Genomic DNA, 72,089 nt, shown 5'->3' with positions numbered 1-72,089 from the left:
CAAAAACGGTATGCCTCTACTTCATGTACAGAGAAACAAGATGTATCCCGTTTGTGTAAAATAAAAATGAATTTTTTAAAAAATGAATCTACATCATGCACAACCATAGAAACAAAATGATGTACTCCATTTGTGTACAATGAATCAAAATGCAGTCTGTAAAAATAAAAATATAATAAAATAAAAATAAAGAAAATACTAAAGGTAGAAAACAAAAAGGCTAAAAAGTATAATAAACAGAATTCAAAATTTCTGTATGTTCACAAGACATCATAAAATAAAAAGATGAAGTGAGATCTGAAAAAAAAAAAATGACTGGACATACAAAAGGTAGGAACAGATGACACATACCAGGAAAGAAAAAAGAAACTTCAATAGAAATCGATTCATGACAGAGATGTTAGAATTAGCAGATAAGAAATTTAAAGGAGCAATTATAAATATGTTTAAGGATTTAGAGGAAAATATAAACATGTTAAAAAAAGTGATTGCTCAATAGAGAAGTAAAAATTGCTTTTCTTTTATCATTTCAATAAAAAGTTTATATCATAATAGAATGACCCATTGTCTTAGTCTGTAAACAGATGAAACAGACTCTCCTATACAAACATCCAACAATGTATTTCAGTCATATTACTCGAAATCCTTCATACATGAATAATTTATCTCTTTACACTGTGGAAGCTTTGCATTTTGGTATGTTCTACAGTGTCTGTGTCATCACCTGAAAACACCTCAGCTGTTACATTACTTTTTGTCCCCAAGTTTGATAAGCTACCTCTGATTAAGCCATGAGTAAATGCTAGATACTCAAATGTAAAGATACAAATTAGAATTCTAGAACGATAAGAAAAATTCACTCTATGCACTCAACATCAGATTACAAATTATCATAGAAAAGATCAGAAAAGTAGAACATAGAGTAATAGAGACTATTTTTTACTACAACGTACTGGGAAGGAAAATGGCTAAAGTAATGAACAAAGCCACAGAAACTGATGGAAAACTATCAAACATTCTTATCACGCATATAACTGGAGTTCCAGCAATGGAGGAGCAATTGGAGCAGAAAAATATTTGAAACAATAAGAGCTAATATTTTCTAAATGTCTTAAAATATCAATTCATAGATTTTTAAGAAGTTCAAACAGAACCAAATTGCTGAAAAAAAAAAAAAAAAGAGAGAGAAAATTCTTTAAACGCTCAGAAATTAACTTTAAAATATCACTAATTTCACATGGTAAACAATGGGTACCAGAAGGAAATGGAAGCTTACTCCAAAACTCTATGTCTGTTAGAAAAACATCATTACCAGAAATGATAGTGAAATGGGGAAATTTAAAATAAGTAATATCTGAGAAAAGTTGTAACCAATGTGTTTGTATTATAAGAAATGTCATAGAAAGTTCTTTTGGCTGAAAGAAAATGGTGCCAGGGAAAAACCTGGACATAGGTGATGGGATGAAGAATACCAGAAATTAAAAAAGTGCTGGTAAATATAAAAGATTATTTGTTTCTTATTTATTTTTCAAATATGACTAACCATTGAAAAATAATAACATAGCATATGTAGTAATAAGATACATAAAAACAAAATTAAAAAGGGAGGATAGAAATATACTATGGTAGGCTTCTTAAATTATTCCTAAGCAGATCATGATCTGTTAAAGAGGCATATTTGAAGACCTAGGAAAACCAATGAAAGCAGAGATAAATATAAAGAATAAAGGGCATAAAATGGAATGCACACATAAACAAAATCTAAAAAAAGGAAAAAAGAAATATAAGGACAATCAGCTACACTAAGGTAAATGAGACAAAGTTTTAAAAAGAGCAGACAAAATATTTAATTTAACCATATTTGTAATCAATATAAAGGGTGTTAAATACTACAACTAAAATGTAAGTGATATCAGACTAGATAAAACACAAAATCCAACTGTATGTTGTTTACACAACTGAACTGTAAATACAAAATTATTAAAAGAACAAAATATAGAAAAGGGTAAAGCATAAAATGGTTAAATACAAAGTGGTTAAAAGTGAGAAGGAAGTCTGAAATTTCACCAGATACCTGGATAGCTGTATTAATATCAAGGTAGATTTCAAGAGAGGAAGTATTGCCATGGATTTAAAAAAAAAAAAAAAAAAAAAAAAAAGAATGTTTCATTATAGTAGCAGATCAACTGATTAATAATAATAGTAATAATAATAATAATAATCCTAAAAGTGAATAAACCTAATAACATCATTGACCTAATAAGCCTTCAAAAATACCTCAGGGAAAAACTGAAGAAATAAAAGAAAAAATAAATGAATCCACTATTACACTAGGAGATGCTCTTCCCCATCTCTCTCTAATAGAAAATTAGAAGACAGCAAAAATAACAGGAGTTCAGTCCAAACAACTGAACCTAATTGGCCAGGTCAACAGAACACACACAACAGTAGCAGAACATGTACCCTTTTTGAAAGTAAATGGACTATTCACTTATATAAAACCAAATATTAAGACACAAAAGGTTTCAAAAGTTTGAAAGCCTGTAATCATATAGTATGCATCAATTACCAAGGATGTTTGGGAGTTTTCAGGCTTTTAGGATAGTGACAGTCACTTGTTTCCAAGTCTTCATATGCATTATCCCCAAAAGACATCAAATCGCTAGGTAGTGAAAATAAAAACACACGAGACTAGAAGCAAAAAAGCCATGAATTTCAATAACCTGTGAGTTAACGAACAAACAAAAAATTCCAGGAGTTCTCACTACTGCTGCAATCTTTTGAGTTTGAAGAGCAGGAAAAAGAACTGAGGTGAAACAAACAAAACTCTCCAGGAATGACAAAGTCTAACACTAAGTACCAAAATCTGAACTCAGGTGTGGGATTTGGTCATTCCCACCATTGACTTTGAAAAAAAGGCAATGACAGTCTCAAGGAACCCTTGCTTCCAGGAAAAATCAAAATAAATAGAAGTGTAATTTTTCCCTTGGAAATAAGGCAGTGAAAGGAGAATGGAGAATCTCCCCCCACCCATCATCTTTATTGTGCATTAAATGCACTAAATTTCATTAATTGGGCAGTAAGTGCTCCTGTCCACAAAATGCACAGAAATTAAAAAAAAAAAAAAAATCAAGACATTTCCAAACATATGACTAAATAGAGAAAGCAAGAAATATAATGCAAAACAATCTAACTGATGAAAAATTCTACCCCCAATACTGCAGGATATGGAAGAAATAAGTAGTAACATGATAATCTATAGTGAATTAAATTTTCTTGAACAAGCACTTAAGGATATTAAAAATAATTTTGAATCATAAATTCTAAAAACTAAAAACAAAAAAGTACAAAAGAATATGACATAAAATTAAGAATGAATTTAAAAAGGCATAGAATAAAACAAAATAATGTCACAAGATGAAATACACAAGGGAGAATAGGTTCAAGTTAAAACATTAACTGGGATTATTAAAGAAAAGAAGAAAATATCCAAGAGAATAAAAATGAGATTTTTTTTTTAAAGGAGAGAAATAAAAGAGTTCAGAGAGTGTGGTCAAAATGGAAGTCAGGCAAAGAAATTTCATTTATACATGATTGAAAGGAAGGACTGTAAGGAGGAAGAAAAGAAGGAAGAGGAATTTAAGAAAGAAAAAAAGGGGGATGAGGGAAGCAAAAAAGGAAAGAAAAAGAAAGTTAATATTCAAAGCTATAAAGAAGGAAAACATTCCAGAAGAAAAAGAACTGGATCCATGCACTGTTAAGATGAAGCAGTTACCCAGAAAAAAGTCCAGAGCTACCAACTCTAAGACAAACTTTAGTAGAATATTTAAATTTCAAAGTTAAGGAAAAAATCCTTAGGACCTCAGGCAATAAAGATCAGATACCCTACAAAATCAGCCAATTTTCAAAAGCAATATACAGGAAAAAGGCAAAAGCAATCAACATTTCCAAGAAACTTAAGATCTTATACCCACCAAGAAACGCTTCAAGTGTCAAGGGTATCAGAAAGTTACTTGAAACTGGAAGAATTCTGAGAAGACGGTACTTTGGTTTCTCTCCTGAGGGTTCTGTTAAAGGAAAAGTTTCATCCAACCAAAATGTGCCTGGGAGATCCATAACCAAAGCATTGATCATAAACAGTTCAGATATTTTTTGTAAAGCTAATAGCGAAACACAGGTGAGACTCTGAATAGAACACAGAATGTAGAATATAGTATATAAATACCATTTGTCCTCACAAACTATCCAACTAAAAAATATTGACTTTTTACTAATCAAATAAAAATGACTAAATGAGTAAAAGGAAATCTGGTCAAATAAAGGAAGGAGAATGAGAGAGGGGAGGGAGGGCAGGAGGGAAAAGGGGATGTAAAAGGAGGGGGGGTCTGTGAACTGAAATTGATTTCCATGCATGTGTGAGTTTTTCAGGATGAACCCAACTACTAGATATAACTAGAAAGCTCTAATAAAATAAATGAGCTTTCTAACTTGCATGGTCATTAGATATGAATCAAAATATATCATTTACAATGATAGATCTTATAGCGAATGGTAGAAATACAAAGTTAACCACTAGATCAAAAATACAAAATCCAAAGTACCACAGAAAAACTTGAAATGACAAAGACACAACAAAGAAGACAGGAGCACATTAAATACGACATGATACACACAGTAATTATATCATGGCAAAAGTTGAAACTAAATATATTGAAGTCATAAATGTGAAATAATTTAATTCATTTAATATGAAAAAATATTTCCAAGTTGACTCATAAAACAGAATCTAATTTGAGACACATACATCCATATCTTGTATATAACCTGTTAGTGTTCTGAATACTTACAAAAGTTTTCAAGATGGCGGCCTAGAGGGTGGCTGCATTACGTGTTGCTCCAGAACTCAGGATTCAAGAGAGGAGATATTGAGACGCTTGGGACCAACTCAAAGTAGCCGGGTGACTCTCACCCCCTGGGGGGGCATCCCGGATGGGACGGGGGTCCCAGAACGCAGGAAACTTTGTGAAGTAGAACTGCCGGCGAGACGCCCCTCCCCCTGCTGGAGCGCCATAGAGGAGGCCGCTTGGCACAGCGCTGGGACTCGGAGCAGCCACTGGGGCTCCGGCGGCTGCCCGGGGGAGGAGTGGCGGGGAGAACTGTGTGGACTCAGGACACCGGGGCCTGCCCTGAGGAGGAGGAGAGGAGCGTGGCCACTTGGATTCGGAGAGACTGCGCCAGAGCTGCAGGCGGTTGCCAGAGGAGAAGCCGGGCGGCGAGCTGTTTGGAATCAGAACGACGCTTCTGAACCCCGGGGCCTGCCCTGAGGACGAGGAGGAAGAGGAGCAGCCGCTTGGATTCGGGTGACTATACGGGAACTACAGGCGGTTGCCAGAGAAGGGGCTGCGTGGCGAGCTGTTTGGACCCTGACCACTTCTGAACCCCGGGGCCTGCCCGGAGGAGTAGGAGAAGGAGGAGAAGGAGCGCGGCGGGTCCTTTGGACTCGCAGTGACTGCATTAGCGCTCCAGGCGGCTGCTCAGAGGAGAAGGCGAGTGGTGAGTGGTTTGGTCTTAAAGTGACAGCTCCTGAACACAGGGGGGCTGCCTGGAGGAGAAGCGTGGTGGGACGCTTGGTCTTGAGGGACCACACCAGAGCTCCAGGCGGTTGCCCAGAGGACCCGTGCAGCGGGTCACGTGGATTCAGAGCCACTCAGAGGGACTGCTCCTGAACACCCGGGGGGTTATCTGGAGAAGGAGGAGGAACGGGCAGGGTCACTTCGACTCGGAGTGATTGATTGCCCCGGGCTACGGGTGGTTGGTGGGAGGAGGAGGCACGAAGTGAGTTTCTTGGACTCCTAGTGGACGCACCGGCATACTGGCCTGCTGTCTGGAGGAAGAGGCCTGTGGCGGGTCTCTGGGACGCAGAGCGATTGTTCGGGGCCACAGGTGGCTGCTCAGAGGAGGGGCCACGCAGCCAGGCGATTAGGTGCAGAACAGGGTCCCAGGATCTAGGAGGCTTCTGGGTGGAAGAGCCGCACAGAGACAGGCTTAGGGCGGAGCGAAGGTTCCAGGCCTATGGGCAAATTCTCGGAGGAGGGGCAGCCTAAGGAGATTCATCTGCGAAGGGTGAGGCTCCCAGGCCCAGGAGGTAGGGCCGGGCCCCTGGAAACTTTGCAGAGGAAGGCAGCCCAGCCCAGGCAGTAGATGTAAATTGAGGGGAACCTCTAGGAGGAAACTGACCAGCGAGACCTCCCCACCGGGTGAGTCTTCCCTGCTGGGTGAGGTTTCCCACAAGGACGGTAAAACCAGAGGCTCAGGCCCAAACAGGCCTTGCCTCAGCCCACAGCCTAGGTCCCCTTTGGATGACCATTGGTCAACAAGTGGAGGCACCTCTGCCCACTAGCAGGGAATATACCCCACCTGAAGGCCACCACTCCTAGAGAGGCAGCTTCCTTGTGCAGCACCGCATTATCAACCTCCTCCAAGACTTCAGCCTACTGAAGGCTAAGAGGGGATATATATAGAAATCTTCAGGGTCATTGTAAATCAACAGAGGAAATCTGCAATATCTCAGCGGTCCACTGATATCTGAACAACATGAGAAAACAAGGAAAGAAAATGCTGCAAACAAATCTAGATGTTACATCAATAAAACCCAATGACAGCATGGCAGAAGAAATGACAGAAAAGGAGTTCAGAATGTACATAATTAAAATGATCAGAGAAGCAAACGAGGAGATGAAAGAGCAAATGCAAGCATTGAATGATGAGATGAAAGAGCAAATGCAAGCATTGATTGATCGCACCAATCGACAGTTAAAAGAGCAAATACAGGAAGCAAAAGATCATTTCAATAAAGAGTTAGAGATATTGAAAAAAAACCAAACAGAAATCCTTGACATGAAGGAAACAATAAACCAAATTAAGAACTCCATAGAAAGCATATCCAATAGGATAGAACACCTGGAAGACAGAACCTCAGACATTGAAGACAAAATATTTAACCTTGAAAACAAAGCTGAACAAACAGAGAAGATGGTAAGAAATCATGAACAGAATCTACAAGAACTATGGGATATCATGAAAAGGCCAAATTTAAGAATTGTTGGGATTGAGGAAGGCCTAGAGAAACAAGCCAAAGGAATGAACAACCTATTCAATGAAATAATATCAGAAAATTTCCCAAATCTGAAGAATGAAATGGAAAATCAAGTTCAAGAGGCTTACAGGACTCCAAATACACAAAATTACAACAGACCCACACCAAGGCACATTATAATGAAAATACCTAACATACAAAATAAAGACAGAATTTTAAAGGCTGTGAGAGAAAAGAACCAAATTACATTCAGGGGGAAACCAATACGCATATCAGCAGATTTTTCAATCCAGACCCTAAAAGCTAGAAGGTCCTGGAACAACATTTTTCAAGCCCTGAAAGAAAATGGATGCCAACCAAGAATCTTATACCCAGCAAAACTGAATACTTACAAAAACCTTGAAAGAAAAAAAATTAAAACTAAGTTCAAAAATGAACTAATTCAACTGAATTGTATTTCAATTGAAAAACATGTTCAAACATAAGATTGAAAATTCAAGTAACTTATGAACACAGTACTTTGACTATCTAGTGACATGTGGAGTCGGAGGGATGCTCTTGCAAACAGATCTTGAGTCTAATAGGTGTGTGTGTGTGGTGGTGTAGTTGTAACTATCTAAATCTATTTTACCTGTATGTAATATTGAATGATTGAGTCCTGACATTGTGGATTATTACAGGGGCCAGCAGTCCTACTGAGGGGAAAGATCTGTGATTTATTCACACAATGGATATTACTCAGCAATAAAAAGATCGATGCATGTGACACATGTCACCTAACAACATGGATGAACATCAGAAAAACGATGGGGAGGACAAACCATACTAAAAGAGTGCACACTTTATTATTCCGTTTATATTAAATTCTAGATCAGACAAAATTAGTACATGGCAAAAGAAACCAGAATAGTGGGTGTCTGGGGTAGCAAGTGAAGAGGTAGAGGTTGCAGGGCTTCCCTAGATGGAGATGTGAGAGAACTTTCCAGAAGGGGGTGGATATTTTTAATCTTGACATAGCATAATGATCACACAGGTTATGCATTTGTTAAAACTCATTGAAGTATAGCACTGCATTTCAATTACGTGTCAATTGGACTTCAATAGGAAAAGGAAAAGGAAAAATAATAACCAGTCCTATAATTCAAATAGAATAATGATCAGCTTTGTCACAAGGAAACTTTTCTAGATATCAATGAATGAATGTATGTAAAAGACACAGCTGACTTACAGTCTTTTCCTTCCCAACCAGTGTGAAGTGATTGGTAAAAATTCTTTTAACTTTTGCACTTATTTACACCTGTTGGTCAAAGGTCTACCATGGGCAAATCTACTCTAACCATTCCTAGAGAAGCAATGACCTAAAAGATCAGAATAAGGTCCATCTGGACCACTGACAGAGCAACATAAGCCATCTGTGTGTCATGCACTGTATGACCTTTCTTCTATGCCATTCTACTCTACTATACAAGTGTCCCACACTGTGACTAACATCGAGTGGCTCTCGCTGATAAAGTACCCTAAAGAGAAGGCTCTTTTTTGCTTGAATTTTCACATGTTGTTAGAAAAAGAATCAATAAGGAGCAAAGTAATTTCTTCTGAAGAAACCATTTACAAAGGAACACGTATTTTTAAAAAAATCTACAAGATTGCATGTCAAAACATCTTTTATTACTGGCAGTTAAAAATTACTTTGACCAAGAATGGCAGTCTGTAAAACATGTACCTACATTATGACATTGTCCAATCTATTGTTTCTCTATGTCTAATAACTCCTTGAATGAAAGTGTCCAGAACTTTTTCCTAAAAAATCAGATTTTAACTTTATATTTGCATTATATATCCACAACCATCCAGATTCCAAATGGCTTAATTATAACAAAACAGGCACTTATTTCTAAAATATTTTGTGCTTAAAATTTTCATATTGCCAAGATCAACTCTTTCTATGTTTTTAATAGTAATGAATAAAATTTTCCAGGCAAAAGAAAACATACAAATGACTTAAAATTCATTCTACCTGTGAATTATCAATATTGGAGTCTTAGAACACTGGCAGTCTCAATTTTCTTACTATAATCACAAGTGATTTTTCATATCTGAACAAGTAGATTAGAACTTTTTCATTGTACCTCTAAAGCAGTAAACTATGTAAAAAGAATTGAAAGTAAGAAATAATAAACATTCTAATTCCGAATGGCTATTTCTATATTTCAGCCTTTTACTATCATAACAATGCATTTCAATTCTTTCCAAAAAACTAAATCAACCTAATTTTTTTCTGACTCCAAGCTATGTATGTTTTTTTCAAATCATCATAAACATTCTTCATTTATAGGTTTTCATTTCTATGATTTTAATTTTTAGAGGCATAACATCGTATGTAAGACAATGACTTCTTCCCATGTGAATTTTTTCCACATAGATAATATTCTGAAAGACCATGATACACCCTGCCTGCCAAAAGGAGGGTGGAAGAGGAAACGGTCCAAACAGCACCACTGGCATTTATCCACTAGATGTCAGTCATGCCGTTAGCATCAATTTACATTCTTAATCTTGATGACAAACAGAGAAGCTATGAAATTCCATCCCTGATTCAGTGTGAGTGCACCTTGCCACAGAGATGCCTAGAATTTTACACAATGCAGACTAAAGTCTTATGACTAGAAGAACTATTGTCTTTCTCTAGGGAGGACTCTAGCTATCAGTAAAATGGAGGCTTTGTCCAAGAGCCATAGTTAGTTGAGGACAACTGTGTCTGGGGCATTCGAGGTGACTCAGATCAGTTAATAAGAGGGAATATGTTATCATTTCAGAAAGTAATGCTTTGAAAGACTGAGCTTGTAGAGCATGGAAGCAGAAGGCAGAATATTGCTTGGGTATGTATTTGGAATATTTCAAAGAATGCCCTCTCCCCCCCCAAAACACACTGAAAAAATGTTGGCTTATTGAGAATAAAATAGTCTTGGGAAAATTGACTTAAGAAGACATCTTGACTTGTTAGGAATTACTTCTGTTCTTTTAGACACCTGGTGCCCTCCTCTCAGCAAAATAGCATGTGAGGTTTGTAATGAGATCCTTAATGATTCCCACAGAAGAGTATCATGTAAGGTGCTTCAGTTTCCGGGCAGGAAGCAAAATGACTGTTCACCCAGATTGTCTCCATCTAGTTCAATGTGTTCACTGTCACCATGGCCTATGTTTGAACTCCTTGCAGTATGACCAATTTTACCATAATACCAAGCATTCCACACAATTCCCCAATAAATGTGAGACGCAAAATAGAAACAAGACCCACGACGATCTTTGGGAAAGTCTTGATTTCATTAACAGTAAAATTAAGAAACCAAATTAGGTGGTCTCAAATTTTTCTTCCAGTTCTTCCATTTTGTGATTCTATGATACTGCATATTCTTTTCCTCGACATAATGCAAATGTTTTATGATGACTAGCTATAATATGCTAATTGTTCTCCAAGATAAAAAAAGGGGAATATGCATTATCAATTCTAAAACTCATCAATACCCCTGGATTTCCTTGTCTAATAGTTCATATTTTTTTTCTCCTCTCACATACCCAATGCAAGTCAAGGATTTCTTTCCCAGAGTTCTCTTTATGTTGTCTCTCTCTACTTATATTTCACAGTCCCCAAACCAATTTATCATTTCTCTATTCCTGCACTCCCACAACACACAGGATCCTCTTGGAGGAAATATTAGTTTGGAGATTTAGTGAGATTCAACCCTGCCTAAATTCTGCTGCAGTTAATTCAAAGTCAGGAGAGGATGCATATTTATAGTGTGTTTCCATGTGTTAGGAGCAGCATATGATACCTCCACTACCATTAAAATTGCTATCACAATGGTATCCCCAACGCTGGATGTCATAGGTAAGAACCAAATAAACAACAATCTGCATTTCGTTCATGCTGAGAGGACAAGAAGTCGAACTTGAAATTCTAAGACATGTAGATCTGACACACGCCCTCAGTCTGAGTATCATCCAGTTTCTGTGCATACCATTAATAACACTACATGTTCATTCAGATCAACAAATATTTGTCAGTCCACCCTGTGCCACGTGCTGTGCTGACATTGGAAATAAGACTGTGAAACAGGCAGATGCAGTCTGTTCTCAAATAATTTAAAGTCTTGTAAAGAGGGTAGTGATAAATTAAAGCACATAAGGTTCTAATGGGAAATAAAATTGCTGGAAAGACTGGGTAATTATAGTACAATACAGCAAATAGTGGTCATGTTTCCAGTATAAATGAAACCTAATGTGGTGCAGAATAGGTAGGTAGATTCTCTCAAGTAATGTATCCTGAATGGTAGGAGGATTCTAATGTAAATTGCAGAATTTTAGTTCCAGGAAGACTTAAGTATGTGAATTGGGGCACTACTAAAGAACCCCTTTGTTTAGATACTACTTTAGAATTTGGGGTTCAGGACCTGGAGGAACCTAATGGATATATATTGTTCAGAGAAGAGATTCTGGTGTATTGTCCTCATTATTAATTTTATTTTTGTTTCCCCCAACATCTTACTAAAGTGCATTAAAATGCATTGCAAATTGGGAAAAAAGAAAAGAGAGAAGTGAAATGAAAAGTCTCCCCTTCCTTCTTTGTACTTTTGATATTGGGCTCCCCAAGAAAGAATTTAAGTACAGGAATGCCTCAAAGCCAATCCTGCTATCACTATGCACAACTTATAAAGGTCAAAAGAGTTAATAGACTGTCAGAAGGAGAAGTTTATTAAACCAAGCAATTAGCTTTTTACTTTAAAAGGACGTGCTTAAGACTCAATGACAAAAAATATACAAGGTAACTGAAACCTTTGGGGAAGGACCAACTATTAAGGACTATAGGAAGATAGTCACAAAGATTAAATGAACATTTGTCTACCACTTTACATTTTAAATGTGGCTGTCACTTATTTTATTAGCCTTGTACAATAACCCCAGTAGGTAGGTCCAGCAAATAAAGGTCTTTCCATGATACCAGAATACAGGGAATGTCGCAGTAAGACACAGACTTTAGTGAGGGACCGGATGCCTTTGGAACAGGCCAACAAAATGAAGCAGTAACAACACTGGTGACCATGAAGGAGGTCAGCACAAACAAGGAGAGAGCAGCATCTGTGCCAGTGTGACTCCTGGAAGGCAGGTGGAGGTGTCACAAATTAGCCAAGTCTTGGGGAGGGTCAAATGACGTGCCTAAGATTCTGTAGCTAGATCACACTCCACATTAGGCACGCATTTAGTAGAACTCCAACACAGCACATCTTCTCTTAAACAATTGTTAAGGTAGGGAAAAGTGTGGGGAGGCCTCCCTGTGTTGAAGGTCTCGTGTGTACAAGAAGATTCGAGGTTCTGAGCAGAATTTACCTCATTTAATCTTTGCAGCAACCCTGCAGTCTGCATTTTGCAGATGAAGAAACTGAGACTTAGAACAGAAGTGGTTTACCCAGGGTGAAGTGGCTCCTGGAAGATAGGAAGTCCACTTTTGAATCCCAGGTCTGGTGCTTTCAAAAGTTTGAGATGCTTTTTTAACTATTTATGTTCTGCCCATCATAATATGTTTATTTCTTGTGCTTATTCCACAGACTGTTTTCTACTTTTTTGTGAAACTCAATGTACATTTTTCTGAATTAAAACCATGCTTGCTAGACCTTGAGATATATGAGGTCGCTTCCTGCCAAGTTATCCAAACGGATATCGGGAAAAACATTAAAATAGTTAATTTAAAAAGCAGAGACATATATGAACATGTTGCATAAATAGAATCGAAAAATACCTCAATAAAAGATTGAACAACTGAATAATCTAAGCTTTTAATTATCTGTAAGTAAATTCATGCATTTGAAAGATTAATCAAATATTTGGGTATCCACTTGATGGCATCAATTTCCTAACATGGCCAAGGAAATATGAAGTGATATTGATCATATTAGACAACTTTGTACAGTACAGATGATAAAATATTTGCAAGGAGACTATTTTAGCATGTATATTGCTATAGAAAAGGTATATTAGCTTTTATAAAACTTAAGATATATCTTCATTTAAAGAAAAAGCCTACTGTCAAAATTCTCTTGGAAAGTGAGCAACCAAGTGAATGTTTTACTCCTTACGCCCATTTTACCTTCCATTGTCTTAAAGTGCACTCCTCAGGGACTTGGTCAGATCATGGCATGAAAAATTAGATTGATTATAGATAAAAGAGATTATAAAATGAACCCCTTTCAGACGCCAACATGCTCTCTCCAAAAGCAAACAACCTAAGGATTATTCTCTATCCTGAAAATTGTTCATTGATATCCCCTCCCATTTCCTCAATACTCTGACCTTACCCCATCTGGCCAGCCAGAGCCATGATCCATTAGACTCCACAGCAGAAATAAAATGCATGCAAGCTAGAGCTGTCGTTCAATTCATCTTCTCCTTGGGTTTCCTCTGCTCTGTGCCAGGGTCATTTGTAAGACCATCACTCACTCCAAACTGTTGCACCTGTGCAGCTATTGAAACACCCCTTCCTCCCTCCCCACCCTCCCTGCCTCCATCCTCCCAGGCTCTGTGCCCTAATTACCTTTTTCCCAGGCACAAAAGCTTTCCTCTGCAAGCGAGGAATGCTAGAATTCCCCCAAGCATTGGCAAGGAAATATTTAAATGTAATCAGAGGATCTTCCTTTGTTTTATTTTTTTTCCTAGGGAAATTAATCTCTCTAAGGTATTCGATGTATTCTTTTGCTCTTCCGTGAGGCAACATCATCATACAGTGCTCAAAGGGCCACGGCTTGCAAAGGCTAAATATTTTCTTCTCCTTTGCTGCTGCCACAGATGATACCCGCCTGATTTCCTCAAGCATCTCTAATTGAATACTTTGCTTCATTTAAATTGTTTTAAACTTGGCTGTGAGAAATGTAGGGATGAATATCCCATCCCTCCCCCACCTAGAGTGTGAGGCAGAATTGCTGGCAGCTGTGACTCCCTATTAGCTGCCCCCTCCCAACCCAGAGTTCCCTCAATGCTAACAAGCTTGAGAAACTTCTCAGCTCAGTTCTCGGCAAGCAATGCCAGTCTCTGGTCCTTCCAATTTCATAGAGTTCCTGGTAGAAAAGCTAAATTCCGTTATATGCCTTTCTAAGTTTGAAAGGACTTTTAAAGTCCAGCTAGACTTAAACCTCTGCTCTATAACTTGAAGCTATGTGAGTTTAGACAAATTACTCAATCTCTCTGAACTTGAGCTTCATTATTCATAAAGCGTTGAAATAATACCAACCACACAGGGCTTTTCTGTGTGTAGCATGATGCCTGGCACACACTTGTATTAGCCATGTCTTTTATTTTATAAATTGCATGATGTTTTAATATCTTTAAAAGGGCACTGGCCAGGGAGAGACTGCACCTCCCAGGGCTAACAGCTCTTAGAGATAACAAAGGGTCCCATTGTATACCAAACAATCCCAAGTCCACAGCCTTAACCATCTCCTTATCCAATTCTCACACACTAAGCTAATGCTTCCCAGCCCAGAATCGTTCTAGGGACAAGTATTAACTAAGCAACTAGAGACCATCCCTATGCTCCAAAGCCCACTAGAATTATTCACATGTAGCCCTCCACTCTGCCCGGCCCCAAATAAAAGCATTGCCTCCAGTTTTCCTCTCTTTCTCCCTCCTGACCCACACTGGTGCTTCCCTCTGTGGCCCCATGTGGTACGCCATGCCTCCCGTTCTTAGGGTGTCTAATAGGAAGCTTTTTAAAAGTAATACCATTGACCAATCTGTGTCCTCAGTTGCACCTCGATAAAATAAAACCAGATAGAATTTTAGGACATTGTTGAGTGAATGTAAATGACCCTCCTTCCCACATTGTCATTTGACAGTTACTGAATGTCTGCAAGTTCTATTTAGATATAGTGGGCAAATGTGCAGGCAGGTCTGATTTCATTGCTATCAAACCAGCAAGAGGCAGACAGATGTGCCAGTTCTAGGGCCATGGTTCTCAGACCTCAGGCAACAACAGAATCACAAGCATCAGCCCCACCTCCAGAGTTTCAGATTCAGGAGATCTGGGGTGGCCCTGGAAAACATGCATTTATAGTGCGTTCCCAGATACTGTTGCTGCTGGCTCAAGGACAGTATTTTGAGAGGCACAGCTTTAGAAGACATGAAAATCAACAGTTAGGGAAAATAACTGGCATGATAAGATAAACAAATATCTCAAGTTGAATTGAATTAAATTTTTGGAGTTTTCAGAAAACATTAACAAAGAAGACCCCTACTTAATAGAAAACTGCTGGCTCACTCATGTAGAGCTCCTGGGGTGAAGTGTACTCTGCAGTCTCATAGAAAGAGCCACTGTGGGTCCTTCTGGTGGGTTTTTGGTTTTCTTTCTGGACTATTTTTTTTTTTTTTCTTACATTTATTGGTAATTTATCTATACCGGGCAATGTGGCAAATATTGCAAGTATTTTATGGATATATTTTTTCCTGGTACTGGGGACTGAACTCAGGGGTGATTTACCACTGAGCTACATCCCCCAGTCCTTTTTATTTTATTTTATTTTGAGACAGGGATCTTGCTAAGTTGCTGAGGGTCTCTCTAAACACTGAGGCTGGCCTCGAAGTTGTAATCCTCCTGCGTCAGCATCCTGAGATTACAGGTGTTTGCCACTGCACACAACTTTAGTTTTTGTTTTTTGTTTTTTGTTTTTAAGATAAGAATTATTTCTTCTTCTTGGCTTTTTTTTTTTTTTTTTTTTTTTTTTTTTGGCTAATTGGGCCAATGTTAAAGCTGAAAACTTATCCCGCAGAGGTGAATTACTCTATATCCTGCCTTGGTGATAAACAGAAGCTGTGGCAACTTAAATTATCATGTCTCAACAATCAGGTTTGGTGACAAGGAGAGGCATGAAGAGCACCCCATAGGCCACAGGACTGACCAGCTGCTGGGAGAGAGCAGAGCAGCAACCTGCTCTGGAAAGCAGTTCTAGGAGCATGATACCGACACATTAAATCCCCATTAGGATCCTACGGGGAACTATTACCATCTTCACTTTACAGAAATAGAAGGGGAAACCACAGACAGAATAGTCATTGGCCCATTTCCTCCAATTACTAAGTGACATAACCTGGATTTTTCAGATCTGACCCCCAAGAGTTTATTTCCACTCTGTCATTTCTATTCCTTTTACTGTAAAAGGAGAAATACTAAACAACTCATCTTTAATTCTCTCTGGCTGACTTAGTCTGTGATGGATTTCATTTTCTCTTCTAAAGTAGAATAATGTGGGGAAAGGAGAAAAAAAAAAAAAAAAAAAAAAAAAGAATCCACACATTCCCAACACAGCCACATCATAGTGTCACTCATTTAAATTATCAAACACCAACTCAGAGTGTTTAGGAGCAACAGAATACTTCCGCGCCCGCTTGGTTCCAAGCCTATATTCTTTGGCAGTTCTGTCATTCACCTCAGATTGCTAAGAATGAACTAAAGGAACTTTTGTCTCTGGGTTACTTGATAACCTCGTAGGTAACAATGTGGACTCCAAGTAGAATTGTCAGAATTCACAAATAAAAATACAAGACTCCCAGTTAAATTTGAATTTCAGATGAACAATGAATAATTTCTCTGTGTACACTTACTCCAAAGTTTAGAACATACTTATGCTAAAAATGAATTATTCCCTATTTATCTGAAATTCAAATTTAACTGAACAGCCTGTATTTTATCAGGTAGGTTATAATAAAGGCTCTCTCAAAGGTCATCCTTTGATTTTGTACTACCAGGGGAAAGGGGGAGGCAGGAAGAGACAATGAGGGGAAGCCCCTTCCCTCCTCCAGAGCTGCAACTGCTACTTCCTTCTGTTCCTTGCATGGTGGTCAGGGAGACGTGTTAACCACAGCCCCAACATCACTTTATAAATCATTACTCACTTCCTGTCCATTAACGTTAACAAATAGCAAGGGACAACTTGTAAGCTATTATCCTGCTCAAGCCCTAGCATCAAGAACATTAGCTCACCAAGTATGTTTGTGCATTTCAATATCAGATTGCTCTTCCTGAAGTCCAACTCCAGATCCCCCCACGATGACCACCTCTCTAAAACTATTTACCCATAAACTCCCTCATTGATCTTTCTCTTTTACTACATCGTACTCAGTTTCCAATTTTTAGCCTTATCCCTCATTATCTTAAATAGAAAAAAAAACACTAAAGACTAAAAATCATTAGATAATACACAAAGATAAATCAAAAAATAGATTTTTAAAACCTCAGCAATTTTTAAGTGAACCTCTTGAGGGGAGATGTTTTGGTGCTTTGAGGTACCCTGAACAACTGGAACAGCTGGCTTCACCACCTACAATCCAAGGTGCAATTGCATCCACCCTCTAATAGAACATCCAGCTCCTTTGCCTTTGGCCAGTGTGCAGCAAACACCCACGTGTGTTCACTGTGGAGTCCGGACAGAGAGCTGGATGGAGTGGATGTACGATAGTGACTGGGAGGCCCTGACATAGGAACAGACAGCAGGGTTCCAGACAGCAGGAGGAAGGGCTTCTGGGTGTCCAGCACTGTGGGCCAGGTCACAGACCTCCCTCCTGGAGCATACAGACTTCTTACACCTCCATGCTCCAGTGCAGAGCTATGCAGAGCATGAGAAAAGATGCCACTGCCCCTCAAACCTGGAAGTACCCCCAGAAAGAAGGCATTGGGGGAAAGTTCAGTGTTCAGTGAAAACATGGAAGTAGTGGTCTAGAACACAGGTCAGAAGAAGCTACCGTGTTTAAAGACTTCTAAAGACGTCATCGTGGGAGTAGGTAGCGGAGAACATTTCGTGCATTACATTACCTTAAATTTCTTTTTATTTAAATAAAATGTATGAAAAGAAGGTTGTATGTATAGGAAACCTGACTATATTCCAACTTAAAATACACGTTTTTCTAATATCATGATGTCATGATATTTTGTGTAATCAGCAGGTGACATTTCTGTTGGATGAAAGAATAAAATATGACAAAACCGAGTATCCACAAGTTGCTGAGCAAATTATTCTCTCCGTGAGATTTCAAAAACCAAAGAAAAGGGAGGCATGACTATGTTAAAGGAAAGTAAAGAATGAGAAAAGAAATGAATCATTCAGTCAGAGAGTAGGTGGGGAGGGACCTATAATTGAAGTACTAGAGCAAGTGCTAGCAACCCACAGCTAGTTCATTACCACAAGACACTGAGGAGTGAACAATTTTCTGTGATAGTCTTCTGGCACTACCACAAACAAGTTCTATGGCTGAATTATTATGCAGAATGCAAGGAATTTCTAATTGCTTCAGACTTCATTAGGTAACAGTATCACATGAGTCATGTTACATCTGTGCTTAAGAGACGTGGCACTTATTTGTTCCTTTTTAGAAGTTAAAATGTTTTCTTTCTGTTTCTTTTAAATGTATAAATCCAAAGGTCAGAACACTTCATTTTGTTCAGTGTACCAAAATAAACTTTGGATACAGAGGTAGTTGTAGCATAGCAAAGTCCATATGAACCAATGATGTAATCTTCACTGGGTCACATATCATCTCAGGTTTAGGAGTGAGAGTATTTGGGAGTTGTAGTGAAGAGTGAAAGAAGACACTATTACCATGAAGGAAAGACCAAGAGTGGGAAATTGAATATGGTAGATATTGTGTTTTGGATCTGGAATCCCCCAAAAGCAGATGTGTTCAAAGCGTGGTCCCAAAGCAGCAAGGTTTAGTTGGGGCTTTTAGGAAATGATTGGATCTTGAGGATCTTACTTCATCAGCAGATTAATCTATTCAATATACTAATACATTGACACTGAATGAAATACTTGGAGGTGGGAATTAGTTGGAGGAAGTAGGTCACTGGAACATGCATATGCCTTGCACATGTTTATCTTCTCCCTGGTGCCGGGGCGGGGGCCGCGGGACATCATGCAAGTAAAAAGAACGCGTGTAGAGGCAGTTAGGAGGAGAGGAGATGAGAGTATTAGGGAGGAGGGCGATTATCTTTCTCTTCATGCTTCACTTCTCTTCATATCTCTTCCCTTCTCTTCTCTTCCCTTCTCTTCTCTTCCCTTCTCTTCTCTTCCCTTCTCTCTTCTCTTTCTGTCTCTCTCTCTCTCTCTCTCTCTCTCTCTCTCTCTCTCTCTCTCTCTCTCTCTCTCTCTCTCCAAGCTGCCATGAGATGATCAACTTTCCTCTGCTGTGCCCTTCCACCATGACTACAATGCTCCTACCTTGGAGCTACATGACCACGGACTAAATCCTCTAAAACCATGAGCCAAAATATTTAATCTTTCCTCCTCTAGATTGTTTTTGTCAGGTATTTTGGTCATAGTGACCAAATGCCAACTAACACAAATGCCAACTGACATAGAATTGGGGGAATGCAGAGGTAGAGACAGCCATCACATGAGAGGCATAATTCCAACATGGCCCCTCTGATGCAGCCTGCTCCAACTTACCTCTCCCCTAAGCTCCACTTTCAGATACCATAAGAACTGACTCTTCAAAGTATTTCCCAGATTCATACCATCGGTTCCCTGCTCTTTCTTCTTTATTCTGCCCTGCCATATACACAAACACCATCTTTCAAGATGCAACTAAATAGATGCCTCCCTAGAAATTCCTGAAACATTAACCTTGCATCTCAGAAATGTTGAATTGCAATTCCTTCCTTTGTCTCTCCTTCCCCATGCCAATCACACAGTCTTAACAAGAGACTAGTTACATTTCACTAAACTTAGATGTCACTTCTCTTCCTATGAGATTTAAAGCTCCTTAAGGGCAAGAACAGTTTCTTTTCCATTTTTACCTATATAGGTATTGCAATTAAAAGACAAGCAATTGAACTATATATAATTTTAATCTTAATGGCATCAAATAGTAATTTTAGATAATTCTCTGATCAATAGTGAGTTCAGGCTAAGGCAGATAATATCACCTCCCCAAGTCTGCAAACTGAACTCAACTTCCAACATGATCTCAAGCACAATCTATTTGGAAAGATGCTGCTAATGAGCCCAATTGCAGCCAACATGAGATCACCATGGACCACTTGAAGCCTTTTTGGAATAATGAGAGTAAAGTAGAGAATGTTTAAACTGCCAGTTACTTACACTCAAAAAAAAGGGGAAGGAGGGACTGTGTGTTATTAGACAACCAATCTCTAGACCTTCTTAGAGAAATTAATTTCAAATCATTATCTCTCTAGTTCTGATTCAATTGTATTCACTAACCATTGGGTATTTCAATGGGAAAATTCCAAAGTTACTTCAAACACAATTACAGATTTAAGTCTGTCTTGTCTCCTTTAGTTATGTCTTCCTACCAATAGCGCCTCACTCCTTGGACCATCTGAGATCATTAACTCTCTCCTCTTCCTCACATCTTATAAGGTATTATGATTATCTTACTCATACATCAGACTTCAGAGTTTCAAAAACACTGACACATATATGGTCTCATTTTATCTATACACTAAACCTGTTACAGATAAGGAAAATGAAAATTGGAAAAATTGACCAAGTTCATTACAATAGGAAAAATGACATATCCAAGACTCAAAACCCAGTCCTCTAATTCTGAATTTTCAGTTTCACATCCGAGGCCTATTTCATTTTTTTCCCCCAAACATTGATCCTTCTTTCTTCTCCTTTTATTATCCAGTTCCCTTGGTGCTGGCCCTCACATCATCAAGCCTGGATGTCTACATTTGTCTGCATGCATTGAAATTCATCCATGTTAATTCATGCTCTTAATGGTAATGCCAAATTAACATGCCTCAAACACCATGTTCTTCACACCTATAGCAATATAGATTTCAATTGCATCCATTGCCCTGGAGTAAGCTTCAGGAATCTTATTTGGGAACAACATGGAGGAGGAACAGAGACTCACATACACTTCTGATTGTAATGGAGAGTGGTATAACCCTTCTGGAGATAACTGTGAAAATATCCATTAACATTTAAAAAATCGCATGTTGTATGCCTTACCAAATTTACTTTAAGGATTTGTTTTGTGGAAAACTTTCTTAAGAATACCAATACGTGTTACAATTCATGTTTGTTGCAACATTGTTTTCAATGGTTATAAATTTAAACTCCTTAAATGCCCATCAACAGTGGATTCATTAATGAAATAAGCCTTCATCCAGACAATGGAATACAATATAGTATTAAAGACTGATAAATTTACATGCATCTATGTGACAAGATGGCCTATGTAGAGTGAAATAAGCAATTAGAGAAATATATTATCTTCCTTACATTATGTTAAATATGTGTCAAAATAGAAAACAATTATTTTTGAATAGGAAGAAGATTGGAAGGACATAAAAAACTCTTAAAAGGGATTTTTTTTGAGAAGCAACAATAAAAGAAACTTACCCTTTTTAGTTATTTTTTTAATTTTAAATTTCAGGCAGTAATGTTTAACAATGTCAAATAAAAATCAATCAATAAAATAGAATAAATTGACTGCAGGCTTTATATGTGATACTTTTAAAATATATATGTGTTTATAAAATAGTTCAGAAAATGTGTAACTGAAATCCCTGAGAGACAAGAGAGAAAGAATGAGACAGAAGAATATATTTGATGAAATAGTAGCTGGTGATTTTCTAGTTACTGACAGGCATGAAAAACCGGATCCAAGAAGTTCATGATACTACAAGCAAAATAATTAGCAACCACAAGACCAGTTCTCCATGCCATGAAGCATATTTCGATTGCATGAAAACAGAAGAGGAAGAGCATTTTGAAGGTTGCAGGAGGGGGCAATGGGCATTACATTACAGAGAAATTACAGCAAAGTTGTGGTCAGAAACAGTGCAAGATGAAAACAAGTAACAGTTCTGAAATGCTGGAAGGGGAACTTGTAAACTCTAAACATTGTACCTAGCCAGAATGTTTTCAGAGGTGAAGTAGAAGTAAAAAGTCCTCAGAAAAATAAAAACTGAGATAATCAATTGCCAACAGACCTACACCATAAGAAACGTTACAGAAAATTCATCAAGCACAAGGAATATGACATGAGAATGGAAATTGGACTTGCACAAAGAAATGGAGAGTACTGGATATGGAATAAGTCAAGGTCATAAAATCTTTTATTTTTAGTTTCCTAAGTGATAAAAACTAAAAGAGTATCCATGCACTGTGTCCTCAAATAATATGTAAATATAAAATATATAACAGTAATGACACAAAAGATGAGAGAGGAATTGGCAAAATATATTGTAAAGTCCTTTACATTACATATAAATCAATATCTTATAATTGAGGTGGATGCTAATTACTTAAGGTGTACTTATTGTAAATCCTGTGGTAACTGTTAGAACAATTTGAATGAGGTATAAATAAGAAGTCAATAGTGGAGATAAAATAAAACTATTTTTAAGATGCTCAAATACCTCAAAAGAAGGCAGAAAAAGAGAAAAATGGAAATAAAGAACAAATAGAAAACAACTGTCTGTAAAGAAAATTCCAAGGAATTTACAAAGTCTACAAGAACTGATGAAAGTTTATCTAAATCACAGAGTATAACATAGACAAAAATAAAAGGTATTTCTAAATAATAGCAATGAATAATTAGAATTCAAAATATTTTAGTGTAATATTTATTATAATGCCCCCCAAAGAAATACTGAATTATAAATGTAACAAAATATAAGCAGAATCTGTGTGCTGAATACGACAAAATATTAATGAAATAAATCAAAGAGTACCTATATAAATGAAGGATATAGGACTAGAGATATAACTCAGTTGGTAGAGTGCTTGCCTGGCATGCTCAAGGCCCTGGGTTCAATCCCCAGCACCACAAAATAAATAAATAAATAAATAAATAAATAAATAAATAAATAAATAAATAAATAAATAAAGGAAGGAAGGAAGGAAGGTCATGAACTGAGACACTCAATGTTATAACATTGTTGAAATACTATATGATACTATGAAACTATATAATAGTGTAATTATGAGTCCATTGCACTTACTGCAAGTATAGTTTTATAGCAATTATATAACATTTCTATATTAGATAATATTGTATTATAATATTGGACAACATTGTAAATAAAGTATTTTGATCTGTAGATTCACTGCAATTCCAGTGAAAATCCAAGTTGCCAGGATTGTTTTATGTTCATTTGTCTATTTGTTTTGGAGAGATGATAGATATTGGCAAGCTATTTCTTAAAATGTATATAGAAAGACAAAGAAACTGGAATAGCCAAAATAATTTTGAAAATAAACAAAAACTAAGGACTTGCACCACACAGTCTCAAGACTTAATATAACAACTGTAACAAAAACAATGTCTACTACTAAGAAGACAAACACAATGGTCTGTAGAAGTCTAGAAGTCAACCCACCCAGACATAATCAGCTGACTTTTTTAAAGGGACAAGGCAATTCCATAATGCTGAGAAAACTGACATCCTCACACCAGGACATAAGCCTCAATCTTACCTGTTTGAAAATTTTCCCAGCAGCTTTTATTCAGTCTCCAAAACAGATTTTCTTCAGCTGGTGAACACAAAAATTTTTTTTCTATCCAAACAATGGAATATTATTCAGAAATAAAATGGAACAAACTTGAATCACACAAAAATATGGAAGAGAATTAAATGCATTTTGCTAAGACAAAACTATAGGAACCAAATTAAATCAGCAGTTGGCAGGGTGGGTTGAAAGAAGTGGAAGAATGAGAGAAGGTAATAGAAACACTATGAATTATGATTACGGTGAAGGAAACAACACTGCAGAGAATGGTACGCCACATATAACAACCTTTCTGACATATGCAGATTAGAAGAAAATTCAACCCAGAAATGGGCTGAATCCCAGTGGAATAACTAGAACATATGAACATGGGCATATAAGATGTATCTTCCTGGTGGATTCTGTGAGAAGAGCTCAGGGAATCTGTGATGTTCTCACCAAATATGCACGACCATCATCTAATCATGGGAAAACATCAGATAGATCTGAATTGAAGTACATTTCCATAATATCTGACCAGTACTTTTCAAAAGTCTGTGGGTCATTGCTACAGTTTGGATCTGAAATGTCCCCCAAAGACCCATGGATTAAGGGTTTAGTTCCATGTGTGGAACTATTGGAAGGTGGGAGAAACTTCAAGAGGTTAGGCCTGCTGGGAGGTAGTAGGTTATTGGGGGGCATGCCCTTGAAGGGGGTTAGAGGACCCCAGTCTAATCTTTTAGCCCCAGCAATGAAGTAAGTGATTTTGCCACACATTTCTGCCACAATGAGCTTCCTCACCTCAGGTTAAAAAGCAAGGGGGCCGACTGATCTCCAATACTGTAAGCCAAAATAGACCTTTCCTCTTTATAAGTTGATGATCTCAGGTATTTATTGCAGGAAAGCTGACTAACAGTCACGAAACACAAGGAACGACTATCACAGACTTGGGGAGACAATGGCTATTGTTGTATAACAAAAATAACCTCAATGTGAAATCCTGGATTGGATCCTGGAACAAAAAGTGATGATAGTGAAAAAAAAAAGGTGAAATCTGAATAAAACCTATAGCTTAGTTAATAGTATTACACTGATGTAATGGCTCAGTTTTGATAATTTTACTGAACTTATGCATGAAAGTAATGTTACAGTAGAGTATCCCCCAAAAGCTCTTCCCAAAGCAGGAATGTTTGGAGGTGAAATGACTGGATTGTGGAAGCTGAAACCCAATCAGTCCATCCTAGTTTGAATGGACTGAGTGGTTCCTATAGACTAATGGGGCTTGAGTGGAAGACGCAGGTCATTGGTGGTCCCTGAAAGGGTGCATCTTCCCAGTGGCCCCACCCCCTCCTTGTCTCCGTTTCCTGACCCCACCACCAGCTTTCCTCTGCTTTTCCACCTTAATGAGCTCCCTTACTTTGGGCCCAGAGCAATGGAGCTGTCCGTCTGTGGACAGAGATCTCTGAAACTGTTAGTCCCAAGTAAGCTTTTTCTCCTCTAAGCTGTTCTTGTGGTGTATTTTGGTCACTGTGATGCAAAAATTGACTAAAATAATTAATATTAGAGACAACTGGGTAAAAAGTATATGGAGCATACTGTACTTTTTTTTGCAATCTTTCTATAAAACTAAAATTATTTTGAAGTTCAAAATATACATTCAGAAACAGCACTTAATTTGACTTTAATGTTCACTAGATTTCAATACCAATTAGCATATGGACACATAATTGTTCTGAGGAAAGCTTGTTTGATTGGGTGATTTTCTATATTTTTCTAAAATAAGAAAAGGAAGAAAGAAATACTCCCTTTCCAATGAGTTGGTTCAATGGCTAAATTCAGAGAATTATATTGATTTTTCCCTAGAAACTACACATGCCTCAGAAGAGTGGATACTTGGGAAATATTTCAAGACTTTCCTGAACTCCAGCTTTTCTGGTGTCATAAATGCTTTGGATATAGATTCTTTGTGCTCCTTCTCAAATGACTTTGTGCTTATTTCATTAGGGAATTGAGGGCACACTTTTCTGGAGAAGTTGCTCTGTCACTGACAACCCAGCATTCAACTTCATTAGTGGAATTTCATTATCCCGAGAAATCCACAAAAGTCTCAATATGTTTGGTAAAGGTCCTTTCAAGACAATATAATGGACTTATTCACATATTACACTCATTCTGCCTTTTGTTCTAGGCATGGATGAATACTGTCGAGAATATTTTGAAGTCTTGAATATTTTAGTAACTCCTCAGAATATTATATAATTCTTATGCCTCAGTTTCCTATGAATGTTCAAGATCATCTGATAGCACTAATGTGAACTGCTATGACAGCTGATAAAAGTCATGCTAATGAATTTGTTGCATAATATATCTAGGTGGTCTTCATTCTTGTAGAAACTTTAGCTCATTTTTTTAAACACTTAAATCAGCCATCATTATAACTTTACAAAACCTACTCAGGAATTGGCATCTCTGAGCTGATCTGCAGATATTCTGGGGCAGACTTTTTATATTGGGTTAGCCATGATATATTATTTCATATTATGCATGAAATGACTGATATTTCTACTAACAGTTATTTCCATAATCACCTCTTCCAGTTGATAATGACAGTCCTCATCTTTAGGATGTTACATTTGGTTTTGTGGGTAGAGAGACTGTTAAAGAGTATCAATTTTTGGTTTATGTATAATGATCAAGCATGATATTTTTAAAAACTCTCACAAATTAGAAATGTCCATCTCTTATAAGTAGCAGCATCTCACAATGCTCTTAACAGCAACGAGATCTGAGCATTGAGAGACACTGCTGGCGATATGCATCATTTCACTCATCATGATGTCTTAGTGCCTTAGCTTGAGGGGCCCCACATCAGTGAGCACCACAAAGTAGTGCTTTTCAGAGACTCCTTTTTTATCTTTGTTGCATGGAAAGGATCTCTGCACATGAATTTAGGAAGCAGAACAGATCTCAATCACTCCTGCTATGCACAAACCAAATTATTTCAAGTATTGAGTCTCAAGTTTCTGAATGGAGATATTATTAAATTTGTTGGTTAAAAGTGCATTAGAAAATTTAGACTTTCTTTTTTCTTGAGTTTTCTTTTTAAAATGTGTGTGTGTGTGTGTGTGTGTGTGTGTGTGTGTGTATTAGTTGTAGGTGGACGCAATATCTTTATTTTACTCTAATGTGGTACTGAGGATCAAACCCAGAGTCTCACATGTGCTAGGCGAGCATGCTACCATTGAGCCACAACCCTTGAGTTTTCTTTTTAATCAAGATTCCATCTTTGATACTCAAATAGTAGTAAAAAGGTAGAAACTGAAGAACCAACATTGAACAACTGTATTTTTTTAGGCCAAAACCATTGTCAAGGCCAAGCATACCTTTAAAATTTCAAGTCTACAACTGCAGCAACTCAGAGGAACCAGCTAGTAACCACATCACTGTTTCCAGCATGTACAACAGTAATTCTAGAGACAATCGAGTGCTGGAGAAAGCAATATTCATTAGCTGTCTGTCATGGCAGGTTACAGCCCCTGCTGTCTGCTCTCCTTGAATATTCACTTAACAGTGAAAGCTAGAGGTTGCCCAGCAAATAGAAGAACAAGTTGAGCTTTTAGAGATAGAGCAGGACAGGCATTTATTCATGGTCAGAAAATAAACTCCAATCATGTAACACTTGAGAGGGTTCTTACTATAAATTCAACTCTAATTGCATTCAATGCAAGATTCAATGTCCTTTCGTTTTCCACATTGTTTGATTTTCACCTAAATCAGAGCCTCTGCTCTGTAAGCTCTGATATCCTCAGCACTCTTATATCTTGAAATAAATGACTACTTCTGACCATCGTATCCTCGGTGAACATCTTCAACTCTTCCTCGGATGATCTGTCTTCAACAAATGCATAATGCATTCTACAAAGCCCTTCCCCATCCAATATTAAAATCCACCTTCGTTTGAAGAAGAAATTTACTCTCCGTGTGCCTAGTTGTTTACCCTTCAATCACTAAAGAGAAAAAAATAATGGTGTCATTTGCTCATCAGGAAAGCTTTTGAAGTCATCAATACATTTTCAGAAAATTTTTAGAGGTATTTTTAATTCAGGAAATTGCTTTTTTCCCCCCACACTGTAGCTAATATGGAGTGCATATGCATCATCCCTGTAATTGAAATAACACCTAGATTTGGAGACAAAACCTATTTAATCCACAAGTCTACCTTGTCCCTCCCTATTTTCTAATCCAATCCTAAAGTGTTTTGCAGAGACACAGTAGTAATGTCTACTATTTTGAAAGCAGCCACATTGAGTAAATATGCAGATCCACAACATCCCTTTGGCATGCATTTTAAATGTAGAAAAATCCGACTTTTGAACCACCAGTTCCAGCTGGAATTTTCAAGTAAACAATACTAACCCCTAATCTTTACAAAATCATTTGTGAACTTAATATTTTTAGAAAATATGAATAACCAATGGAATTAACCTAAACATATAGACTCCTGAACCTTACTAATAAAGACTTCCTAAATGGAAGACACTCATGTGCATGTAGACCATCCATTTCTGAGCCTTGTTAATTAAACTATGTGGTAGCAGAGCTGGGATTTTCTGCTTTTAATACAATAGCAAAATAACGATTCAGCATGTTCCCAGAGTAGAAACAAGGATCATGCTGATAGTATATTTACAACTACATCTTCACTGTGCTTCTCTTTTATCTCTTCCTCTGCTCAGGGTCTTTTATCAGTCAGTCAGCTAAGGTCAGACTCACCTCAATGGCTCAGCATACCAGTCTTGTTTCCATTACATTTGGAGGCAGAAAATCTGAATCTTTCCAATGCTGACCTTATTGTTTTACAAGCTATTGATTATGGCTATCAAGTTCCAGCAGTTCGCTGGGGTCAGACTCTGGAAAAAGAAACGGCAGAAAGTGAAGTCACATCCCTCTCCCTCTTCCGACCAGAATGACTTCTCCATTAGTTAGATTTTGGTGTAATTAGAATGAATCACTGAGAGACGTGGCTCCTGTCTGTTCTAGACCGCCACTCTTGATTCACCTAGATTTTTGGCCATTTATCACGTACACATCTGGTATGTAATGAGGAATGAACGGAGTGGAAAGGGGAGGTCAGCGAGAAGTGAAGGGGCCTCCACAGGAATGATTATAGAGTCACTGACACGCAAATAAATGGCACGTGTCTCAATCCACAACTCTTGGGAAGTGTAAATCTCAGATTTGACGTACCCGTTGGCAAGAGATAGACTTTATGAATCTTTTTCACATCCCTAGAGCAGTTTTATACAAGGATACCCTGTCCTGACATAATTCTCAACCTCACGTGCTTTCCTTAGCTCTCAAGAATTTATTTTTTCACTGTAATTTTTGGCCTTTCATACAATAATCATTGAACCACAGTACTTTTGAATCATGTGGGGTTTTTCCCCCCTCCCCTGGACTACTTTCCTTCTAATCTTATGATTCCTTTAACTATACTACCATTTATTGAATGCTTCTAGGCACTGTGATAAATGATTTACATAATAATCTCATTTAATCCTGAGTAATACTATGAACTAATGCTATTGTCTTCCACTTCATAGATGAGAAGGCTGAGATAAACTGAGTTCAAGTGATTTGCACACAGTCTCACAAGTGTTAGTTGGTAGAAATCAGACTTGAAACTTGAAATATGTCTCTGGGTGCATTGAATCACCATAGCAGATTGTCTCCTTGTTATTAAATAAACAAACAAATGAACTAACAACTATCCACCCACCAACTCTGTGCCTATCTTGTTACCCAATGTTCAGAATACAAAGGGGCTGGGAACGTGGTCCAGTGGTAGATCACTTGCCTAGAGTGTGGGAGGCCCTGGATTCCCAGCACTGTACAGACCCCACCCCCTCACCATCAAAGACAGGGGGGAGCAAATCTCTCCTTGTCCAATCTTTAAGTAAATGAAAGAATAATAGCATTTGCTTAAATCATTTTATTTTAAGACCATAACTGTAATAAAACAGCTAACATTTGTGGCTTATTATGTGCCACACTGTTTGATGTACTTTACCCACATTATTTAATATAAACCCCTCAACTCAGCAAGGTAGGTACTATTGTTAACTGCACTGTAGAGATAAGAAAAGCAAACCACAAGAGCTTGGAGTTGCTTGGTCAAAGACAGTCAGCCATGATGGCATACAATTCAGAATATGATGTAAAGCAGAAAGAACCACAAAATTTACAAATAACCTGGGTTTCAGAGAGGAAAATGTGAGCCTTTGGTTAAGAAAAATCAGGGAAGACTTTACAGAGAGATGGCAGACCTTGAATTCTATAAAGAGTTTATGGGATAGCTAAGACATTAATGTAGGAAAATACAGGGTAAATACTGAAAATAGTAAATAGTTCGGAGGTAAGCATCACTGCACTGACAGCATGATTAATACAAGTCTCACTATGTAGATTACTAGACTCATGGTATCCCTGCTAAATGTTTAATTATTGCTATCAATCCTTGAATTATTATGGAATGTACTACAGAATCTAACTTGTAGTTCATCTATAAAAACAGAGGTGAACATGCTTTTAGAAAACTATTACACATTTTCACATCAGACCTTGATTCTGGCATATATTACAGTGACATGGCAGTCCAGTGTATTTTGGGGCATATATTACAGTGACATGGCAGTCCAGTGTATTTTGGTCGCCGTCATCTTTGTCACTGGTACGATATCAGGACAGACTTGTGTCACTTCCATTTTTTCTCATGTACTGATTCGAGTTGAAATGGGATGTTTTGAGGAGGGTTTGTTATCATAGAAACTATAGCAATGTGGCATCATCTCTGGGATGGTGCAGGAACCTGGGACTCTCAGTAATGAAGTTATTCTTCCCTTCTTGGCATGGAGAATTGAGCAAAGAGAGAGATAAAGAACCCAGAAAGTGAGAGAGCCAAGAAAAGGCAGCCTTTGAAGGCAGCAGTGACCTTCAAGTAGGGAAAGAGCCAGTCTGAGGAAACCTTAAAAGGAATTGAGGGAATAAGAGAAAACCAGGCACCTGACCCCACTTCTGCGGCCCTGCCCTGTAGGTCTGGGTGTCGGGGGCTGGACTTCCCATTGGCCTAAGCTTACCAGAAGCCAGAGCACATGAATGACATATTTGCCGTGTAAGTCCACAAGTACAGAAGTGTGGTGGGGAGTTCCTCAAGGGAAAATAGGAAGGTCTTTAGTACACATGCATAAAAATGTCATTTCACCTATATAACCATGTCAATATCTCAGGAATAAATGACTTACATTACCACTAACATATGCCCCTGATTCATGGTGAATCTTTAAGATTTTAGGATCACTTGAACTTAGTAAATGACTTAGATAGTGACTTCTTATATTTTTAAAGCAAAACACATCCCTGATTCTAGAATATTCGAGCAATTATATTGTTATTCCTGATTCAGACAACAGAAATTCCAAGAAAAATCATTCGATATTTATTTTAATGGTGGGGCATAGAAATAGGTATAGAATTTTACATTGAAACTTCCATTTAGGTCAGTGGTTTATGAACTTGGTTACATATTAAAATCACCTGAAAACTGAAAAGTATTGCTGCCTGGAGCCCAACCCCAGAGATTGTGTTTATCTGGTCCAAATCCCATCCTGAGTAACAGAAGTTCTGGATGTTTCTCTGCAGAGGCCAAAGAGCAATCAAGAACAAAAGTTCTTGTAACAATGATTTAAAGGTGGTATTCCTTTTAGCAGCTCTAAAATATGATCTTATTTTTCTTATTAACTCGATGTAATAGACGTCTTCAAAATCAAGGCAATTAATAATATAGTCAAACCAACAGTTTAGTTACCAATGATCACATCGTTGAGTCACTGAATAAGCCGAAACAAGGATCTTCCACCATCCCTTTATTTTCACTCCATGTCAACCTCACCTGAAACGAGCAACCATATTTTATACCCAAAGCTTACACTTTATACTCACATTCTAAGTATGCAAGCTATGTGCATGCATGTGTAACATGAGCATTATATGTGTGTGTATAAGCATTGTATGCAATAATAACAATAAAATGTTGTAAATATTAAACTTTATTTAGTAATTTTGTCTTTTAGAAAACTCAGCTGCAAGCAGATGCCTCAGAAGGCTTTACTTCCTACTCCTAGCATCTAACTTCATGGCCAGATGGAGTTCCATGTAAGAAAAAAACAGCACAGCACAGGAGTGAGGAGCTGGACTCAGAGGCCAGACCGCCTGGGTCTCAGTGGGAGTTCATCACTTTATAGCTTTGTAAATTTTGTCAAGTCACTTTTCTTTTTCTGTAAATTCAAAATAGTAATGTCCACCTCAAAGGGTTATAAAGAGGATAGTCTGAGTTAATATACAATGCAAGCACTTTGAACAGTGCCTAGCCCATAGAAAAAGTTCCATGTGTTTACCATTATGGTGGATCATGTAACTTGGGGAGAAATGTGTGCTGTGAAAAGATCTTTTTCTCCAATAGGACTTTTCTTTCAGTGAGGCATCAGTTTACCAATTAGGGCTTAGTTAACATGCAAAGGTCATTCATACAGCTAATTCTTGGCTTTAGAAAGTATATGAAACAAATCAATAAATATGCAATTAAAAAGAAAAGGAATTAGAGTTTTCATATTTACATTGCCATCTCTCTTAGGAGCCTTCTTGATAGATACTCATTGATACTGCAATCAATAAAGGGAAGGATTTGAAGATCACACCTCCCAAGAATAGGGGCAAGTGGGGGGAAAGTTCACTTTAAATTCTCCAAGATATAAAATAATAAAGTTTATTTCTAATCCAGTATTTAATTGAATGAGAGTGATTCAAAAATTGCCTTGGTAATAACAAGTTGAAGGTTTTCTCTTTGACAAGGGACAAGTTCCAACTCCATCTGCATTCATGTGGCTTGTATTGTTCTTACCTAATGAGATAGAGAATATCTCCTAAACATTGACACATTAGAGGCATGCTTCACTCAGCATGAAGGTTTGAGGCATCAAGGATACCTTGAGCATCCCCAGATTCCAACAACTTGTCAGACAAATTAGCACCTTCTCAACCAAGGGTAAAATTGAGTTTCACATTTCTCCCTGGTGGGGGAAAAAGAACGGAGGAGAAAATCACTCTAGTTTAATACTTCCTTTGTTAAGACAAATACAGAGAGCCTTATCATCTCTCTACAGCTCTCCCTGACCTCCTGATTTTTAATTCATTGGTTTTAAATGATCCTTGACAGTCAAGACCCTTTTGTCAACTCCTATGTGCTTACCGCAGAAGACAGACACTCTGGTTTTATTAGTCAAGCCTATTTCTCTCTCTCTCTCTCTCTCTCTCTCTCTCTCTCTCTCTCTCTCTCTCTCTCTCTCTCTCTCTTTCTCTCTCTCTATCCCTCTCTCACTCTCTCTCTCATTTTTAACAAGCTAGTCTTAAAGAAAAATTAATACTTCACTAATAGATGAATGGAAATAGGTAATAAACTATAAACCAGATAAAACCTTACAATGTTATGTATGGTCATTTTTTTATTTGATAGGCATTTTAAAAATTCAATTGAGTTCAGGTTGTGAATTAACCATTTCAGAAAGTAAGAGGATCATGTTGGTAGTTTTAAAATTCTTCTAGGTAAGCTTGAGAAAAAAGCTACCTGCGATTCTACATAAAATTTATCACGTTCATCCTTTCTTCTGCCTACAAATAAGCTTCCATCTTTTAAGTTGAAATGAAATATACAAAAAATGCTTTGAGAATATTTTTTGTTGTTTTTACAGAAAAGTCGTATTTTTTCTTCCTAGAATTTAATCTTACAGAATCTCCAAGATCCAGGAAAACTTCAAGACACTTTCCCCCCAAAAAAAGAACTCTAACTAACCCTAACTACTTAGCAATGTATGGACATAAAAAAAAAAAAAAAAAAAAAAAAAATTTTAAAACCTTTTGTGACCAGGAAGGACATATTGAAGGGTGTGTCTCTGACAAACTAACAAACTAACCTACTCACTCCAGGGAAAGAAAGGTGAGTTGTCACTAATAGGCAGCCTCAGTTTTAGGAAAATAGCTCTCTGTGAAACCTCAAACTACCCCAGCTGGTAAGAGAATGGAAATGCAGCGGAGGCCAGGAGATGAGAGAAGATCATAGAATTAGAGAAACAGAAGAAATCTGTGAGCTCATCCCCTCTAATCCCCCATTTTTCAGAAAATAGGAAGCTAGAGTCACAGGGTAACCCTCCCTTACTCACGTTATAACCTTGACACCCAGAACAATGTCTTTTCCTTTGTCAGCAATGCTTCTGGAATTGGCAGCAACAATGACGAGAGCAGTCATTGCCAAGCAGTACATGGACATGTGCAGTGGGTGTTCCAAAGGGCAGACACTTGGGCAGAGAAGATAACCAGTGTCAGAGCACCAGGTCATGGCAACATTCTACAGAGGGAGACTCCTTAGCAATGAAGCAGGTGGAGGGTCACTTGGCTCCCAGCAGTATTTGGGCTCTCCATGAACTAATTTAAGGACCACCACATAACCCCTTCTGCACCATGTACAGGACAGTTGCTCCATTTCCCAGGATATGGCATTGCTCTGCTAATTTGCCATCTTCCTGCTCTCCTGCCTAGGTCTTTTACTGATTCACTCTATGAACCCATTCAAGTAATATTCAGAAAATAAAATGTTAGGAGCACTCATCAGCAAAATGAATTCATCACAGATACCAGAAATGATTCACCTCATTAGCTTCTTAAAAACTAAGACATGGAACAAAATGATTATAATGTTGTAACTTGTAATTCTGATGAAATCAACGTTGACTGGATACCTACTTTGTACCAGGAACTATGCTGTGTTTTTATTTAGACTAGTTTACTTCATTTTCACAATAACATTGTGAATCAATCTTATTATTACCCAGAAAGGGAAACCAAGGTCTGGTGAAGTTCAGTCATACATCAAAAGTCAGGCTCATAGCAAGTTAGTGAGCTAGGATTTTTCCCCAAGGTCTTCTGACCATGAATCGGAAGCTTCTCCACAGTGTCATACTAATAAGGCATGTGAAACAGACGAGGGTATGTTAACTATGGAATATGGAAGTCCTGTATGCAACGCTCATTTTGAAACACATTAGCTATGGGGCCATAAGTGAGGGATTTAACCTCTATGCTTCTGTGTCCTCTTTATAATACAAGGAAATTTAATCTGTATTGAGAGGTTGATGTAAGAATTATTTGACTCTAATTTTATGTCAATGCAACTAATGAAGTGCCAAACATGTGACACTTTAAAACTCTCACACATAAAAATTATTTAGTACCTAGCATGTGTTCAACAGATATTTGTGAAATAAATAAAAATGAAATTGCCTGGCATACAGGGAGAGCTCTTATACATGACAACTATTGTTATTTGTAAGGGGCTGAAAAAAATATTTTAATGTCATGTTTGCAAAATTACTATCTGCTAATATAAAATAGTTTAGAGATTTTAAAATAAGCTCTCTCCTAGCAAAAAGTCTTAAAATAAAAAATCTCATTCTCAGCACTCACCAAAAAGGTGGAAGTAGACAGAAGAATGTTTCCAGGTTGACTGTAACAGGGCGATAGATGAGCTATCTTGTTAGTAACGTGTTTATTCCAGATGGCATTTGGATGGTGCTAACATACAAAAGAAGATTTATAGAAAAAAAAAAAAACAAAAAACAAAGAGAATTTCTAGACACCAGTAAAAACAAGTGGGACAATAGCTTAAGCAATCAACTCACTAAATCATTTAATAGAAAAGTAGTGGGGTAACACTGACCAGCACACTCATTCAATCTTTGATTCATCTACACTACTCATTCATCTAAATTCAATCTGACTTTATTAGACACTATTAGAACTTGAGGACACAACATGAAAAGCTCAGCCCACTTTTTAAATTATCCAATACTACAGTGAGGAAGTCAAGTGCCCAACATACCTCAGGTGGCCTGAAAAATATAGGAAAAACATAGGAAAAATAATGTCCATAGTGAATTTTGAAAAGTAAGTAACTTTTCAGCATTTTCAGGGAAACAAACTGGGTGTCTGCATGCTAGCAAAGAAACAAAATTACGGGAGAAGTTGGTCTGTGCATGCAACCACTAATAAACCCAAAGACTGAAAACTAACTGAGAATCTATTGGACAGAAATGTGCTTAACCAGTTTAACAAAGTCTACACACAAACAGGATGCTTGACAAGGGTTATTGTGATGCATAATTCAGATTAAATTTGAAGCACTTCCCTTAGGACATAGTAAGCAATAAATAAATGGTTGTAACTAAAATTTTTGGCTCCTTTCTTTTCTTCATCTTCATTATTCCATCAACCACCAAGTGGCAGTAATATTCCTTGAATTTGTCCTTTTTTTCTTAGTCACTTTCTTCTCTTCTAAGTTATCATTTCTTGCCTGAATTATTGTTATAGTTGTTCCCTAAGCAGTATCCATTCCTCAGTCCACTCAGATTCATATTGATATTACCACCAGGTTCATCTTCAAAATCATCACCCTTTTCAGGTCATTGAAAAAACTCCAAACAATATGTTCAATTTCCCATCTCAGGGGAGCACCACATTTTAGCTCACCTTTTAAAACTGCAGTCTCTCCAGGGTAGCACTGCCCTATCTGACCTTATGCCTTAGTCCCCAGATTTTTGCTGCTGTTGTTTATTTTTTTGGTCTTGACTTAGTCACATCTCATCTCTCTAAGCCCCATGACCTCTATTCCAAAACTGCCCACTCTTTATTTTTCAGGTCAAGTTCACCATTGCACATCGGTCTCATACTCCCGTACCACTCTGTGATGATTAATTTTATATGTCAACTTGACTGGACTATAGGGTGCCTACACATTTGATGGAACATCATTCTGGGTTGTATGAGGGTGTTTCCGGATCAGATTAACATTAGGGCAGATTGCCCTCCTGAATGTGGGCAGGTTTTCTCAAATTATTTGAAGATGCACACAGAACTAAAAAGGTGAGTGAGAAGAAATTCCTCCTATCTGTTTGAGCTGGGACCTTGAACTCTCTGGTCCTCCCACTTGGACTGAAACATTGGTTGTTTTAAATCTCAAGCATGCCAATTTTCAGACTGGAACACATATGGCCAGCTCTCCTCTTCTCCAGCTTGCAAATGCAGATCTTGGAATTTAGCCTTCACAATCATGTAAATTAGCTAATTCCTTATAATAAATATAAAGGTATAATATTACAGATGCCCAATGTGTAGTATTTTGTCCTGTCAACTCATTATAAATTGAAAATACTGTCGTTGAAAATGCTTTTCATACACCCAACCTACTGAACATCATAACTGAGCAACACAGTACTCTGCAGTTATCAGTTGTTTCCCCTAGAGATCACCTGACTGGCTAAGGGCTGAGGCTCACTACTGCTGCCTAGCATCACAAGAGAATGTTGTACAACATATTGCTAGGCCAGACAAAGATCAAAAATCTCAAAAATCAAAATTGTAAGCAGTTTCTACTAAATGCATGTTACCTTCACATCATCATAAAGTCAAAAAATCATAAAGCAAACCCTGGTAAGATTCTGTTCATTCAAAATAGATGATACTTCTGCAATAAGAGTATAAGCTCTTTGTGGAGAGACCATTCTTGTACTTAGGATATTAATAGTTCAAATTCACAAAACTTACACCCCCAACACCAAATTTCAATTGCATCGTCTAAGGGTGAGAATTTCAACCATTGATATTTTAACTGTTTTCAAGCATAAAGTTTTTTAAAGGATAACCCTTCCTTAAAGGAATAAACAAAAGGATAATTTTGAATAAAAATTGGGAGTCAGTAATGGTATTGGAACTCATGTCAAGATGGTTTAAAAATAGGAAGCAGTTCTAACTTGGCTTCTGACCCAGTTGACAAGGGAAAGAGCTAGCCTAGCAAAATGCTCCTAAGACCATAATAACACTTCCCGCTTAAAATGGGTGAGAAGCAAATGTGCCTGGGAAAATTCTGACCTTTTTACTTTACGTTCTACCAGAAATAAGTACACCAAACAATGATTTGAATTCACAATCAAATGCCAAATGTGGACATTTTTTGCTGAGCTAGTCTTACAATTATGACATCATATAATCAAACATCCTAATTCATTTTTGGAAGGTAGGTGGTAGAGCAAGTTTTAAAAGCCATTATCCAACAACTAAATAGAAGATGCCAACCTGAACTTAATCCCGGACCTGAAAAAGGACACTAGTGAGAACAGCAGCAAATTTAAATAATATCTGAGGATGAGTAAATAGAATTAAATCGAAGTGAATTTCCTAATTTAGATCATTATATTAGACTTAGGTAAGATAGCAACATTGGAAAATCTGGGTGAAGGGTACATGGGAACTTTTCATGTCATTTTTAGAACATTCTTGTAAGGCTAAAATAATCTTAATATAAAAAAAATTTTAAATGTTGTTTAAATAACTCACAAAGCCACAAGTATTTTTAGTAACCATATTGAATACTTCATTACTTGGACTACTCTCTCCAGAATGGCTCACCTCAGTGGAGCTAACCATAGTGGAATACTCTCTCACTATTATTTTTTCCTTAATTCACTGCTTCCCACTTGATGAGAATGAAGTGTTTGAGTCAAGTTCATTTCCAAACCCACGAAGGGAAGGGAAACCTGCCTGCAGGGGGATGCTGTCATGCTCTGAGTGGCTGCATGCATGGGAAACAAATGCCAGCCCCTTTCTGACGTGTGCATGCCCTAAACATTTGCAAATAAGAAAACAGCAGTGTGAAAATTCCCGAGGAATTTCAAAATGGTATTTTTAATAGGAAACCAGATTAGGAGTCCTATCAAAAACATTGTAAGTAGTTTCTTAGTCTATTTCCCTCCAGAAGTACCAGAGCCTTTAACCCCATGATTTCTCACTAGAAAACTCATACCAAAACCAAGATGTTTATCTTCTCTTGATTTCAGATGGTACAATCAGAATCCCAAGATATGATGTCACTCTGTCAACTACATTCAGTAAACCAACAATCAGCTACAATTAATGAGTAGCATTTTGCCACATAAGAAGTTTTATGTTTATTTTTGCATATTCTAAAGGGAAATAAGTCAATGGTAGCTTGAGAGAAATCCTTGACCCTGCTTCCCCCGAAACCTGTTTTAGAAGGCAGCAGTATTGGTTTACAGCTCCTGCACAGTTGACATTATAGTCATCACCTCTAAATCTTACAAGCCACTGTGTGATCCAGTCAGCCAGCAACTCTTGGGTAACGTCATATTTTATAAAGAACAAAAGGAGATCACTAACTAGATGAAGAAATCTACAGATTTCTTCTCTCAATACCCTTGTTATTTTGATGACCGGTGCTGCAGATTTCTATCCTACAGCATTGACCATAGGAAAATAAAAATCAAGGGGGTCTTCTACATGAAACTTTAGCAAGGGGAAATGAACATTACAGTTATCCATCTTATCATGATTCAAACATGGTGGGCAGAGCTGGGAAAGACTATGTTTTGAGAAAGGAAAGTAAAAATGCAAAGGTGGATTTTGAAAGAATGCAAAATGCTAAGGCTTCATTGTTCTCACCTAGGTGTGGATACTTAGTAAAGGCAAGAGCTGTAAACCCTTTGCACACAGCTTTATTCACCTGTACTCAGATGAAGATAATTAGGACAGCTTCAATAACATCATAAATAAATGGTTTGTCTTTGAAGACCCTTTTTAACCTTTTCTGTTCCAGTCTTCCCAGAGTGGCACCTTCTACCCTCCCTTTCAGTGACCTGTGTTTTTCTGTTCTCAAAAAGTACCACCCAGGCTGGGGAGATAGCTCAGTTGGTAGAGTGCTGGCCTCACAGGCACAAGGCCCTGGGTTCAATCCCCAGCATCACAAAAAAAAAAAAAAAAAAAAAAAAAAAAAAGTACCACCCCTCTCAAAACCAGGGAGGGAGGGTCTGATGCCTATATTTACTTTTCTGCCCATGTGCTTTTATATTAAAACGTTAGCTCTCCAAGCACAGGAAGACTCGCTTCTGTGGAATGAAAAGTTTTGCTTTCTTTTGACACAATTTTGATATTTAGAAAAAGCAAGCAGCCAGCTGAGAAACAAGACATTCTTTTCCTGACTCTAAAAGGTAAAAATGTACTTTAAGGGAACTAGAGAAACTGTACTATAAAGTGAGTTTCCCTGAGTCCTTTGTCCTTTTATGGATCAAAGTTTAACCCCTCCATCCCTTTGTTTTCTCCAACTCACTTTCTCAGGTTAACCCAGACCTCCTGAAGCTCCACCTGCCCTGGGTCATCCTTCTCCTGCTTCCAAGTGTCCATGTTGTGACCTCCCACCTTCACCTTCAGACGTTATCACATAGCTTTTTTGCTGTTTCAAATGCTCTAGGGTCCAGAAAAATCCATAGATTGAGGTAGGGAGAAAGAAAGGGAGACTCTGAGGTGTGCTCAAAAGCTTCCTATTTGAGACAGAGTCTTCCAGGAGGTCTGTAAGATGGAGACAGACAAGTTCATATCTTAAATTATGCAAAGGTTCTTGAGGTCAAAGTAGCCTGTGTTGTGAAAAAGTAACATAAACCTTTTATTCTTAAAAAAAAAATGCATATGCATATCCTTGAGTGATAATAATAACAGAAGTGAGGGTAAAACAAAACAGGTTATTTTGAGAACTTGTTGATTAGGAAGAGATAATTCTGCAATGTAAATGTGGTTAGATGGAATTTTCATAATCTAATTATTCCATTTAAAAGTGCCATAGAAATGGAGAAGTTCTAAAAGGAAGGAGTAGAGGAGGTTATTTTCCAAACTACTCTGTGGCATAGACAGGAAAGAGGACAAACAGCTTCTCTTTGAGATCAGTTAAAAAGGAAGGAAGGAAGGAAGGAAGGAAGGAAGGAAGGAAGGAAGGAAGGAAGGAAGGAGGGAAGAAAGGGAGGGAGGGAAGGGAGGGAGGGAGGGAGGGAGAGGAAGAAAGAAAGAAACAAAGAAAGAAACAAAGAAAGAAAAGAAATCCTCCTGGCTTTTAATACTGAACTCTCAGAATGACCAAGGGACTCAGAAGGTTGGATAAAATAATTTTTTTAAAAAAGAAAGAAACCACTACTAGCACCTTTGACTGGGATGTGAATCCACCACGCCAGGTTGGATGGACAGAGGAATTAAGAAAGCCGGCATTTCAGTGAGTCTTGAAGCAGAGAGGTCAGTCATGAGGACATTGTTGTGCTGATCCAGTGGGTGAGCTGTACTTGGTTTTCATGTGAGAGAGCAGGGTCAGCCCCCATTTTTTCCTGCTGTGCTACAGTGAATGGTGGGTGTGGGTCCAAACCCAGGGTGGGTCCAAACCCAGGGGTATAGACCTGTATAATTCCATCAGGGCATAAAAACCTGACCTGGAAGAGGCCTGACATACATCCCACCAGGGAAATTCACATCTCTCAGACCCGAGTGATCCTGGGTGTCCCTCACACTTTGGGAAAATGGGGGGCTAGATGGAGCAAGGGGAGGAGAGAGTGACTGTGCTGTGAGGCTGAGCCCAGGTGGCTGAGGTATGGGAACCTTGGGAGGCAGAGTAGGGAGAAGGACTGGTCCCTTCACAGCTCCAGCAGAACTCAGGGGAGATGCAAGTGATACAGACGCCCAGTGCAGACTGGAAGCCCTCCAGTGGGCTCTGGAGGTGCGCTGATTTAAAACTTCACCAAACATATTCCACAAGGTATTGCAGGTATAGCTAGGCCCAAACCCAACCTCTAGGAGCTCCGCCTCTGAGAACCCCTCTCACAGAACTCTACAGTCCCCCTAGTGGTGAGTGGAGCACACAACACCCTTCAACCTGCCCCACCTCATTCTGCTGAGAAGGGAAACTGAGATAAGAAAACCTGACTAGCTCCAGAAAAGGAAGGAACTGATAGCACCCGACTGCTCTTGCATGCAATACATATCTCAAGAAAAAAAAAAATGAAAAGAAAGACAATTGGGAACTGACAACCAACATATAATATTAATAATATTATAGACAATTTTTCTACCATCACAACAGAAACAACTCCTTAATCTTCCATCAACAACCTTTTTATTTTAACTTTTATGAGCTGAATGGTCCATGGACATTTGCACATATACACATTTGTCTCACTCTTCTCATTTCTAGCATTTCTTTTTCATTTTTAACTATGTTCAATACATCTAGCATTTCTTGAAGGTATTTTCTCAACTCTGTCTTTTGAGGGCTAGGGTTTTTTATTAGTATACCTCGATTTTGTTTTATATTGTTTTCTTTGTTATTGTCATCTTATATTATTTTTCTCCTATTTCCCTTCTCTCCCTCTCTTTTCTTTCACGAAGAGCCAAATTCTATTGTTCTCTCTTTCACTCTTCCTTTAACTCTTTACTACTACTCTCTCCTCCTCTCTCTCAATTATTATATCCTACATCTCCTCAGCATTCTCCCTCTTCACCTTTTTCAAATAGCAAACCCTTTTGTAACATAATATCTCCACTTCTGGCAATTGCATACCAAACCATGTCTGTTTCTAGTATCAATTAATACTGTACATGCCAAAATAGGAACTAAGTATTTATTCTAATGCTGAATGTTGATTGCATTTGTTGTTATTATTTGTCTCCCCCTAAAATGTGAGGGACTAGAAACCATGAAGAACACCATAAATTCATAGTGTAAAAGCTCTGCCACCTCAAATTCTCACTGACAAGTGAGTAGACATACAAACTGTATGAAAAAGTAAGGGAACTAACCATCACAAACAAATCAAGATACTCCATTAACAATCTAATGATATCACAGTGGAGGAAATGTGAGAGAAGGAATTTAGAAAGTTTATACTTAAATGGATTTGCAAGGTAAAAGATAATATAAGAAGTGAAAGCAGAGAGAAAATCCAAGATGTGAAAGATCACTTCAATAAGGAGATAGAAATCCTGAAGAAGAATCCATCAGAAATTCTCAAAATGAAGGAATCAATACACCAAATTAAAAATTCAGCAGAAAGCATCACCAGAAGACTAGAACACTTGAGTTTCAGGCAACAAAGACAAAATGTATAATCTGGAAAATGAAATGACCAAGGAGAAAACATGTTAAGAGAACATCAACACAAATGTCAAGAAATATGGGGCGACATGAAAAGATCAAATCTAAAATTTATTGGGATAAATGAAGGCCCTGAGATACAAGTCAATGAAATACACAATCTTTTCCATAAAACAATATTAGAAATTTTCCCAAACATTAAGAATTAAATGAAAAATCAAATACAGGAGACTTACAGAACTCCAAATGCACAAAATTACAAAAGACCTACACTAAGTCACATCATTATGAAAATGCCCAACATTCAGAATAAAGATAAAATTTTTAAAGTCTGCTTTAGAAAAATGATAAGTCACAGTTAGAAGGAAGCTAATCTGGATCTCAGCTAATTTCTCAACCCAGACCCTAAAAGTTAGGAGGTCTTGGAATAATATATAATAAATCCTGAAATAAAATGGATGTCAATCAAGAATACTATATCTGGCAAAATTAAACTTCACATATGATGATGAAATAAAAACTTTCCATGATAATCAAGTTAAAAGAATTCACAATTAAAAAACCTGCACTACAAAACATACTCAAGTCAGGCATGGTGGTGTATGCCTGTAATACCAGCAGCTCAGGAGGCTGAGGCAGGAGAATCACAAGTTCAGAGCCAGCATTAGCAGTTTAGTGAGACCCTGAGCAACTTAGCAAGACCATGCCTCAAAATAAAAATAAATAAATAAAAACTAAAAAGGAATGGAGATGTGGCTCAGTGGTTAAGTGTCCCTGGGTTCAATCCCTGGTATCAAAAACAAACAAACAAAAATATACTCAATAAAATGTTTCATGAAGGAGAAATGAAACATAAAATTGAAAACCAGCAAAGGGAGAAGCTACATTAGAAGAATAGTAAATCAAAGGACAAACTAATTCAAATTTAAAGCCAGAAATAAACCAATATTATAAGGAATGAAAATTATTTCTCAATAATAACATTGAATATAAATGGCCTAAACTCATCAACTGGCAGATTAGATTAGAATATTCTAATATTCTAATCTAATATTCCCAACAATATTCTGGGACTCACCTCACAAGAGACTCACTTCATAGGCAAAGACATTCCTAGACTATGCATGAAAGGATGGGAAAAAATCATATCATTCAAATGGATCTTATAAATAAGCAGGTGTTTCTATCCTCTGATCAGATAAAGTGGACTTCAAATCAAAGTTAATCATAATGAACCAAGAAGGTCATTTCATACTACTTAAGGGAAGTATACTTCAACAAAACATGACAATCATAAATATTTATGCCACACACAATGAAGCATCTATGTACATCAAACAAACCCTTCTCAATTTCAAGAATCAAATAGACCACAACACAACTGGGGACTTTAATATTCCTCCTTCATCAATGGATAGATCATCCAAACAAAAACTAAACAAAAAAGCTATACAACTAAAAGATACATTTAATAATTTAGAATTAACAGACATATAGAATATTTCTTCCATCAATGACTAAATACACTTTCTTCTCAGCACATGAATCATTTTCTAGAATAGACCACATCTTAGACCACAAAGAAAAGCTTAGCAAATACAAAAAAATAGAAATAATACCTTGCATTCTATCAGATTATAATGGAATAAAATTAGAAATCAATCAATGATATAATAAAAACGAGAAGCTACTCTACCACCTGGAGATTAATGTATAGCAAAAGAAATCAGGGATAAAATAAAATATACTTAGAGGTAGATGAGAATACTGACAAATATATCAAAATCTCTAGGGACATTATGAAGGCAGTTCTAAGAGAGAAGTTCATAGCAATGAGTTCATTCATTAAAAGAATAAAAATCACCAAAGAAATAACCTAACATTACATCTCAATTTCCTGGAAAAAGAAGAATAAGTCAACAATAAAAGCAGTAGAAGATAAGAAATAATTAAAATCAGAGCAGAAATCTATAAATTGAAACAAAAAATTCGAAGAATCAGTGAAGCAAAAAGTTGGTTCTTTGAAAAAAATTTAAAAAAAAACTGATAAACACTTAGCCAACTTAACCAAGAGAAAGAGGGGAAAAAACTCAAATTTCTAAAATTCAGGATGAAAAAAGGAAATATCACCACAAATACCACTGAAATACAGAAGATAATCAGAAATTATTTTGAAAACCTATATTCCAATAAAATAGAAAATCTTGAAGACTGCAACAAATTTCTAGAGAACTATGACCTATCCAAATTGAACCAGGAGCACAGAGAAAATTTAAAAAGATCAATTTCAAAATTGAAAATGGCATCACAATCCTGACCAGAGAGAAAAACCCAGGACCAGATAGATTCTCATCTGACTTCTACCAAACTTTAAAGGAGAATTAAAAAACAATCCTTCTCAAACTATTCAATGAAATAGAAAGGAGGAAATTTTGCCAAACTTATTTCATGAAGCTAGTATGACCCTGATTCCAAATCCAGACAAAAACACATCAAGGAAAGAAAACTTCTGGCCAATATCCCTAATAAACATAGATGCAAAAATTCCTTATAAAATACTGGCAAATTGCATACAAAAACACATTAAAAAGATAGTGCATCACGATCTAATTGGTTTCGTTTCAGGGATGCAAGTTTGATTCAACATATAAAAATCAGTTAATATATTTCACCACATCAATATACATAAAGACAAGAATCACATGATTATCTCTATAGATGCAGAAAAAGCATTTGACAAACTGCATCATCCATTCATGTTCAAAAAACTAAGAGATAGTAGTAACATACCTCAACATTGTAAAATCTATATACATTAAACTCAAGGCCAACATCATTCTAAATGAAGAAAAACTGAAAACATTCCCTATAAAAATGGAACAAGACAGGTAGGTATGCCCTCTTTCGCCACTTCTATTCAACATAATCCTTGAAACTCTAACCACAGCAATTAGGCAAATGAAAGAGGTTAAAGGAATACAAATAGGAAAAGAAGAACTCAAGTTATCCCTATTTGTTGATGACATAATTCTATATTTAGTAGACCCAAAAAAATCTCCACAAGGAAACTACTAGAACTTATAAACAAATTGAAGAAAGTAGCAGGATATAAAACAAACATCTGCAAATCAATTGTGTTCCTATACATCAATGCTGAATCAGACAAAAGAGAAATTGAGAAAAATATTCCATTCATAATAGCCTCAAAAAAAATTCCTGGGAATCAATCTAACCAAAGAGGTGAAAGACCTCTACAGTGAAAACTACAGAACACTAAAGGAAGAAATTGAAGAAGACCTTAGAAGATGGAAAGACCTCCCTGTGCAGAATTAATATTATCAAAATGGCCATACTACCAAAAGTGGCACACAGATTTCATACAATTCCTATTAAAATTCAGATGACATTCTTCATAGAAATAGAAAAAGCAATCATGACATTTATTAGAAGAAGAGGCCCAGAATGGCCAAAGTAATCATTAGTGAAAAAAGTGAATCAGAAAGCATCATAGGGAGGTTTCAAGATGGCGGCCTAGAGGGTGGCTGCATTTCATGTTGCTCCAGGACTCAGGATTCAAAAGAGGAGATATTGAGACGCTTGGGACCAACTCAAAGCAGCCGGGTGACTCTCACCCCCTGGGGAGGCATCCCGGATGGGACAGTGGTCCCGGAACGCAGGAAACTTTGTGAAGTAGAACTGCCGGCGAGACGCCCCTCCCCCCGCTGGAGCAGTGAACTCGGACAGCTGGGAGCGCCGTAAAGGAGGCCGCTTGGCACAGCGCTGGGACTCGGAGCAACCACTGGGGCTCCGGCGGCTGCCCAGGGGAAGAGAGGCGAGGAGAGCTGTGTGGACTCAGGACACTGGGGCCTGCCCTGAGGAGGAGGAGGAGGAGCGTGGCCACTTGGATTTGGAGTGACTATACCAGAGCTACAGGCGGTTGCCAGAGGAGAAGCTGCGCGGCGAGCTGTTTGGACTCAGAACAATGCTTCTGAACACCGGGGCCTGCCCTGAGGACGAGGAGGAGGAAGAGGAGCGCTGCCGCTTGGATTCGGGGTGACTACACCAGAGCTACAGGCGGTTGCCAGAGAAGGGGCTGCGTGGCGAGCTGTTTGGACTCAGACCACTTCTGAACCCCGGGGCCTGCCCGGAGGAGTAGGAGGAGGAGGAGGAGGAGCGCGGCGGGTCCTTTGGACTCGCAGTGACTGCATTAGCGCTCCAGGCGGCTACTCAGAGGAGGCGGTGATTGGTGAGTTGTTTGGACTTAAAGTGACAGCTCCTGAACACAGGGGGGCTGCCTGGAGGAGAAGCGTGGTGGGATGCTTGGTCTTGAGTGCCTGCATCAGAGCTCCGGGTGGTTGCCCAGAGGACCCGTGCTGCGGGTCACGTGGACTCAGAGCCACTCAGAGCGACTGCTCCTGAACACCCCGGGGGTTATCTGGAGAAGGAGGAGGAACGGGGAGGGTCACTTCGACTCGGAGTGATTGATTGCCCAGGGCTACGGGTGGTTGGTGGAGGTGGAGGCACACAGTGAGTTTCTTGGACTCCTAGTGACCGCACCGGAATACTGGGCGGCTGTCTGGAGGAAGAGGCCTGTGGCGGGTCTCTGGGACTCAGAGCGATTGGACGGGGTCCCAGGTGGCTGCTCAGAGGAGGGACCGCATAGCCAGGCGATTAGGTGCAGAGCAGGGTCCCAGGATCTAGGAGGCTTCTTGGTGGAAGAGCCGCACAGAGACAGGCTTAGGGCGGAGCGAAGGTTCCAGGCCTGCGGGCAGATTCTCTGAGGGAGGGCAGCCTAAGGAGAGTCATCTGCAAAGGGTGAGGCTCCCAGGCCCAGGAGGTAGGGCCGGGCCCCTGGGAACTTTGCAGAGGAAGGCAGCCCAGCCCAGGCGGTAGCTGTAAATTGAGGGGAACCTCTAGGAGGGAACTGACCAGCAAGACCTCCCCACCGGGTGAGTCTTCCCTGCTGGGTGAGGTTTCCCCACAAGGATGGTAAAACCAGAGACTCAGGCCCAAACAGGCCTTGCCTCAGCCCACAGCCTAGGTCCCCTTTGGATGACCATTGGTCAACAAGTAGAGGCACCTCTGCCCACTAGCAGGGATTATACCCCACCTGAAGGCCACTACTCCTAGAGAGGCAGCTTCCTTGTGGAGCACCGCATTATCAACTTCCTCCAAGACTTCAGCCTACTAAAGGCTAAGGGGGGATATATATAGAAATCTTCAGGGACATTGTAAGTCAATAGAGGAAATCTGCAATATCTCAGTGGTCCTCTGATACCTGAACAATATGAGAAAACAAGGAAAGAAAATGCTGCAAACAAATCTAGATGTTACATCAATAAAACCCAGTGACAGCATGGCAGAAGAAATGACAGAAAAGGAGTTCAGAATGTACATAATTAAAATGATCAGAGAAGCAAACGATGAGATGAAAGAGCAAATGCACGCTCTGAATGATGAGATGAAAGAGCAAATGCAAGCATTGATTGATCGCACCAATCGACAGTTAAAAGAGCAAATACAAAAAGCAAAAGATCATTTCAATAAAGAGTTAGAGATATTGAAAAAAAACCAAACAGAAATCCTTGACATGAAGGAAACAATAAACCAAATTAAGAACTCCATAGAAAGCATATCCAATAGGATAGAACACCTGGAAGACAGAACCTCAGACATTGAAGACAAAATATTTAACCTTGAAAACAAAGTTGAACAAACAGAGAAGATGGTAAGAAATCATGAACAGAATCTCCAAGAACTATGGGATATCATGAAAAGGCCAAATTTAAGAATTATTGGGATTGAGGAAGGCCTAGAGAAACAAGCCAAAGGAATGAACAATTTATTCAATGAAATAATATCAGAAAATTTCCCAAATCTGAAGAATGAAATGGAAAATCAAGTTCAAGAGGCTTATAGGACTCCAAATACACAAAATTACAACAGACCCACACCAAGGCACATTATAATGAAAATACCTAACATACAAAATAAAGACAGAATTTTAAAGACTGTGAGAGAAAAGAACCAAATTACATTCAGGGGGAAACCAATACGCATATAAGCAGATTTTTCAATCCAGACCCTAAAAGTTAGAAGGGCCTGGAACAACATTTTTCAAGCCCTGAAAGAAAATGGATGCCAACCAAGAATCTTATACCCAGCAAAACTTACCTTCAAATTTGACGATGAAATAAAATCCTTCCATGATAAACAAAAGCTAAAAGAATTTACAAAAAGAAAGCCAGCATTACAGAATATTCTCAGCAAAATATTCCATGAGGAAGAGATGAAAATCAAAGAAGCAAATCAGCAAAGGGAGGAATTATCCTAAAGGAATTGTCAAATAAAGGAGGAAACAAGTTGTGTCAAACAAATAAATAAACAAAATTTTAAAAATGAACCAAATGACCGGGAAACCAAATCATTTCTCTATAATAACCCTGAATGTTAATGGCCTGAATTCATCAATCAAAAGACATAGACTGGCAGACTAGATTAAAAAGAAAGATCCAACAATATGTTGCCTGCAAGAGACTCACCTCATAGAAAAAGATACACATAGACTAAAGGTGAAAGGATGGGGAAAAACATACCATGCACATGGACTCAGCAAAAAAGCTGGAGTATCCATCCTCATTTCCGATAATGTGGACTTCAAGCCAAAGTTAGTCAGAAGGGATAAAGAAGGTCATTTCATACTGCTTAAGGGAAGCATAAATCAGCAAGATATAACAATCATAAAAATCTATGCCCCAAACAGTGGCTCATCTATGTATGTCCAACAAATCCTTCTCAATTTCAGAAACCAAATAGACCACAACACAATAATACTAGGTGATTTTAACACGCCTCTCTCACCACTGGACAGATCTTCCAGACAAAAATTGAACAAAGAAACCATAGATCTCAATAACACAATCAATAATTTAGACTTAACAGACATTTATAGAATATACCATCCAACCAAGAGTGAATACACTTTCTTCTCAGCAACACATGGATCCTTCTCTAAAATAGACCATATATTATGCCACAAAGCTAATGTTAGCAAATACAAGAAGATAGAGACACTAGCATGTATTCTATCAGATCATAATGGATTGAAGTTAGAAATAAACGAAAGAGTAAAACACAGAAACTATTCCAACACCTGGAGATTAAACAATATGCTATTATATGATGAATGGATAACAGAAGATATTAGGAAGGAAATTAAAAAATTCTTAGAGGTAAATGAGAACAAAGAAACATCATATCAAAATCTCTGGGACACTATGAAAGCAGTACTTAGAGGGAAATTTATTTCATGGAGTGCATTTAATAAAAGAAGTAAAACTCAACAAATAAATGACCTAACACTACAGCTCAAAGCCCTAGAAAAAGAAGATCAGAACAGCACCAAAAGTAGTAGAAGACAGGAAATAGTTAAACTCAGAGCTGAAATCAATGAAATTGAAACAAAAGAAACAATACAAAAAATTGACAAAATAAATAGTTGGTTCTTCGAAAAAATAAACAAAATTGATAAACCTTTAGCCACACTAACAAAGAGAAGACGAGAGAAAACCCAAATCACTAAAATTCGGAATGAACAAGGAAATATCACAACAGACAGGATTGAAATACAAAACATAATTAGAAGCTATTTTGAAAATCTATACTCCAACAAAATAGAAAATTTTGAAGGCATCAACAGGTTTCTAGAGACACATGAATTGCCTAAACTGAACGAGGAGGACATAAACAATTTAAATAGACCAATTTCAAGTACTGAAATTGAAGAAGTCATCAAAAGCCTACCAAAAAAGAAAAGTCCGGGACCAGATGGGTTCTCAGCCGAGTTCTACAAAACCTTTAAAGAAGAGCTCATTCCAATACTTCTCAAAGTATTCCATAAAATAGAAGAGGAGGGAACCCTCCCAAACTCATTCTATGGAGCCAATATCACCCTGATACCTAAACCAGACAGAGACTCATCAAAGAAAGAAAATTTCAGACCAATATCCTTAATGAACATCGATGCAAAAATTCTCAACAAAATTTTAGCAAATAGCATACAAAAACATATTAAAAAGATAGTGCACCATGATCAAGTTGGTTTCATCCCAGGGATGCAAGGTTGGTTCAACATCAGGAAATCAATAAACGTAATTCACCACATTAATAGACTTAAAGTCAAGAATCACATGATTATTTCAATAGATGCAGAAAAAGCATTTGATAAAATACAGCACCCCTTCATGCTCAAAACACTAGAAAAAATAGGGCAGTGGGAACATTCCTTAACATGGTAAAGGCCATTTATGCTAAGCCCATGGCTAATATCATCCTAAATGGTGAAAAACTGAAAGCATTCCCCCTAAAAACTGGAACAAGGCAGGGATGCCCTCTTTCACCACTTCTATTCAACATGGTTCTTAGACTCTGGCCAGAGCAATTAGACAAACCAAAGAGATTAAAGGGATACGAATTGGGAAAGAAGAACTCAAACTATCCCTGTTCGCTGATGACATGATTATATATTTAGAGGAACCTGGAAATTCCACCAGAAAACTCTTAGAACTCATAAGTGAATTCAGTAAAGTAGCAGGTTACAAGATCAATGCCCATAAATCCAACGCATTTTTATACATAAGTGATGAATCTTCAGAAAGAGAAATTAGGAAAACTACCCCATTCACAATAGCCTCGAAAAAAATAAAATACTTGGGAATCAATCTCACAAAAGAGGTGAACGACCTCTACAATGAGATGTACAGAACACTAAAGAAAGAAATTAAAGAACACCTTAGAAGATGGAAAGATCTTCCATGTTCTTGGATAGGAAGAATTAATATTGTCAAAATGGCCATACTACCTAAAGTGCTATACAAATTCAATGCAATTCCAATTAAAATCCCAATGATGTACCTTACAGAAATAGAGCAAGCAATTATGAAATTCATCTGGAAGAATAAGAAAGCCAGAATAGCTAAAGCAATACTTAGCAGGAAGAGTGAAACAGGGGGTATTGCAATATCAGATCTTCAACTCTACTACAAAGCAATAGTAACAAAAATGGCATGGTATTGGTACCAAAATAGAAAGGTAGATCAATGGTACAGAATAGAGGACACGGACACAAACCCAAATAAATACAATTTTCTCATACTAGACAAAGGTGCCAAAAATATGCAATGGAGAAAAGATAGCCTCTTCAACAAATGGTGCTGGGAGAATTGGAAATCCATATGCAACAGAAGGAAACTAAACCCATATCTCTCACCATGCACGAAACTAAACTCAAAATGGATTAAGGACCTTGGAATCAGACCAGAGACCCTACAGATTATAGAAGAAAAAGTAGGTCCAGATCTTCAACATGTCGGCTTAGGACCAGACTTCCTTAACAGGACTCCCATAGCACAAGAAATAAAAGCAAGAATCAATAACTGGGATAGATTCAAACTAAAAAGCTTTCTCTCAGCAAAGGAAACTATCAGCAATGCGAAGAAAGAGCCTACAGAGTGGGAGAATATCTTTGCCAATCATACTTCAGATAGAGCACTAATCTCCAGAATCTATAAAGAACTCAAAAAACTCTACTCCAAGAATTCAAATCATCCAGTCGACAAATGGGCTAAGGAAATGAATAGACACTTCACAGAAGAAGATCTACAAGCAATCAACAAACATATGGAAAAATGTTCAACATCTCTAGTAATAAGAGAAATGCAAATCAAAACCACCCTAAGATTCCATCTCACCCCAATTAGAATGGCGATTATCAAGAATACGAGCAACAACAGGTGTTGGCGAGGATGTGGGGAGAAAGGTACACTCATACATTGCTGGTGGGGCTGCAAATTAGTGCAGCCACTCTGGAAAGCAGTGTGGAGATTCCTTAGAAAACTTGGAAAGGACCCTCCATTTGACCCAGCTATCCCACTCCTTGGCCTATACCCAAAGGACTTAAAATCATACTACAGAGACACAGCCACATCAATGTTCATAGCTGCTCAATTCACAATAGCCAGACTGTGGAACCAACCTAGATGCCCTTCAATTGATGAGTGGATAAAGAAACTGTGGTATATATATGCAATGGAATATTACTCAGCCATAAAGAATGATAAAATTATGGCATTTGCAGGCAAATGGATGAAATTGGAGAATATCATGCTAAGTGAGATAAGCCAATCTCAAAAAGCCAAAGGACGAATGATATCGCTAATAAGTGGAGGATGACACATAATGGGGGGGAGGGAAGGGTTAGTGTTAGGGTTAGAGTTAGGGTTAGGGAGGGGGGCAAGTATGGAGGAAGGAAGTACTGTATAGAGGGTAAAGAAGGGTGGGAGGGGTGGGGGGAAGGGAAAAAATAACAGAATGAATCAAACAACATTATGTAAATTTATGATTACACAAATGGTATGCCTTTACGCCATGTACAAACAGAGAAACAACATGTATCCCATTTGTTTACAATAAAAAGAAAAAAAGAAAGAAAGCATCATAATATCAGAAATTAAATTATTCTACAGAGCTATAGTAACAAAAAAACAGCATAGTATTGGCACCAAAACAGACATGAATGCCAATGGAACAGAATGGAAGACACAGAGACAAACTCACATAAATACAGTTACACTGGACAAAGGTGCCAGAAACATACATTATAAAAAAGATAGCCTGTTCATCAAATGGTTCTGTGAAAACTGGAAATCCATATGTAGTAGAATAAAATTTAAACCCTATCTCTCACCCTGCACAAAACTCAATTCAAAGTGAATCAGACCTAAGCATTAGGCCAGAAACTCTACCTCTACTAGGCTCATCAATTCACCATGTTGGCTTAGGAACAAACTTCCTTAACAAGACTCCTAAAGTGCAAGAAGTAAAATCAAGAATCAATAAATGGAATGGAATCAAACTAAAAAGCTTCTTCACAGCAAAGGAAACAATACAGAGTATTATAGAATGGGAGAAAATCTTTGCCACCTGCACCTCAGATAGAACATTAATCTCCAGGATATATAAAGAACTCAAAAAACATAACACCAAAAAAAAAAAAAACCAATTAATAAATTGGAAAGTAATTAAACAGACACTTCTCAAAAGAAGAAATATGAATGGTCAACAAATATATGAAAAAATTTCAAGATCTCTAGCAATTAGGTAAATGTAAATTAAAACTACACTGAGATTTCATCTCACTCCATTCAGAATGGTAACAATCAACAATGCAAGTAAACCAAGGAGAGGGATAGCTGGGTCAAATGGTGGTTCATTCCAGTCTAAGTTTTCTGAGGAATCTCCATACTGCTTTCCAGAGTGGCTGCACCAACTTGCAGTCCCACCAGCAATGTATGAGTATTGTACCTCTTACCCCATATCCTCCCAAACATTTATTGTTGCTTGTATTCTCAATAATTTCCATTCTGATTGGAATAAGATGAAGTCTTAGAGTAGTTTTGATTTGCATTTCTCTGTTAGAGAAGTTGAACATTCCTTCATATATTTGTTGATCAATTGTATATCTTCTGTGAAGTGTCTGTTCAGTTCCTTAGCCTATTTATTGATTGGGTTATTTGTTTTTTTGGTGTTTTTTGTGTTTTTATGTATCCTAGAGATTAATGCTTTATCTGAGATGCATGTGGTAAAAGATTTTCTCCTAGTCTGTAGGCTCTCTCTTTACATTATTGGTTGTTTCTTTTGCTGAAAAGAAGCTTTTTAGTTTGAGTCCATCCCATTTATTGATTCTTGATTTAACTTCTTGTGCTTTTGTGGTCTTGTTAAGGAAGTCAGGTCCTAAGCTGACATGGTGAAGATTTGGTCCTACTTTTTCTTCTAGTAGTCTCAGGGCCATATAATCAGAAAAATGAGAGATTATGCTACATGTATGTATGGTCTACCAAGATGCATAAACATATTCTACTGCCATGTACAATAAATTAGAATAAATTTAAAAAAATTTAAAAAGAATACAAGTACCAATAAATGTTGGTGAGGATGTAGGGAAAAGGATACATTTATATATTGCTAGTGGGACTGCAAATTGGTACAACTGTTCTAGAGAGCAATATGTAGATTCCTCAAAAAACTTGGAAACAAACCACCATTTGACCCAGTTATTCCACTCCTTGGAATACCCAAAGGATATCACTCAGCATACTACAGTGATGTAGCCACATCAATGTTTATAGCAGCTCGATTCACAGCAATTAAGCTATGAATCTAATCTAGGTGTCCTACAATAGATGAATGGATAGAGAAAACATGGTATATGTACATAATGGAGTATTACTCAGTCATAAAAAAGAATGGCTTTATGACATTTGCCAGAAAATGGATGAATCTGGAGGTTATTATGCTAAGCAAAATAAGCCACTACCCAAAAAACCAAAGGTCAAATGTTCTCTCTGATATGTGGATACTAACACACAATAAGCAGAGGCAGGGTGGGCGGGTAGGAAGAATAGAAGTTTGGTAGATTAGGCAAAGAGCAATGAGGAGAAGGTAGTGGGGACAAGAATAAGAAAGACAGTGAAATGATTTGACAAAACTTCCCTATGTACAGAGGTGACCTGGGATTTCTTTTCCTAATTTTTTAAAAACTATTCTTATTAGTGCATTATAGTGGGGCTCTTATTAGTACACAATAGTGGGGTTCATTTTGACATAATCATACATGTGTGGAATATAGTTTCCTCTATTTCAATTTCTACTGCTTCCTCTTTCCCTCCTCCTCCCTCCCTCTGTTCCCCTTCATCCACTCTACTAGTCTTCCTTCTATTTATTTTTATAATTTTAAGTTGGTGATTTATAATTATAGATAAAGGTGGAATTCACTGGGGTATATTCATATATGTACATAGCATGATTTTGTCAATTTCATTCCGTAGTTCCTCCCTTTTCTCATCCCTCTGAAATTCTGGTGAGATAGATATAACGTTCAATCTACATTTACATATAAGGTATGTATTGCAATGATATTTATAAATGTCATTAATATGTTAGACTTAATGTAATTTCAGTTCAACATAAGAACAAAATCTTCATAGTGTAAGATTCCTTACTTTTAGTATTTTTGTCTGTTGATAAGGCAAAATTCACAATCAAAACATGAAGAACATCATATGTTGTGTTGTGACATTCCTTTAAAGAAAGGAGGAGGGTGTGACACCATGCACACAAAAGGCTTTTTCTTTTCCTGAGAATCTAGCCAGGTTAAGGGAACAATGAGAGAGAGTTCAGGACAAAATATTCAGATATATATTTTCTTGAAGGATACTGACTTTCATATACGCTGAAATTAGGGCAAGTTAGTGGTATCTGTAGAGAGCTGTTTTCTTGCTTGTATGCCATGTTCCTTCCGGTACTGGTCACACAATGGCACAAAGCTGATTCTGCTTCTTTAGCCTAACCTATAACTGCGCCCCCACACACACACACTTCCTGAGCCCTGAGGAGCAGGAGGAGCTCATCTACACAGCTAGCCCTGGACAAAGCACCATACGGGAATGAGGTGCTACTTCTGCTGAAGCACCAGAGGCACTGCAGGAAATGGAGGTCCACCTGTGTGCCCACTGCCACTGGAACTGCTGGTCAAGTACCTCTCTAGTCCATAACCCCTGCAACACTCATGGAATTACCCATCCACAAAGGTGACTGACTGTCGGAATAACATGACTTCTCTGAGGGTCACAATATGGCTGAAATGAGTTGTTCATTAGCAATTGGGTGAAAGGTCAAATGTTAACTCTCCAATTAGAGTTAACTCATCAAGATCTGGGGAAAAGAGGCCAGTCAGAGAAGGATTTTCTGGTGAAGTACCTGTCCACCCCATTGCCACTGGATCTCCCCTCAAAACACTTCTCAGTAAACCTTATACATTATACCCCACTTCTGAGTGTCTTCTTTGGTCTCTCAGCAACCTATCCCCCTGCCCTAACACGACTGGACTGTGAATGGACAATACTGTCTTACTGCCATGTGAGTAACACAGTGTCATGACAAGGAATGACCAAGTTCTTATTTCCAAGAGGCCCCTGGCCTCCTGTGAGATTGTGAGCCTTCACTCAGCACTTCGAGACCATCAGTGTGGAGTCTCTCTTCTTCCATCTGCCTTTTGCCTTTTGGCAAAGGGGGCCACAGATCAGTCAAACCAAGAGTCACATTCAGCTCTAGGACTGTGTAACTATTACTGAAAAATGTATGGCAGTAAGTGCTCAGACAGGTGAATAGGAAGAGACACAAAGAAATCCACATTATATAGAATATTAGACCTCCATTTTCACAGGATACTGACTGTAATTCATTCACAAAACAGCCTCTCTAATTCCAACTGAGCAGGGATAGTTAAGCATGACAATTTTGAAGCTTTTTAAGGAACTGATTAATTCATTTGTTGATTAAATACAAATAAGGTCCACTTTTATTAGCCTCAGGCCTAAACTCTCAGAAGGCTGGTAAGCCTGCATAATGACTTCATCTGAATTTAATTTTTTTCAGGCTTTTGAAACAGTTACATGACTAATTCATACTGGTCTTGGAGAAGTCTCAGACCAAGTTCCCATCTCTAGATCAAGTGGCCCTGCTCCTCCTGCTTCCCTCTCTTGCAGTTCACATGAAGGAGTTGAGAATTTTGCCATCATAAGTTACTTCTATTGAGCTTTAGAATCTTTTTTTTTTTTTTTTTGTGGATCTGTGGCTGGTAAGTTCATATAAATTATTGCATAAATAAAGTCTAAGAAATTTTAATGCATTTCTAAATTTAATTTAGAATTAAATTGAGTCTATAGAGAAAATTGAACTACCTTTACTCAGGCCATTTGGAAATGACCTATTATCCTTGCTACCTTCTCTGACTCTCCTCTTTTCCCCAGATCTTGATGAGTTAACTCTAATTGGAGAGTTAACATTTGACCTTTCACCCAGTTGCTAATGTACAACTCACTTCAGACATATTGTGAAACTCAGAGAAGTCATGTTATTTGGACAGTCAGTCACCTTTGTGGATGGGTAATTCCATGAGCGTTGCAGACAACAGAACGAAATGGCCTAGACATTAATGTGACATTCACCTGGCTCAACATGATCAGTGTAGTTTTGAAAGGAAGAAATTGCTTTTACAAGCTCTCTTATATTTCAAAAATTGGTCTTAGGGACTTTCTTCACTCTACCCTAAGTCAATCTTCCCCTCTCATTTTTCCTTTTCTCCACTGTCCTGCCTTCTGTTCATTCAGCCCTATCTCCACATAATAGCAAAGCAGTAATTGGTAAACAATAAACATCACTTGGCAGGCCACCAAAATAACCTGAAAAATAACCTTATTCATTTGCTAAAAGCACTACTTTTCCCCCTTTGATAAAGTGGTTCCATGATTCTTCATTATTTCACCCTGCATTTCCAGAAAACACCTACATCTTAAAAGGTATCCCATCTCTGTGAATTCTATGAATGAAAATATTTATTCATTTGTTAAATTAGGACTAAAGAGGCTGAGTCCAATTCTGAAGCACCCCTGAGACACGAGAGGAGGATTTGTATGACATGTTTACAGTTAGGTGATGGTTGATAGCAGAAAAACAGAAATAGGAAATTTTATGCTCTGCTTTTACATGACCACTCTGAAACCAGAATCCATCATTCCAGCACATCAAATGGTAAATACCATCCGTCCACACATCTTGCAGATGGAGGGTGAGCACACCACATTCCAGGCAGATTGCGAGGACCCAGAGGAGACTCGGATGTGCTCCCAGCTGTGGTTCCAACTCCAAAATATCATGAACCTCTCATGTTGGTATCTAATCCTCATCAAGGGACAACAGGCCTAAACTAAGGTGGCAAGGAGGGCTCCCCTGAGGGAGTGATGTTCACAAGCTGAAGAGTAAGTAGGAGTCAAAGTAAAAGATGGTAGAATACTGGTGGGGATTTCCAGACATAGAAAACAATATAGGCCAAAGTTCTGTGGTTAAGCGGGTCAAGGCACATTTTCCAAATCTGAGAAGAAGACGAATCAGAGAGAACAAAAGAAAAAGTTCTGAGAATATACTGGGGATATAGGTAGTGGCCAATGCAGGCTTTGTGGGCCATCCACTCCTGGAAGTGAGAACACACTTGATTTTATGTCTTGTCTCCTCTTGCTATTGTACCCCTTCAATCTTAGTTATGAGCTGTTTTCTTCATAATTAGTTAGATATTCCAAAGATATCTGCTCTAGCATTTGCCTTAGATACCAAATGTGATGGTGGAGATTATGATGTGCTGGACATCTACATCCAAAAAGGCTTCCAATTAATCTATGGTCTCCAGTTCCATCTAAAGAGGAATGCTGAACACCAAGACATGGGTACAAGGTTTCTGAAATATTAGCTCATATTCTTTTCTTTCCATTATTTTCCCTTTGTCTTCCAAACATTTGAGGCTCTGTGTTCTTTGCCTCAGGAAAGAAATATGATAGGCAAGAGAAATAAAATAATAAAACCTAGGAAATTTAAATGAAAATACATATGTTTCTAGGACAACCTAAAGAACTAGAGTTTGGATAATTGAATTTAACTTCAACAAATAAATAAATTTTAAAAATAAACAAATACAATTTGAAAGTCAGTTCCTTAACTGCAAGAGTCACATTCCAAGCACTCAGTTGTCACATGTCTACTAGCTGTCTACATTGGACAGCACATGTACAGAAAATTCTCCATCCTCACCCAAGCTATATTGACTTTTCCTCTAATCCCCCAATGAGCTACCAGTTTCTATCTTGAATAGCTAGAAACACTTATGTTCCCTTCTTCCATCAGTAATCACCTTAAAACAATAAAAATGAGGAACTGAAATGTAAATTCCATCATTGGTGAAGCTGTTAGATGCTGTAACCCCAAACCATGGTAAATGAGGCAGGTCAGCAAGAATCTAAGGGATATGTGAGAAGACACCTGGAGGAAGCACCTGTGGCTGCAGGTTTCAGAGAAAACCCTTCAAGCTTTGTTCTCAAAGCCAGTCGTCAAAGCTAGAGAGGTATCCAACAAGCCTGTCTGAATGAGAAAGGAGGACCTGGTGGAGGGACATCTCAGGATCACATTTGGCCACAAGGAGAAGCAGAGTTTGGAGCTGAACAGGGAACACATAGATGCACAGAATAGAGAAGGACCCTGGATAGACAGCCCGCATGCAACTGCAGCTCTTTTCACTGTGGAAAAATAAGTTCCAAAGAACACACTTCACCCCATTAGCTTGTGCCATCAGGAAATTTCTTAAGGACTGGGGAAGGTACCGCCGGCCTAGGACACTGACTGGACAGTTTCTCACAAAGTTGAAAAGAGTTGGTCCCAAAAGAATTCACCTCACTTAAACATTAATAACAATAATGGAATAAGCCTGGGCTTTGTACACAGATTATGCACGGGGAAATGGAAAGGGGCAGGAAAAACAATGGACAAAGAAAATTCACCAGAAAAATGTTGATGGGTCACAAAAGAAAATGGAAAACCAATATGTTTCTGTAAACCCATGACAAACTAAGATTAAAAAAAAAAAAAAAAAGAATTATTTAAAATAAAGACAAAAGCAGGGAAGACACAGTAAGAAAATGAACGATGAACAATAAATATAAAACGTGGGTGGGCTGGGTGCAGCAGTGCAGGCCTGCAATCCTCATAACCCCAGAGGCTGAGACAGGAGGATCACAAGTTCAAGGACTTGCTAAGTTGCCTGGGCAACTTAGTGGGACACTATCTGTCTCAAAATAAAAAGCAAAAAGGGCTGGGGGTGCAGTGCAGTGGTACGTGTTTGGCATGCACAAAGGCCCAGACACAATCCCCAGCACACACTCACACACACATAAAGCAAACAAAATAAAATGAAAATGAACACAAAGTTTAAAAGAATAAAGAGAAATCATGGATATAAAAAACAGAAGAGGGCTGGGGAGATAGCTCAGCTGGTAGAGTGCTTACCTAGTAAGCACAAGGCCCTGAGTTCGATCCCCAGTACCGCCAAAAAAAAAAAAAAAAAAAAACAGAAGAGACTATACATAATTGGTGCCAGCAAGAGAGTATAAGAGAGAAAGATAAATAGTTCAGGGAAATATTCCTATGTCCAGAAAAAAATATTATTAAAGAAACACTATTATTTTATTAATAAAAGTAAGGGTATTAAGTGACTTTTAAAGCATGCCCAGCATAGCAGACCCTGTCGCTGCCTCTTTCCCATTCCTTGAGTCTTTCGATGTACACTGACTGACTCCCACCTGCCAGCACATGTCATCCCGTGCCTGAGGGCAGTGTCCTCAACACTGGAGGCTGCTCGCTCACGTGCGAGGCAGGCCAAAGTACCAGGGCACTGGTGTTAATTATTAATAAAGCATTTTATTATGGTAAGGAATAATATTTCCATGTTAATTAAAGTGAAAGGTGATTAATATTAAGGATCAAGTAGCAACACAAGTCTCACTACACAAGGGCATTATTGACACTATTCAAGTTTCCCTGAACACAAGCCAAAAGACTCTGGGTCACAGCCTGTCTTAGTTTCCCTGAGAGTTTACAAGAACCTTCCTGGGAAACCCTGGGCAAGGCTCTGAGTAAGTCCTGGGGTAAAGGACTCATCCAATCAGGGTGAAGGACGAAGTACTGATGGGCCCAGGATCAGCCATCCCACAGATCTATGGGTAGGAGAGGTGCTCAGCATTTTATGCTTTTAAGATTGAAGGGGCCAACCTTTGGATCTCAGGAGAAGAGAAGATCAGCACAGCACAAGAAATGAATTGAGTGCCCTCAGTGGACACAGTTTTCAGGAGCAGAACACCAGGGACAGGAATTGTTTACCAGATAGGAAGTTGACAAAGCAGTACAACATGGTTGCCGTCATTGTTACCAGTGGGCTATGTTCCCTAAAAGTGCTCAGATGGTCAATTTTAAGTGCTCTTACTACACACACACAATAAGCATATGAGATAAGGCATCTATTTCTTGGCTTGATTTAATCATCCCACAATGTGACATATTTCAAAACACTGTGCACCAAAAACACATACAAATTTTATTTGCCAAGTTACAAAATAAATAATCTCTTTTAGAAGACATAGTGTTACTGTTTGGATATGAGGTGTTGCCCAAAAGCCCCCGTGTTAATACATGAATGCTCACAGGTGAAATAATTAGACTGTGAGAACCGTAAGTTCATGAGACCCTCCTAGTTCGAATGCACCGGATGGTACCTGTAGGCAGGTGGGACGTGGCTGGAAGAAGTGGTTCACTGGGCACGTGCCCTGGAAAGGTGCATCTTCCCTGTGGCCTCTTTCCCCTGACATGCCTACTTACTGGCTGCCATAAATAGAGCAGCAGTTTACCACTCACCTCTGCCATGATGGTCTGCCTCACCTTGGCCCAAGGCAATGGATTCAGCCCACCTTGAACTAAATCTCTGAACCATGAGCCAATATAGACTTTACCTCCTCTAAGTTGTTCTTGTTGGGTATTTTGGTCACAGTGACTATACACACTAATATGAGGTGGTGTGGTATTAGGGGAAGGATAGTTAAAAAAAAAAAAGAGAAACCAGAAAGACCAATACATAAATATATATAGATACTTGATTTATTATAAAATCAACAGTACAGAGCAGTATGGAAAGAATGCTGTCCTCAATCAGTTGTTCTGAGCCAATTAGGTATTCATATGTAAAGCAATAAAAAATTTCATAGTGCACTAACAGCTAACAATATTTTTTTTTTAAAAAAAGCAACCTCAAAATGGATCATAAACATGAACTTGAAGGGTGAAACTATGAAGTGCTTAAAACAAAGTGTAGGATATTGAAGATTTTGGAGTAGGAAAGAAATTTGAACTACAACACAAATATGCCAGTGATACCAATGAAATAAAAATCTATTCATATAAACTTTTAAAAGGGAGTAAAAAAATGCATTATGAAGTTGAAGAAGGTATTTATAACACAGAGAAGTTTAAAAGGACCATAATCTGAATATTTAAATGAATTTTTCAAATTAGTAAGAAAATAATAGAAACCCTCATAGAAAAAAAGGCCAAAAAATAAATAGATGAGTAAAAGAAAAAGAAAGAAAGGAAAAGAAACTCCCTGGTCAGGGACATTTCAAAAAGAAAAAGTTCCAACTGAGTGATTGACATGAAAACTTTATAACTAATCAGAGAAATACAATTTAAAATTAAAATGATATACCAATATAAGTCCATCAGAAGGCTAAAATTAAAACACTAAGGACTGGGAATGTAGCTTAATGGTAGGGTGCTTGCCCTGCATGTATGAGGCTCTGGGTTCAATCCTTGGCACTGCAAAAAAAAAAAAAAAAAAAAAAATTAAATCTTAAAAAAAGGTCTAACAATACCAAGAATTGAAGTAGAAGATGATCATCACTGATGACTTTCATACTTTGCTTGTGGGAATATGAATAGATGCTAGTACTCTGAAATTGAGATATACCGACCTCATACCCAGCAATGCCATTCCTCTTGAGACAGAAGAGAGAGGTTCAATGCTCTCCAAGAAGCCTTTTTTACTTTTCTTTCTTCCATCCTTGACAGCCACAGCTGTCCCAAATGCTTCACAGTTCCTGTGGCTACATCAGATTCCCAGAGGTCACTCAAGAGACTTTTGCTTTAACTGCAGCAGCTTCAGTGGCAGGTCTATCCCAGATGACTCTGCCTGAAACCACTTCAGTCATCCCCAATCCTGTCTGAATGTGTCAACCTTCAAGAGCACACAGGTGCCCAGGACCACAGGCAATGCTGGCACTCTGTCTGCTGGGCCTGGTGTCTGGTGAGCAAGCTTGGCTCCACCACTGGTTTCACACCCACCCTTCCTCCTCTCCCCAGGAAGATCATGTCAATTCAACCGAGGATGGAATTCAGATGTGGATTATTCAGATATGGAATTCATGCCAAGTGTGGGGCACTCTAAGTCCATGATGAGAAAATATGATCAAGCCTCGGAGCATTTCTGAGCACTGAAATGGACAGGTGCCTCACAGCAGAGTGGAAAAGGGCATTCAAAGATCTATCTGCCACTGAAGCAGATTCTTACCTCAGCTGCCAGTGTCCTTTTGCTCCCAATTCCAGAAGTACCTGAAATAGCCATTTTTGAACCTCTGGGGATTCTACCTCTGGTTGGGTCTGAGCTCTCCATGTTTTAAGTAGGCTTCGACTTTCTCAAGCCGGTCAAGTCAGTTGTCACTCTTCAATCTGCTTCCCAGCATTCACTGGGTCTTCTGATACCCATTCTCTCCATCTTGGTGGTGTATTTTCACTGAGGTTTCAAATGAAGGAAAATGAGACCCATGCATTCAAACTGCCATCTCTCTACAAAACTAGTTCTAGTCTCTTGTCATCTAAAATGAACATCCACCTATCTTGTGAGGTCAGTATGACTATTAAAAGAAATTTATGTCCTTAAAAGACCCAGCATCTTTCCTTGTGACTATGAATATGAAAAGAAGTCACACCATCTATTCACACACGTGCACACTCTCTCTCTCTCTCTCTCTCTCTCTCTCTCTCTCTCACACACACACACACACACACACACACACACACACACACACATCCTATCCCCCAAATATCATGTAAATTCAATCAAGGGTAGAATTCAGATGTGAATTATTCAGATAAGGAGATTATTATAAGTGTGGGGCACTTAGTCCATGATGAGAAACTATAATTGAATACAGGAACCCTGAGGATATTTAGATAAGAAGCGTCAAACTTTCTCTTGAAAGACACTATTAAAACAGGACACACATTTATAATCAGTCGTGTATCTGGGGAGATATTGGGATTTGAATAGGACAATATTAGTACACATTAAAAGAATGTGGTCTATTGCCTGACTTGTGAAATCTAGTGGTAGAAGGAGATCACAGTTTCCTGTTAATTAGGACCACCTACAGTGTTGGAAACCTTTTTGGATGATCAAAGAGGAGGCATACTTAACCCAGGAGATGTTGACAAGCTCTTGGGCTTGTTAGCATAAAGTAACTTTCCACTAAGTGCTTGATGTACAAGCTCTTTCATGCTCTGCCATGGTTTTGGTTTAATCGCTTGTGAAGTGGTATTCCTTACATAAACAATGAAAGCTACATGGAGATTTGATTTGTGATAATACCTGCCCCTGTATTGATTAATATTGAATATAATTTTGTAATATTTCTTCCTGTTATAAGAATGATAAAATACTTTGGGCTATTAAGAACATTATTTCACGTTTGAATCTGCAGTGGAGTCTGTAGATCTTGAGAGAGTTCCATAGCATAGGAAATTCTCTATTTCCCCCTCGTTTACAACGGCTCAGTGTGGTCCCTAATGTTAAGTTTCAGGGAACCAAGAAAAAGGCATTCTTGGATTGGGGGACTCAGATCAATGACTTCCTGAGCTTGAGAAAAAAAAAAAAATTAAAGCCTCTGGTCTATATAAATAGTGCAGCAAACAGGAAGATCATTTCCTTTAGATCAGAAAAACATGCACTGAAATCCCTCCTCCACCATTTAGTATCTCTGTGAGTCCTGGGGTATGTTACTTCATTCATCAGGGCTGAAAATAAGGGTCATGATACCAACTTTTAGGGTTGTTTGGGGGCAAAAGTGTTGTTCTATAATCCACCACATTCGGGTCCTTAATAATCTGTAGCTGCTACTCATAAACAGGTAGTAACAATCTGTATTCTTTTGTTCATATAAACCAAAAATAAAATCCCTCATTATGTAAAGTGTTGGCATATTGATAGAAAAAAATGGTATTCAAAATAAAATTGTATGTAAGTAAAATGATTCCAAATCCTTCAACCTACCACTATCAATTAGATTCATTTTGTCAACAAACATCTATTGAGCTCTAAACCTGCCAAACTCAGCTGAAAGAGCTAAGGTATGAGGTTGAAGACCCAGGGATAATCCCAGCTCTGCAGGCCAAGGGGGTTTACTGGCCATTTTCCTTATGACAGCATGTCCTTCCTCTGCAAGCACATGGACTTGGTAAGTGTCACTCTCCATACCCACCGGGTAATTTATAGCCAGGAAAAGGAGCAGAAGTACATTTTCCCTTTATATCTTGCCCTGGGATGCGTTGGCTGTTTTTCCTTAATGGCTCTCCTAGAAGGCAGAGAATGGGCCAAAACGAAAAGGTACAAATAAAAACAGTGGACGATCAAACTGCACATCCTCTCGGGTCTGAAAGAGGGGAAGTCACCTCAAGGGAGCAGCCTGCTCGGGTGATGTTTCTGAAGTGTGTTCTGCTCTGCCTGTGCCCTCCTCCACTGCCCTGCTCTGCCGTTCAGGGACCAGAGGCTAAGGTGTGTGGAGGAGTTTGTCGGGAAGCTGCTGGAGAAGCAGGCTGGGGCCAAGCTGAGCTCAGCCTTCCTCCTCTAGGCACCGGGGAGCCCGCAGAGGTCTCCAAACAGGGAAGCCATGTGATCAGACTGGCTCTTCAGGATGATAACTCTTTATTGTGGAAAATGGACTGTGGGGGAGAGGGTGTTCGGGGAACCAATTAGGAGGCTGTTGCCTTATTGAACCTTCTTATACAATAACTATATGTTATTCTATAAAGTATCTCTAAGGACCTCAAAAGGCTGTAATTTTTAATATTTATTTAATATTCAACATAATTTTGGTCCCTCAGCATTTTCCTGCACCCCTTCACTCCTCATTAGTATGTTTAAATGCTATTCTAATACGAGATAAAAATTCCATCCAACTTCAAATTAAGATATGTATCATAATTTCAACTCTTCTAAAAGACTTCAATGAATAAAACATGGATGTTTATTTTGCACACATATGTGGAGTCTTAATTGTGCATGTAAAAGATGCACAATTATTTGCTGACTTCCTAGCTAAGGGTGCGATGTGTTTCTTTTCCAATAATAAACTAATATAGGTTTAGAGATTAGCCATGGTGTTAAATCAATTGTGTAATATCAAACTGTATCACACTAGTTCTGTCCATTGACAGCACTGTATAATAAGTTTAAATATATGTGTTTCTATGTATATATCTATGAAGAGTCCATTGAACCCAAACAGTCAAACACAAAATTACTAATAGATTTTCCTCAAGTTGCACTTTGAAAATTCATTCTTTTTAGAAGTTTTAAAGTATTCATAAAGGCTGAAAAAATGTGCAGAAATTTGCATTGATGGATGTTTTCTTATCCTCCATCAGGAAATGATGTACTTGAAACTCATTATAGATCTTCATAGAAACTCGACTGAACGTGCCTTGGGCTTTGTGCTCATCAGCACATACCAAGCTGACTGCATAATTCATATCTCTTGTGTCACATTTAATGTATAACATGTACTTCCTGTTAATTATGAAAATAAAAACACATCATATATTCTAAGAGCATAATTACAAAAATGCTGCAAAAAGTTATAAATTTGAACTCTACTAGCTGATTTCTCTTTAAAAAGCTAGAAAAGAGAAGAGCTATTTTCTCTTGCTTTTTAAAAATCAATTTAACAATGCTTCCTTTTTCCCTTTCACCTGACTTCACAGAATGATATAGAGACTCCATAACAGAGGAAACAGGAAATAATAGAGACAGAGGAGTGACCATCTCTATCATCTCAAAACATTTAGACAAATAAATAAAATGAACTTGGAACTTTGCAGGACAAAACTGAGATTGTTCTCTGGATATGAAGACCAAAGCAACTCACTGATTAATTATTATTTTCCTCTTGTAGAGGTCTAATTTTTTTTAATGTTTGTAGTGCATGGAAAAACAAAATTCCACAAAGGCCCTGATTCTTTTGCCTCCAGCAGCCAAAATTCTCTTAGATAACATCTCCCTTGATAAAGAGGAAATATATCATCAAATTAAAATTCTAACTACTTAATAATCATAATTTGGCTGGAGAAGACTTTTTAAGTATCATGTAGGGCTCATAAATCTTGAACTGCATGTGAAGTCATAAAACCTATTGCAGTCTAAGTGTTCACACCTACATAATGTACAAGCTGAAGATGTACAAGGCAGCCACTGCTCTTTGGTTACTAATTAAACAGACATAATATTAAAAATTAATTAGCTACACAATTAATATTGCATACTTGTCATAGGTAGTTATTGTGCATCTATTCCCTTGACTCACAGGAAAGAAACTTTTTTTCCATTAAACTTGGGTGGGTTAATTTGATTCACTGCTTTAGAACACAGGCTGGACTGTTAAATGGACTGTCTTTCTGCATAGAAGTCAAAGAGACAGACTTTGAGTTCCCTAAAGTGACTTTGTTTTGCCATCAAAAATCTCTTAAGAGGCTGAGCATGGTGGCGCATGCCTGTCATCCCAGAGGCTTGGGAGGCTGAGGCAGAAGGATCAAAAGTTCTAGGCCAGCCTCAACAATTTAGTGAGGCCCTAAACAACTTAGCAAAATTCTGTCTTGAAACAAAAAATTTTAATAAAGGGCTGGGGAAGTGGATCAGTGGTAAAGTGCCCCCACATTCAATTCCTGGTACCAAAAAACAAAAACAAACCAAAAAACTCTTTAAGAAAATTATTTTCTTTGTTTGCTAATGCAAAGAACTTTCATACATTTATTCATTTATCAATTCATTAATTTGTTACAAGTATCATCAGAAACTAACATGTTACAGGTTTATAAAAGTGACTATAAAAGTTCTAATTTATAGAATAATGAATAGATTTTCGCCTGGTCAGTAATTTCCAATCTGTTGGCATTAGATATCTACCTTACACTAAGTTAGAAAATAATACTAGTAACAATAGCTATTATTATTGTTACTGTTATCATTAAGTTCCTGTAAGTGGAGACAGTAGCCTATGTTTTCAGTATTTGCAGACTGCAAATTAAGCATTACCGACAGTATTTTGGAGCTTGCACAAAATGGGTTACCATGGAGAAACCCATTCTCCCTGTGAGGGGACCATGGAAGTGTCTCCTGGGGAGTTGAGATGCTCTGGAAGAACTCAGTAGAGATGATGAGTGAGCACTGGATATCTGATATTAGAGTTGAGGATGCAGGTCTGGATTTGAGCTATAGCTTTATATCACCAACTGATTCTTATAAGATAGGGAATGTTTTCTAGGTGGGTCAGGATGGAAAGGCATCCCAGGCAAAGGCACAAACCTGAGTGAAAACACATCCTTCTTGACTTATTTTAGAGTCCATCAGGGCTGAAGCACTAGACGTGTCTCCTAGAAGAAGAGAGGAAAGTAATATAATATTAGAAATCTGATTGACCAAAAGGAAACACTGCAGCAAGATTTTGTTTCTCCTTAATTTCCACATCTCAGCAATGAACTATGTCAGCAAACCTACATATTTACACATTTTATTACACATTTATATCTTGCAGCACTCCTAGTTGTTACATAGATATGAGATCTTGCTACTCAATAAACTCTCTGAAGTAAATATTTCTCTTCACGTAATTAGAACTGTTTCTGCAATCCTTTTAAATTTAACATATATTTTAGATAAAAATTCTAGCATGTCACTTCTGTTTAAACATGAAAAAATTTGAATAATATTTCAATAATGATTTCCAAATCCATTTATGTACTTAGGCTTCCCTACTCAATAACATTCTTAATTATGTGTAGGACAAAAACACAGTTTGTTTAAGGTTTGCTTAAACGTGTCAGATATAGTAAAAAGAAAAAAAAATTAAAATGGGCTTTTTTGTGAGACAAAATTGTTTTCTGAGCCCAGGTGAATTGCTTAAACTCTCACAACTTCTGCTTCTTTTCAACTGAAAATCATCTTTTTCCCATAGGGACATAGCATAAAATGAGATAAAGCAAGTACATCGTGTAAGTGCTAATAAATCATGACTGAACTATTATTAGAGCACGTTGTTGTGGAATGATACCTATCTTCTATACAAGACGCCAAGAATGTGCTGAAATCATGCAATTACATTCTTAAATTTCCATGTAGCACACATTAGTTGAGGACCTACCCAGCATAGTTCCTGCTCTTAAGGAATTTACAACTGAGTGAGGTAATAAATAAAAGATGCCAAAGCCAATTTGCATTAGGAAAGCAACTAGTGGGCATGGTATTTTTCCAACTGAAATCTGGTCAATCAGCAGTATATAGGTGATGACTTTTGTCTAATAGAGGGAAAATATTAATAAAATTTAAAATATTTAAATCTCAACTCTTAATTTTAAAATTATGAAATTAATTATTTGCTGAGACTAGTGAATTCTAAAGAACTCATCATGTTTGTTTAAAAACAGTTAATTATGTCTTTGACTGGAAGGGTTTTATATTTGTAAGTTATTTTTAAGCTGCCAGTTGAGACTGTCACCCTCATTAGTCTGGAGACTCGCTCTCATTAGTTAAACGAGAAAGACAGAGAGAGAGAGGAAAAGGAGAGAGAGAGATGGCAGTTAGGAATATTCTAATTTGTCCTCAGAATGGAATATTCCCCACTTTCTTTCTCGTTCCTCCTTAGTCCTAAAAAGATTTCTTTTCCGGCCCATTTCCTCTTTTTTCCCATTTAGGTCTGTTATTTCACACCCATTACGACCAGGCTACGTGCAGTGTCCTCTGGGGAGTACCCTGAAGAACTGAGCCGGGGGCCTTGTGGTGGAAGTGGAGTGGATTGTGCTCTGCCCCTGTGGATTCGAGGGACTTATCCCCCTCATCACTGTCCTTTCTTCTCTTCTGTTACATTTTGGCTCGCTTTCAAACACACTTTGGATGGTCTCCATGCCACAGATTAGGCACAGAGCAAGAGACAAGAATTAGCAACCGGATAAGGAATTGCTCCCAGCCACAGGATGGTAGGGCATAGAACACAGACAGCCTCACCCCACCTGGGGATGAGAGGATGGGTAGGATTTCTCCAGGACATGACACCTACTCAGGGTCTTAAAAATGAATAGGATGGCCAGGCATGGTGGCACATGCCTGTAATCCCAGTGGCTTGGGAGGCTGAGGCAGGAGGATGGCAAATTCAAACCCAGCCTCAGCAAAAGTGGGGCACTAAGCAACTCAGTGGAACCATGTCTTTAAATAAAACACAAAATAGGGCTGGGGATGTGGCTCAGTGGTTGAATGCCCTGAGTTCAATCCCCAGTCCTCCCCACCAAAAAATGAGTAGGCTGACCCAGAGGCAACATGTGTGCATGTGTATGTACACGTGTGTATGTGTGCGTGTGCATGTGCATGCTGGGGTTGAGACCAGAGTGTGCTTTCCCCGAAGATATACATGAGCAAACTGCACACGAAGGCCCCTGACACAGCATGATGCTTTTGCTGTTTGGAGGAACTAAAACGGATGAGAACAGCTCCCCAAACAAGAAAAACCTCGTACGAAATGTGAATGGGTATAATTCATGTTCTGGATTTGTGTGTGTCAGGAGAACCAGAACAGGAACCTAGGCCCCTAAACACCCAATCCCACTCCCAAAGGCTGAATGATAGATGTATCCAAAAATCCAAGAAAAGAAACACACTATATTTATTATCTTCTGCTTCTTTTTATTCCCCAGGTGGTCTTATCTAATTTAATGGTTTTAAATATCGCCATTACGATCTTGACTCCCACATATTTATCTCCACCCTCACCCTATGCCCTGACCTCCAAATTCACATCCAACTTCCTGGTCGATGTTCCCAATCAGATGTCTAATGGAGACCCCAAACATAAGCTCAATGCAGGAATCCTGCCACCTTCTCCCACACCACTCCGCACAGTCGCATGTCATTCAACTATGACTCCAGTCTTCTAGTTGCTCCTGATCAAACCTTGCCTCTCTTCTCCTAATCTGACATCTGGGGTTTCCTGTTGAATCCTCCCTGAAAGTATAATCAGAAAGAGCTTGTCCATGGCTACCAACTGAGTGTGAGCAACTGTTATTTCTCACCCGGAGTATTTCAATAATTTCCCAGCTGAGTTCTCTGTTTCAGCCTTGCCCTTCTGAAGGGGCTTTTCCACATGTGGCCCCTTCCGATGGTTCCCTCGCCTAATGACCAAAGCTCTTACCAAGCCCTATGAGGTTTCCTGAATTGGTTTCCTGTGACCTTTCTTGACCTTATCTGCCCCCTGCTCTCCTTTGCTATTCTCCAGGCACCCCAAGAGCACTTCTGCCCTGTGACACACACAATTGATGATCTTCTGCCTGGAGAGCCCTTACTACAGTGCCATTGTCCCCTCTTCTTCCAGGGTTCTTTGGCAATGTTACCACTGAGGTCTTCTTGACCACTTTATATAAAATAACTACTGCTCCTAGCTCCCCAAACACACACGGAGCTGACTATTCCCCTGTAAGCTGTTCTAGTCTCCCCCATAGTACTGATCATTTGCTCGTATATGTAGGTGTGCATATACCTGTATGTCTATATCCATAATCTATCACCCTCTGTTTCTCACCACTGAAATACAAGCTCCATGCGAGCCAGCATTGG

Source organism: Sciurus vulgaris (genome assembly GCF_902686455.1).
Source record: "Sciurus vulgaris genome assembly, chromosome: 12".
NCBI lineage: Eukaryota > Metazoa > Chordata > Mammalia > Rodentia > Sciuridae > Sciurus > Sciurus vulgaris.
This window is presented reverse-complemented; position numbering follows the sequence as displayed.